We start from the raw sequence: 51031 nt of genomic DNA on the forward strand, positions 1-51031 counted from the left end.
ATCATCTTATAGGCCACTCCTTTTCACTTCCAGTTTCAGTCTGGCTAGCTGTTTGGTGAATAAGACACTTAAATTGCCTGCTACTTTGAGGTTCAAAATTGTGTACTCTTCACTTTATCCCGGTTAGAGCCAAACTGAAAAGTGAAAAGTGTACTCAATCACCGATGCACTTCCAGTTTCCAAGAACACCATAAATGACATCCTCAAAATAACAGACAAATCCCCAAACCACCTTGCAATCGTTCACAACAAAATGTCATTTCTCATTGATTTACTCAAATTCCAAATGTCTTAGAACACGACTCAAGTGTCTCAGTGCATCTTAAGAAATGGTTATGTACAAGTATCCGACAGTAAGCACAATGAGCCCACATTAAGGACATTTTCCAAATACTAAATTGATCTTGCAGATCTAAAAGTGTTAGTTGATTCTCAGTCAAATGGTTGTGCTTCTCTCCAAAACATGTCAGCATAATTTCATTGTGGCAGTCAGTGTTTCTCAACCTTTTCTGAGTCAAGCACATATTTCACATCCGAAAAAGTCTCACTGCACAACACTTAGCAAAACAATTCACAAAAAGTAGCCATGAAGCGTCATAATATACCTTCTGTCATTGAGTGAAACATTTTATTGTTTTGGCTGTTACTGTACATGGTTGGCATAAATAAATTAAAACAGTTCTTTCTATTAGAAAATATACATTGTTCCTCATAATGATTGACATTGGATAATTTCCCGCGGCACACGTGGTGATCTCTCGCCGCACACTGGTTGAGAATCCCTGAATTACCCAAACTAATGGAGAAAAACTGTAATTCTGGTGTTCCACAATTACACGAGGATATCAGTCTTTGGTTATCTTACCAATTAGCATGGCCTCTCCATATTGTCTAGTCACCCCTACGTGAGATCGATACTTGTCAGAAGTCCAGAACAATTAGCGACACGGCAACATGTTTAGCCACACTATTAGCCAGTGAAAGCTCATTGCTAGCTAGCTGGTGTGGCGTAAGTAGCATTTAGCTTGCGTCAACCTCGGACTACTCGCATGTTGATGACGTGAGCGACACGCATGTGTCCAACACAGCAAAGCTTTTTTGATTCTCAGTTTTGCTATTCAACCTGTTTTGATGAGGCGCAAAATGCTAATTTTGGCTGACAAACTGTGATACAATCCACTTATTCCGAGCCTTGTAATGTGTCTTCTAATTCAGATGGAATGCCTGTTGCATGGGAATTTGAGGCTTTTATTTATCACATTTACATTTTACTTATTGGGTCTTGTCTTAGGACATTCTAGTATCTGAGCAAAATGGAATTGCTGTGTAAAAGCAGTGAGGTTTATTATTTGTCTTTTAAGGAAACTTGAATCTGGGGTTGCAACACAGGATAATGCATGATTGCTAAAAAATATCTGACGTGAAAAAAAGGAGGCGGCTAGGTCACATGAGCGTAATTTTCTATTTTTCTGCAATTGCTGGACTCGCAGTTATGCTGCAGGCTTCCTGGTATTGAGCAACAGAACATGTGGTGACTGCTTAGTTAAGAAGAGGGTGGAAGCATTTCGAGACGAAGCAACTGGAAGAAACATTCCACAAATTTTGGTCTCACTAAGGTAAGACAGAACATTTACACTTCATATGTCTTCTTAAATGGTTTAAGTCGTTTTTTTATGAATGCTGTTCTTTTAACTGTTCAACTTTGTATGTAGACCACATGAATGAGTTTTCTTTTTCAAAGTTGTTTGTGTTCATTTTATTATATTTAAACTTTAATTTACATTTTCTAGTAGAGGTAAACCCAAGTGTTGACTTTGTGCACTTTCTGTATCAGTACTCTGTTTTAAGTTTTCAAAGTAGCTAATGCGTGGCTTTAATTTGCACAACAGTGTAACCTTACAAATCGACTGTGTCAACACATGGCTCATCATTTTTTTTTTTTGCACCATCAGGCTCATAGTTGAGGTTGTGGCTGAGCCTCCTTCTTCTTCTTATCAGTGCGTGCCTTGCTTTAATGTCAAAACGGCAACGTAAAGTTAAACAATGTGTTTTTACTACTGCTTCACTTCATAAATTGAGAATACTGGTACGATTGCGGTTCCCTATACAAAATGCAAATGCTAAAAAAAAAGAATGAAGGCTTTAGAAAAAGGAAGTACCATGAGGGCCAACCACAAAGAATCATAGGACACGCGATGGCACAAAAACAACAAGTGGTCAGGAACATTTTATGCCATTTAAAGGGGAAGTCAAGTCCAAAAGTTGGTTTGCAATAAGATGTCTTACATGACATTATTGTTATTATTTTATTTTTACCCAGCAAGGACATGCCCCCCCCCACGCCAATACCCGCATCCGCAGCCCCAGTGTAGTACCATCCCTGACAGCAACTTTGCTGTTGAATGTACAATGTGGTTGTGTTCAAGCATGTGCCATTTTCAAATACTTTCCTGTTTTTTAATAACAGTTTCAGGTGGAACAATGAAAGCTGCAGTGTGTGCCGTTCTCCTCGTGCTGGCTTTGTCTCAAGGTACGAGTGTTCCAACGTACTCCAGTAGCCATTAAACACGTTGCCAAAAGTCATCAGCATTCTCAAAATGTTGACCCGATTTGAGTCGTGAAAACCTAGATGCGTGTGCTCTGCAATTGGCTGACAACTAGTTCAGGGCGTATCCTGCCTGGTCCGGAAAATAAATGAATGAAAACCTAAATGGAAAAGTGTTTGATCACATTCTGATGTTGTTACATTTCTGTTTTGTTTAATCCTTTTAGTCAAGGCGCTGAGGTGCAATTACTGTTTCGGAAAGGGCAGCGAACTCTGCGATCCAACAAGCATCCAGACTTGTTCCGGATCCGCTGATGCCTGTGGTGCAGTTATCCTTCAAGGAATTATAAGTGAGTTTCATTTCGTAGATGCCAATGGAAATGTTAGTGCGGTCAGAAATTGGGTGTGAGTGCAGAGATATGCGCTCACATGGGCCATAAAACCAAAAGTACGAAACGAATTGCTCAATTACGGAAGCGCTTGACTTTGGCTATAATTCATGGCGACCCCTGTTGGAAGAAGCTGAAGAAACAAAAGCGCTTTGTGTGATTGGTTGTTCATCTATGTGTGCCCTGCGATTGGACCCCGCCTACTGCCCGCAGACAGCTGGAAGAGGCTCCAGCACGCTCACGAACCTTAAAGTTGCATTTGCAACTAAATTGAACGAAACATAATTATATAAGAGTCTTCATCCTGTTGTTTTTTATGTAAATGCACTGACAAAAGAAATACTCGGACGGACAATAAACATTCGCATTAATGCTTCTTGTCCCTCAACATTAACAAAATGTTAATTTTCATTTTTTTTAATAGACCATATTGTTACAATTAATATTTCTTATTTCATAGTAATCTGAAACTATTTCTCTTGAATTCATTGCAGACCAATCTTTCCGCCAGTGCATGAACATGGCTGTGTGTCAGGGCTATATCAAAACACCCGGCGCCTTCGCCAATTGCTGCAGCACGGACCTCTGCAACTGACCGTCTTTACTACGTATACTGGCACTCTCTTTCATCAACGCTGTTTGATTATTGCACTTGTCACAGGCAAATACATTCATCCTTCTTTGAATGGAAACAAACTAGCTTTTGTTGAAACTTATACAACTAATACAATACACCACCCTGCTCCCATGCACCTCAACAAGATTCCAGTCTACGGGACAGAACCTTTTCCACTCCCGACTGGGTTTCACTAAACAAAACTTACCGTCAATGCAACAAATGTTTCTATTCGCAAAATTATGACAAGTGATGCTTTTTTGTGAATGACCAGAACCCTTAGAAATACTTTTTGATGTTTGTGCCGCGGCCCGTGGTGGCAGTACTACAACGTGAGAACAACACGCTCCAATAAACCGCACAGAGAGAACCGACCTCCTGGTTTTATTAGGGAAACCACATTGACTGGGGCTTCCCCTTCAATGATAGTTACGAGACCCCAGGAAACCTTGTGGAAACAACTTGCATCCTGAAGGACCCCGCACCAATTACTGGGATTCCACCAACATTTACAGTATGCATGGCTGATACAATGGAAAAGCCAGAGCAGACATTCTAACATCCATGTGAAGGGGTTCTCAGCATAGTTGTCAAACTCAAGCCCCAGGAGCCAAATCCGGCGCACGTCATATTAAACAAAACTGATAAATGATATACTGCATTACTTCTTACTGATCCCTCCTTTAAAATTAATAGAAAAAAAGTTGTACCAGTCCAGTGGATGAAAAAACGTTGATCAAACAATCAGTTACCTGCTTCTGATTTAAAAACTAGTTAATCATCAATTAGTCGTGTATGTGACAATATAAGGCAATCATACATTTCTATGGGCTCATAACGGCCCTCCAGTTTTAATGAGGCCCGTTACAAAAATAAGTTGGACACAGAAGCTGTATTCAAAGGTTACAAATGGCGTGCAATTAGCTGATTTCACACGTCATCAATCAGCACGAGAAGGCGTGTTCAGTGATCACCATCGCACTACTTTCCCAGTTGATCATTTCGTTATGGTTTTATATTTTTTTTCTCACCATCTCGTTTCCCTTTTGGGGACATATAAAGAATGATTCAGCTGGGATTTTAAAAGTATCACAACTTAAGCTATTTCAATTACCATTAAAAAAAGGTGGTGCCTTGAGTTTTCTGCTTATTTGTTCTGTGACCATGTTTATGACTTCAAACTCGATCAAATCATCGTTCCCCATTGAAATGAAAGGACATGCCATTAATTTGTCCCAGACTCCCCAAAAAATCAAGACAAAAATTCTTAGAACATGTTATTTAATTATAAAATGATCACTTTGCAATATTTTAATTCATTGAAACATAATGACATAATTGGAATATAAAGAATTAATCATCTTGGCCACTTATTTTGCTTCATTTCAATGGACAGTGTGACTTGGCCACACAGAAGTGGTATAATACAAGCATACCAATTGATATACATGGAGCAAGTCAAAACTCCTCAATAATATTAGTGGTTCTTCGCAGAGGATAAAGGATAGATGCTTGTGACTATTGTTATATTATGCGCAAAGATGGGAGTCCCCCGCCTACTGCCCGAAGATAGCTGGGATAAGCTCCAGCATCGCCCGCGACCCTTGTGTGGAGAAACAGTTCAGGTAATGGAGCGATGGATGATTTGAAGTTGCATTTTTTTTTCACTATTAATGTGACCTATAACTTGTACAACTCTGCACTGTTCTTATTGGGGAAGGAAGGTACTTTAATCAATGACCTGTTTGTGACAGTGGTCATGATAATGCAAAGAGGTCCAATATGGCAGACATGTATAATGCTGCTGGTGCTTCTTCAAGCACTGATGCTTTTCCACTTGATATGCAGTCTCCACACCTTTTTTTTTTTCACTCCACAAATGGCTTCTAAGAATAATGCGTCTTGTGCATTCAGTTGTTGTTCTATGATTTGGGTGCATTGCACTACTTTTGAAGTCACTTCACCTCATTAAATGGGAGTGAGGGGCTTTCGCATTGCGATGTGATTTCGCATTGAATGGTTCGGACCGTTTTCATAAACCATCCCACGATTAGCTACGTTACTTAGCTGTTCAGTTTATACTTGTTCCAAACTAGTTTTTGTATTGCCAGCTAAACTATGACATAAACTTCCTTGCCTTGGCGGTTTTGGCACGAACTGTGACAATGTCATTGTTGCTTCTTCATTCTGTGTTGCGAACCATGCCTTTTTACATGCTATTTTTACCAGCGCCATGAATTCAAATTAATGATCCACCCTGGGAGCTTCTCCCACCCCCATTGGTTTTTTGGTAGCCAGTTCACACCAACAAGTGTCGCTGGCTGTGTTGCCAGGTTGGCACCAATGAAATAAAACGCATTTTTATCTGTCTTTCTGTCTTCCCGAAAAAGGCAAATTTATGAACATATTAAAATGCAGATTTCCAACTCTCATCAAGATGACTTGTCGAGCGATGTAGTTCAAGTAAAAGTCGAGTCTTTTGGATAACATGTCAAAGTCAAGTCTTTCCCAATTTTAAGTTTCAGCCTGCCCTCTAACGAGCAAAAGCATTTTTATGATACCGTTCGTATATCTCGCTCATTAAGCCACAGACAAGTGCTATAAAACTTGTGCGAGTGGAACCCCAGCATGAGTGTGCAAGTTTGGAAAAGTAAAGCGATGGTGGCTCCTCGTAAACACAGTGGGATGTTCAGCAGCTCAAGCAGGCCTCATATAATATGCGGAGGATTTCCTCAGATTTTCCAATGCATCATTTTCCTTCTTGCCTCTGGGTGAGGAAACTGATGCCACCTTTTCTTCTCGCGGGTGATGTGTTTGCAATTATTCGGGAGAACCCATTAATAAGATATTTGGCAGCTTCTAGTTAACAGTACGGATGGGATTCCCTGCAAAATGGCAGCAGAATGTAAAACTGGCTGCGTTGAAGAGGAAAAACGTTCCACCTGCGTGTTTTAAAACAGCAAATCTAGCCAACACATCCTGCTCTTTAACGCACCAAAATGAGGTGTGAAAAACGTTTCCACTGCTCAACAACACATCTGCTACAGCTGCAAACAACTGGTGGAAACAACTTGCACCTTCCTGAAACGATACTGGTCGCCGTTTTGGACACACTTGTGAATTTAGTGTAACATTGTTAGAAAAATTTCCTTTTGGCACAGTAGCTCAGGAAATAACATTGTTGGCTTTGGTAACATCCACTTTGTTCCCTAAGCAAGCCCCTTTGTGTCATATGCAGATTCTTGGCCACTGTTAGTCTCAAGCTTAGTCTGAAGGGAGAAATCCATATCATGCAAGTCCTGACAGGAGAAAGTTGCTTCTTCTACTTTTAAAATGTTGGTAATGAAAGTAGCATTATTTTAAACCACAGCGATACTCACCAAATGACCAGGATGTTGTAAGCGTAAGGCTAGGGATGTAGAAATTGGAAAATTGATCATTTCTTGAGGCACACTGTATCTCTCACGACACATTTTAAGGAAATATAAGATAAATGTAATATTAATATTATATAAATATTATAGACATTGTTTTTTGTCTTTTGGGGATTTTGTTTTTCTGGAATTGTTTTTGTCTCAGATAAGCCCAATCAAAGATAAATTACTTTTCCACATTATTAAGCAAGTCACAGTTTTGATGCATGATGGGGGGGAAAAAAAGGATTTTTCTGCAAATACAAATTGTGGAATTAACTTTTACCTTGTGGAAGTAATGAAAGCACAGGCAATTTCAGGATTGTAATGGTACTGTTAAAAAAGTGTTGGATTGATTGACCGAATGAAGGCGTATTAAAAAGATTCTCCCAGACAAATGCATGGTGGTGTTGCCTCTGGAATCGCAAGAACCTCACCATGGAGATCCAGATGCAATCATGCATACATGTTTTATTTTAACCATCCCTAACCAACCTCATAAGCAACTCATATATGTCTTTTTTTTTCTGACTGCACCCTTCGGTTTGAGGAGTGTCATAATCTTCCGCTTGAAGCCTCTGAACAACTTGAAGTCGATATGGACAAACATTTATCGCTCTCTGCTGCATGCGCTGAAAAAATGTCCTTGGCTTCGTGAAGTTTGGTGTTTTTCAGCAATGGTGGTCGTAGCAGGCCCGCTCATGAGTAGCTTGTCAAGAACAGATCCTGTTTTGCAGGGTGGATAGCGTAAATTGCTACGTATTGGGCAGTGTGATGACTTTCTAGAAATGTGTATAAGAAAATGAAAACAATGTGCTACTAGTAAATAATTTGGAACATTCGGTCCTCAAACTGCAACTGTTCCACACAATGGATTCAGTTACTTGGAATCACCATCCCTTGGTGACATGTTCACACCTCCCGCAAGTATAGCGCTCCTCCCCCAGCTATAAATTTTCGCTTGAACTGCGGTTCTATCAAACGACCCGCTCGCTGCTCTCTCACAAACAGGACAAGAATGCAGGCTGCCATGCCGATGCGCAGAATCGTTCCGCTCGTGCTTCTCTTCGTCTCGGGTGTGTGCACCAAAAAGCTTCTCCAAGGCTCCAAGCGTGATGATGATGACGACGGCAAGGATGGGGCGTCCTGGCTGGAGAGTTTCCCGAGGGCACGGTGCATGTCCCGCTGCTTGAATTTGCACAGCACGGCAACACTGCAGGTAATTCAGTTTTCAGCTACACTCACGTCAGTCATACGAACTTTACTAATGTGGGCAAGTTAAGATTGTTATTTTGTTTTGACATTGATGCAAAATCTCTCTTGATTTGGAATGACATCCATACCAAGACAGTCAAGGTAAGGCAGGTTCGTAATCAAATATGTTTAGCTTTCTTTACAATCATCAACAAGTCAGTTTTCAACCAATCAGATCATTCTGGAATGAACGAACAAGGTAGCCAGAACTCCATTTTTTTGTTATGTCATCATGTCTACATTTAATTTGAATATTTATGTAGGTAGACATACTTTTTGGTCCTGTAGTGATTGACGACATCGTTTTAAATATGAATTCATACACCACCACCACAATGATCTTGAAACTAAACAAAACAATGAAAATATGCTGCATTTGTGGATTATCATATTGAATTTAAGATTAAAAAAAGACACTTTTAGGAACTGCCACCATTTTATACCTTCATTTTGAAGCAAAATCCCACAAAAAACACACTAAAGACAAGATTTAGGATTCCATTCTCATCGGAAGTGATTATCCAACAAGCAGTTGCTTCCTCACATGCTTTATTTTCATGGTAATTTACTCGCATTTTTTCCACATTTCACTTGGTGCTTTATGACGAGGCTCGCTGAAGTTTAATAAAGGACTCAGAGTACAAAAAGTCTCACAATCTGGTAATCAATTTTGATAAAGGCAAAAAAATAAATAAATAAAACACTGAAACTGAGAAAACCTGTACCTGTGACTCATTGCTTGTGATTTATAAGAAAACCATTTTCTCTCAATCCGAGCTGCCGTTCTATAGGTGCTGGAATAATTACTCATTCATGCAAATGGAGTAATGGGTCAATCACTTTTATCCTCTCAGTTCTCTTCTTGTCTCCTTTCAGAACAATGCATCGCTATCTTGGTGTCACAGTCATAAGGAGTGTACAAAGGTAGGTCATTCTTATGCACTCCATTTTTTGTCACCCAACTTCTTGGAATAATTAAGGAGGCAGTGGAGGTCACTTGAGATTCAAACATGTGAACTTATTCAGAAAACCAATTCAGTTATAGCTTGCAGTTGTATCAGTTCTGAATGACATTTGAAAAAAAAATTCCAAGAATACTTATTTCGATGTTCATGTTGAATTACAGGTACTTGCGAGACATTTAATGAATTTGAATCAAAAGATGTTGTCCAAGTCGTGTCATGTCAGGCTTTGAACATGAACAAAAGAAAGTCAGTCTACATTCGACTTGTAATGCTTTTAAAACTACTTCAAGGGTAAAACTAAAAGTAATGCAAGGAGAAAAAAAAAAAGCACTGACGCGGAAGTGGAGTCAAACATTTTCTTTTCATTATGTTTGATGTGCCCTGATAGTCTAAAGACGTGAAACGATAATTAATTAGATGAATCCACCTCACACCAAAATGTTTAACTTGACTTGAAGGGCGAAAGCTTGGGACGTATCACATGGTCATATTGTGCACTCTCACCCTCGACACCCACTGATAATAAACTTTCATTTTACCCCAATAGTTTTTTTTTCCAAGTTTGACGGTGAGTTGAGTTATTTGAGAAAAACCTGTCCAATATTTTCAAACATTCCAAAAAAGTCGTAAATGAGATACAAACTGTATATGCAGTATTTAAGTAAGGTAGTAGTTCTGTAATTTGGATTTCATTTATCACAGGGATGGTCTTGAACGCAGGGGTGCAGGGGTGTTTAATGTAATTGGAAAATATTTTATTGTTGAATGTTTTCTTGGACGTCTGCCACTGCCTCAAAACCAACGAGTTAATAATACTCTGCACTTCTGTAAAAAAAAAAAAAATAATGGTCAGACCAACTGACTCAAATATCTTACAAATGCATTCTTTTGAGGTAAGAAATTTGCATACTCTGATCTTCCACCCAAGGGCTATCCGCTCTTTGGCCAGGACTAATGTGCAATTTCCTCTTTGCAATACAAATGAAGTCTTCTATTCAAGCGCGTTCAATAGGCTAATGTCAAATGGGAGCAGTACTCAAGCCCAGCCAAAAAGTATCTCCGTTTAGTCGCAGGAAAGCGCGAACAAAGTGATTGATTTCATCTGGAAATGGGGCAGAAAAGGAAGCATCGCTGGAATTTGCCGAGCCAGGGACAACACAAGAAGTGGCAATGTCACTCTATATTAGCAAGGCGATTTCTTTTGGAGGCTCGCAAGGGGAAGATGAGAGATGACAGGCCAAGCGTCGCGTTGTCATGTGGCCAGCGCTACTACTTGATGTGCACGTAGCCAGCCAACTATACTGTCATCGTGAAGTTACCTAGAGCAGTGATTGAAAAACTTTTTACATCAAGTACCACCTCCAAAAAAATTCGAGCGGTGTGGTAGGCCCAAGCATTTATGAAAAAGGAGTTTTTTTTTTTTTTTTTGGGAGATTTCACTTTTGATTTGAAAGGATCGTCTTCAACTGGATGGCACAAAATACACTTTGGAGAATCAGCAAGTGCAGAAGACATGGTGCACATTTGTGAGCTACAAACGTACGGACAATTCTGGAATTAATACAAGATCCTACGTATCGCGCATGATGAACAAACTTTGTTCAACAAGTCCCTGCTTTGATTTGGTCCGAAGTCTCAGCAACTTCATTTAAAAGTGTGGATTCTGAGACTGGCTCAGGGTACAGTATATCTAGATGTTAATTATACTGCCCCCAGGTAGCCAAGACGTGCACAGTGAAGCAAAGTGGACATTAGTTCATCCCCAAAATTCTAATCCATGTATTTCACTTCCATCTCGTCAACAGTGTCTGGATCCCTGTGAAAATTCCTGGTCCACGGAAAGGAAGAGCAAGTGCAAAGAATTCTGTGAGGTAAATGCGTCATAATATTGTCTATCCATTAGGTACACTTTCCACAAATGTGATGAAACGGTTGATGATGTAGAGCGTGTACCCCATTCCCCTATGTATTCAAGAAATTGTTTCCCGTCAACCACTGGGAATGTGGGGCCAGCTGTGAGTTCCTTCAGACGTTGTTGGAGGTGAAGCAAGGCGGCTGTCCACCTCCGAACAGGGCCAGTGGTTTTGCGGCCGCCTGCGTTGACAGCTGCGACCACGATGCAGAATGTCCAGCTCAGAAGAAATGTTGCTCCAACGACTGCGGTCACACATGCCAGTCCCCACAAAACCTTTATAAGGGTGAGTGTGAGAAGCTTGGACGGACCATCGGTGAGGAACAAACACTATCAGGCTGTCTGGTAATGTCTGGTGATTGTGAGTGTGAGTGGTTGTTCGTCTTTGTGTGCCCGGCCGGCCATTGGCTGGCGACCAGTTTAGGGTGTACCCCGCCTACTGCCTGTAGACGGCTGGGATTGGTTCCAGCACCCCCGCAACCCTCAATAAGCGCAACAGATAATGGATGGATGGATGGATAAAAGCTTATTCCCATATATATTTCTATATTTAGCAAAACAGTGTTACTCACATTTGTACACTGTAAAAAATAAAAAGTGGAGTCAAGCCAAAATTTGAAGGCAACAAACGTATACAATAAATAAAATATTAAATATCAAGTGTGGCTAGTCAAACAAAATATTGAAAGTTTTACTGTCATGAAAATAGGCTTTTTGCATTTCACAACAAAAAATGAAGAACTTTCAAAAGTATTTCTTCCCCTACGGTCCACCAACTGTAACGATTTAAATAAAAACAACTTAGCAAAACTACTTCGTGTTCTGTTGTCCTTATGAACATTTTTGCTATGAATAATTTTCTGGTAATTTGAATTGAAGAGCTGGGCACTTGACCCTTTTTTGCCGGTCAGCCCCCCGCCCTCTGGTTGCGACCTATGTACCGTTCCGGCCTCGACCCTCCGGCCTTGTATTTGCGCTTATGACACGTTCGGAGGCAATTTTTGTCTTTTGCCTATTTGGCTGAGTACGTTGAGATGAACTTTTGGCCACCTCGCGACCACATCACATGCACAAGGGCCGGACTAAAATCCACCTGTGGCCTTGCACATGCAAACTCGTTTGTAAAATTGATTGATGTGTCCCAATAACTTCCCAGGGGCTCCTCTGAAACCGATAAAGGAGCTGAACTTTGAAGAGGCTCCTTCTGGCCATCTGGAGGTGCACTGGTCCTCCAGGTTCAATGTCTCCTTTGAGCCTGTCGTCTACATCCTGCAGACAAGGTGGAACTTTGGCATTCAGCCCAGCGATGATGATGCCGTTTCCTGGCATGCGATTGCACAGGTTAGTGGGTCGCTTACCCAAGTGTGCCTTCATGTTGTGTCCAACTACATGTTGTTTTTTCAACCCAACACCGCGCTTGATATTTGGTAGACCACAGAGCAAAGAGCCCGTCTGTACGACATCCGACCAGGCCGCTGGTACCAGTTCAGAGTTGCAGCTGTCAATATTCACGGAACCCGAGGTTTCACCGCTCCTAGTCGACACGTTCATTCCAGCAGAGGTCAGCAGCCTTTGGAATGATTGTAAGATCTATTGATGAGAAATACATGTTACAAGTTGCTGTAAACAAAATAAATGCCTTCTACATTTGAATCCTGCAGAATTTGAATGAGCTAGCTTTCTAACAGCTAGCTAGCTAACAACACGTCATCATTGTGTTGGATGAGTGTTGAGACGTTCAAGTTCTGAGATAGTTTTCCGCAATTATCTTCACACGTTTATAATGTAATTAGCAGTGATGTCGGTCTTATATAAATCAAAATTAATATATTATTACTCTCTAAATATCTGAAGATGCTCATATGTATAAACTTTAACTTGACAGTGATGTCAGTATTTCAAGGACGAGGCCCTTTCCGCATCAAAGGCAGGTTTAGTACACCGCCTTCAGATTGCAGCCGTGAGAAAGAATTCATAAAAGTTTAATAAACAGCACATACTTCTCACTTATGGTGGTCTCTCACACGCATATTGTGTATGCAACAAAAATAATAATTCATCAATAACAAAATACAGATGGACACTTGATTCTGAACACCATAGTTCTCACTAAAGGAGTCTTCTTCAACTTCACATTCCCGTCTGAGAGAGTGATGTCAGTTATGCACTTTGGCGACTCGTGTGTCCTTATCATGCCAAAGCAATGGAGGAAGGAGATTCACGTTTTTGAACTGGAATTACAGTCATTATTTTGAATTTGTGTCTGCTAAAAACAAAAATAAACTTTTTTGGGGCAAACTCTGTGCTGTCGACAGAGTGCTATCTAGCTTTAATAACATTACTTAATATAAATAAAAAATACAAACATGATGCCAGCACAGTATGCATTCAAGCATAAAGACCCTTCCAGATTGCGTGACTGCAGGAAGTGCCAAATTGAATCATAATATTTTATATACAATGTACATTATAAATGTTTAGTTTTGCCATTAGAACATTAATAGTTAAGTCAAAGAAAAAAGTACTGCCTTTATTTTTTTCTATAATTTTATTTAAAAATCAATAATTTATTATTATTTTTTTTGCTTTTTCAAGGTAACCGTGCCAACACTGGTAATTAGAAACTAACAAGTAACTGTCATTCACTTTATAGGGTTTTTAAAGCCAAAGTCTGAGTTTTAATTTTTGCAGTATTTTCTCGTCTTGTAATTTCACCTCTCTATCGTCAGAGCCCTCTCGCCCTCCCGCACCAACTGAGCTGAGAGCGACCAACATAACTTTTGCCTCGGGCCACTCGGTGCGGGTCCATCTTCAGTGGAGCATGCATGAAGACCTCGACGTCCCCATTCACCACTACAAGGTCAGCTGGACTTGGACTGCTATTGGTCAACCCGCTACTTCCTCCTTGACTAAGAGGAGGAAGCTAGTCAGTGAGGTAAGTGCTGCTGAGAGCACAAATGGACAAATAATGTCACAAGATCATGAAAACTCTTCCTATACAGAGGCAGGTGGTGCTAGACAAAATGCAGTCGGATCGGATGTACAGTGTGGAAGTCCAGGGTGTGTCCTACTGGAAACAAACTCAGCTGAAAGGACCTCGGGCTATCGTACACTTCAGCACTCAGCTCAGTATGCACATCTTACGTTTGCTAGATTTGTTTTGGCTCACGTTGATTCATCACTTTCAAGGGGTCATTTTATATTTTGTCTGTATTAAAGATACCAGTTCCACACTGAAATCATCTGCAGCTGACGTCCTGCATGTTGGGACACCGTTCTATCAAAATGGACAGCTTCAGGTTCACATTTATTGGCAGAGCTGCACAGGTGTGTATGAGTGCATGCTTCATTTTCCAGGTATAAAATGTTATTAATAAGTTACGCCTGTTGGACAAAAGACCAAAATGAAACAAAACAAAAACTTTTTTTCTGTGGTATTTTGAGCATTGTTTGATTTTCTGCTAATTTCTACATGCCAATGTTTGCATTTAGAATATGGGGGCTATGTTTACAGCAGTTTGTAGAATGAGACAAATCTACCTATTAAAAAGAAAAATCAGTAAACAGATTGCAGTGATGTCTTAATTTCTTGCTGTATATGCTTTATATATTTTTCTGTTAAACATAATTTTTCATGTTAAATGTTTATAGTGTATTTAAAAAGCGTGTGTAAATTTGTAATAAATGATAGTTCAGTGTTTAAGATGGGTATTTTATGGCTTAAACTATAATAAAAACAATGCTTTTTAAAATGTTTAGATTCGTTCCTCAAATAAATTATTTTTGAAATTATAATTTTGTATTTAGTTTTTATTTTCTTTCCTCTTAGTCCAGTTTGAAAACTCCCATTAATTTCCGCTCGTATTCTTTGTGTAGACCCTTCAGTTGAATACTACAGAATCCAGTGGGTACCAGAGTACTGCAAGCACAAACAAATTGCGGTCAGAGAGAAGATCAGCACACAGGTTGCAAATCATTTTTAAAAACGTTGTAAATACCGCGTAGAATAAAATTTGTTTTCGAGTTGACATTTTAATGTAGCTGTCCGGTCATGGTTGAGCATCTCATTGGAATATGAACGTTGAGTCCAGTTGGATTGGGAAATGCATAGCTAATAGCTGTAACGGAATGTTTGTGTTGACTTGATCCCAGGGGACCTTCACCAGCCTGCAGCGTTTGCTCTTCTCCTGTAAGTACAAAGTCCTCCTGCAGCCTGTCAGCAGGACGAGTCGACCCCCAGCCAAGACTATCTGCTTCATTACGCCTTCCTGTTCCGCCATCCAAGCCAAGAGTTCAAAACCCATAGCCTGTAGCGGAGAAACACGTAAGGGAACTTTGTGTAAGGAGCATATTTAAATGAATGTGTGCATGAATGGGTGAATGTGAGAATTTGCAAAGCGCTTTGGGCACCATATGTGTCGATAAAGCGCGATGTAAGTGCACAACATCTGTTCTGTTATCATCACAGCAGCCATCAAAGGAGCAAAATCACAAAAAACATTTCTTTTTGGCTATCTTCACCATGTGCTTTCCGTTTAAACAGCTTAGTGCAGGGCTCTCAAAAGCTTTGGGTCCAGGTGTGAACATGGTCCAAGGTACCCCCCCTCATAATCCTTTCACCAATTAAACATAACTAACAATTTGGCCATTGAATAATTTTTAGACCTCAGTATTCTGATTGTCCCATCGATTAATCAAATAAAACAAATGTAGCTTATTGCATGTTTATCAAACTCAATAAAGTGATTGAAAGTGTACGGACAGCTGTCTATCAATATTAATAATATTTAAATTAGCTAACGATGTTTCCATTACCTTTTGTAGGCAATTGTAGAATGCGATTGTATAAGACGGTTGTGATTTGCAGGAAGCACATTGCACATTTTTATCTTCTCTTTTAAAGTGTGAAGTTATCCAAAATGTTGGCCAATCTCTGTCATTTTCAGACCGTTTTCGTTGCGCCAACTAATTTCTGTCCGTGAATCCAAATGAAGCTTCAAGGCAGAGATTTTGTGTTGACCGTTTTTTTTTTGTAATTTACTGAGTTATTCGCTTAATTTTTTCAGCACGACTATCATGTGCAAATGCCATAAAAATTAAAACATCTGCCTATTTTGGAGAAGAATTTGTAAAATTTTGTAGGGATGAAAAGTCTTATTCAAGAATAAAGAGGTATTTTTTTTTCAAGAAAATGGAGGAAAGTTATTACATTAGAGTCAAACTTTAAAACGGGTTTCCAATTTTTTATTTTTTTTTCAACATAATCCAAATATTCATAACTAATTATTTTGCAGACCTCCAAGCTACCATTTGTGTTTCCGCAGTCTGAGTACCCCTGTAGTGTGTTGTCAGAACTGCGCACCCCCTGTGGTCTGTGCACAGTGCACTTCGGTGCTTCCTGCTGTGCAAACATAATAATGCATTGTACGCGCCTAACAACGATGCATAATGAATTGTGCTTCCAGAGTTGATAAGAACATGAATCTATATTTGCAGTGACTCTTCAGAAGGCCTTGATCAAGCCAACCAACCTGACAGTTTCCTTCAGGGTACGTGGCGGTAACCTGACTGCCATCTTTAATTGGGATGTGCCTGCTGGCCCATCGCGTCACCTAACTGGCTACCAGGTGACCCTGGTGGCGGTGACCTCGAACAGCCGAGTCAGAAATGAAGTCTTCCAGTCTCAGATCTTAACCCCGGTTAGTACTTGACCACAAGCACACGGGTTGTTCCAGAATTCTACCTTTTCTGGCCCCAAACCACCTTTGTTCCTAAAATTTTTGAAAAACTATGGTTCTATTTTTCAATGTTTTAAGCCGTAATGGATTTTGTTACTGAGACCAACACAACCAAGTTTTCCTTCTTTTTTAATTGCAATTTTGTTCTTGAGCGGATAGCATTGTGGCTAACAAAGCATGCGCTTTCAACCAAATACAATATTTTAACATTACTATTTATTTACAACTCTTAATTTAGTGTTCCATTTTATTTAATTAATTGGAGTATATTTATTCTGGAATATTTTGTAACTATTTATTTGTTTCTTCCTGAGAAGTTAGCTTAGCAGCTAAAACAGCTAGCATGAACTCGCGGGTAAAAACTTTGACATTGGCATTGATTTACAATCCTGTTCTAATAAGAGTTATGAGAATATGAAAAATAAATGAGTATTCAAATACAATTGTATTTTATTTAACTGTAAAATATTCATTTTATCACATTTTTTTAACATTGTTTTTTTAAGTGCCTGGGTCATGCCAAACACAGCAAAAATTCTCATAAAATTTGTACTGTTGATAGGTGAGCAGAATGAATCAAATTACATAATGTTTTGATACCTGTGTCTCTTGAAAATGTAAAAAAAAAATATCTAAAATGAATAGACAATTTTCAACAAGGTTGGTGCTCAAGCTGTCCTTCAATTCTAGAATGACCCATGTGCAAAATGTTTCTTTGCTTGACCCACCTCCCACTCATGCTGTGTTTCCCATCACAGGACATCAACGTTTTGGCAGTTTCTGACCTCCACCCCGCCAGTGTCTACAAGTTGGATGTCCGAGCCATCACTCCAGATGGTGAAGGTCCAGCCATCAGTAGAACCTTCCAGACTCCAGCATTCCAACATGTGTTAAGGCATAGGAAATATGATTGACAATTAAGCATGATGACGAACGTCACTACGATTAGCAAGTTGACCACAGGCACTGACTTGACCCGGCCATTTGGAAAGCAGCTGACAAAGCACATAAGAGAGAAGCAACTGCAGAAATGCAATAACTAAATAACTTCTTCCTTCAATTGTTCCAACTTTGCAAACTTTATTTTCCTGATGGAAACCCACATGTTGTCGACCTTCAATGTCCCTGAGCGTCACCTTAGCGTGTACTTACAAAAAGTCTGTAAAACGGGGAAATGATCGTTCATGTTAGTTGTTTCTGAATAGTGTAAATTGTGTATATAATGTCTAAATTAGTTGTGTTATATTTTCTGTCCAGATGTGTCTAGTCAACCTCAGGAGAGCTATTGTACAAAGATTCAACATGGAAAAAAAAATAAATCCTACAGCCACGCGCAGTGCATCCATTCCTGGATTTGGCATTTTTTCTTTTTCTTTTGCCCCAAGGATTGTTCCGCTCGAGTCAATTGCGCTCACCAACTCAATGCTCTGAAATGATTGCAACAGGCTTCATTGACTTGCATGCGCACGCCACTGCACGCTGTGCACCACGCAACTTTTGGGCACCATTGATTCTCTTACATCAGTGAGTTCTACTGTATGATGCAGAAAATGAAGAGTGTCAGTGGTGCTTCCATGTCACTTAGAACTCAGTCTCGGTCCAGATAAAGCAAATGGATCACTTTCACCCCATCCAGCCAGAAGAAGAATAAGTTATCATTCGGGCAGTTTAGTGTCTTTATAAACTTAAAGCTGGAAACAGCACCTTGAGTCCTGCGCAGTCCAATCCTGACAAGACAGTCTTTGCCACAATGAGTGAATTCAAAGACTGACACGTGCTCTTTTTCTTCCTCCTTTCATCTAACTGGACAATCATCCTCTGCTCGTCACTCTTGACGCAACAGTCGACAGCGTGGCGCCAGCTGTCTCCATCAGGTGCAAGCACGTCGCAGCTGTTATTGTCAGTGCCTACGAGATGTAAGTTGACATCTTTGGAACGTAGTGCTGGACGGCCAACTGCAGGTGGTGTCCTGTAGCCAGCTCACCGTACAGGACGTCCTTTGGGTGAAGCCATTTTTCATGCGACGCACACACAGCATGGAGTGCATACTGTGGGATGTGATTTCTTCAACACAGCAGTCAGTGTTGGTTACTTTGTTCTGCCAAAATACGTAGTCGCATGCCGGGACGGCGCCTGAGTTTTTTCTCACCCGGATAAAAGGGGGGCTTGAGCGATACAGTGGGGGCTGAGAAAGTGATTTATAAATAGATTTTAAAATATCTAAAAAAAAAATGCTACAGTTTGACACGCATGCATGCATGGCATACCTTGAGTTTGGCCTCACTCTCTTGTGCTCAACTTGTGCACAACGGCAGCAGCTTTGGCAATGTGCCTGTCGATCCCGGAATAGAAAGACAAATTGCAGGTCTCCGTAGAGCCGAGGTAGGCAAAGTGGTCAGTGACTTCAGGTGATAGTTGTTTATGCTGATTGATGGAGGAGTTTGCTTTTTCAACCTCCACTGACGGTTGACGAACCAACTTAATGGCTCATTAACACCAGCAGGTGATGATGGGCCTCAATCACTAACCGTGCATACGCACAACTTTGTGCTTAATCGTGTGCATGCAGGTTGGATGCAAAAAAATCTATGGAATAAAAAACCAACAACAAGGCGATGGCTTGTATCTTGAAAAACTTGCAATTCAAAGCAGTCTTATCTTGAGGCACTGGTGTGTATCTGCTTATTTCTGAAAACAGTTGCACACTTGAGTACAATGATAATAAAGGGATTTCTGATTCTGATTCTGATTCTGAAGTGCAGCCACTCTTTACCCTGTTTGGGGAGGGGGGAGACAAACAGTGGAAAAACAATCCCCCTAGGAAATGGGAACGTACTAGATTCGATATGTCATCGCTTGGAGCCGCGTGTAGGTTGTGTCGAGAGCAGATGCGACATGACCACTTTAATTTATTGATTAGACAAAGAAACAATAAAAAAACTGATGTCAAACAATTCAGAAGCAGCCAAGCCTTGATGCTATTAGCCCCGACTGCGTACCAGCGAGCTTTAAGCAGCCACTTTTCAAACACGGCTAATTGCAATAACCTGCAATCATCTAAAGAAATCTTGAAAGTTATTGGTATGAAAATTAATATGTCATGGTATTTAGAAGCAACACTACAGTACTACCCGACTTCTAGCATTGTTTGGACTGACAGCCAGCTCTGCAGAAAGCATTTCAATCCACAACTCAAAACACACGATTTTAGCAAAGTGTAGAACATCTGATAACACCACGCATCACCACTATAAGACACAAATATTTTACTTTCATTTATGTGTTTTGCTCTTCTTCTCATTCGTTGATTTCATTTCTGCAGACATTGTATTTGTTGCAGAGGAGGCGTGTGTAGAATCTAAGGAGGTTGGCGTGTGTCTTTGTGCGGAAGGGCCATATGCCCCTTGTTTGTAACCCTACCCGTAACGTTTACAGAGAATTGGGACACATCTTGCTTGTCGTGAACGTACATTTCAAGGGGGAAAGGTCAAGACGAGACGAAAGGGGTGCTATTGGGATAGGGCCTAATTTCAACAAGACACAAATAAGCATGTCTTAAGTGTGATATAACTCTATAACTCTTCTTTTGGCGAAAAATCAATTTTGGTGAATCGCTACAAATTGTAAAAAAAAAAAGAGAATATTTTGGCATGTTCTTTAGATGTTATTCAAATTTCTAGCAGTCCACATGGCTGTAGGGACGGCTTTCGCTTTAAGTACTTTTAATGCCACGCCAGCAGGATTAAATTTCACAAATGTTGCAGTGGAGAGGGTCTTGAGAATAACCAGTAAAATATTAACATTCCCTCATCTTCATATAAATGGTGGATTAATCTGGATGACACAACTGCATCATATACAGTAGGCGGAGGAAATTTATGACGGTGTCCTATTTGATGCTAAACCAAATATGGATTGTTTGGCCTTGTTGGAGGTCCGGATATTTTCTAGTATCAAGTATCAACAGACTAACGACACTGGTTGGTGGTTGAAGGATTTTAGCCTCAAGGCTGTCCATTGTAGGTATCAGCGTACATGTTGAGTGGAAGATATTTAACACTGTAAGCTGCAGTAAAGAATTTAAGCCGCAGTATCCCCAGAAACTACACGTGCAAAAGGTATTAAATAAATGAATGGACATGTATTAGAGTCTACTGTTATTAAAGGACCCGGTGGAATAATAACAATAGAGACAAAATATGTTTGATGCACATTAGCGGTTTGCAATTCCTTTAAAAAAAACAACAAAAAAAACCTTTGTATTTGGTGTTCATCTCTGCATTAAACTTGCGAGATTAGCATAATAACAAAAAAAAACATTAGTTGAAATATTTCTGCAAAAGGAAAAAAATGTTTTTTGTTGCGCAGCAGATTATCTCTCACAATTCACATACAATAGTATTAAGAAAATATATATGGTACATTATTACTTATGGTTTCTCAAACTTAAAAAATACACACACGCAAACGCCGTCATGCACACGCGCACGCAGATACACGCAAGACACACACGCAAACACTCACACGACCTTAAATACACGTTTGTGCTTTTTCCTCTTTACTGGTGATTGTGTTCCTAGGCACCTGTTGAATGTGCAGTCTTAACTCTCCCGCACTAAACTCGAAAAATGACCCACAAAGGAGGTTTGTGCTGAAATCAAACATTTTAAAGCGGATGTCAAAGCCCCTTTTAAAGGAGCAGAACCACCACGTGCTTTCCACGAAAACACAGATGGATCACGACAGAAAGAAAAGAAAAAGTGTTATTTGAAATGGTAGTCCTCGACGAGATTCTATATGTGGCTCCAAAACACTTAGAGCACAGCCGACAAATCACATTGTGGTCACACGACCACACATTTGTTGTCGGCTAGATACAGGGTGCATCTGACATTACCTTGCGCGAACATCATCTGAAAGCATTATTTTTATTTTATTTGACTATTTGTGATCATTATTTATGATGCCACTTGTAATTTGTATACACGCTATCTTTCATCAACTGCATGTAAGCTTCGCTCCTCAAGCCACTGCGACATTAACACCTTGTGAAGTACTCAACAGTAGGACACAAATGAACACGAAAATAAAAAAAAACAAGCACAAAGTACCAAGACATTAATTTAGTAGTCTTTATAGGGCAGTAATGATACTTGCAAATTGAAAGACCATTTTTACTGAAACATTTTAATAACTATTTTGTTTCCATGGAGAAAATCATGTGGACTTTGTGGATAATACTGTCCATTTTTTTTTAACAGAGAAAGCAGCACATATTATTTAGTAGCGTATATTTCACTTGCTTAATGTTTGTATTTAAGTAATTTAAATTATGGTAGTTCATATTGTTCCTGTTTAAACATTCTTGATGGTTTTGCCTCTTTTCTGAACCATGTTCTGATGTCATCACCGGAACCAGAAAACTGTGACACCATTTAATGTCCTAAGCAGCCCTGAGGCAAACAGGATACAGGCAATCATTTATTTATTTTGCTTCTATCCACATTACACCGTTGGCATTTGACACAATTGATGGTGTCATAATCATGTTTTGACAGTGTATTAAAAACTTAATATATTAAATTTGGTGAATTGAAGGTTCAACATGAAAACCCAATTAATGCCCTTGTCACCTACCTGCCAGAAGATATTGCCTGTCGGGTTTTTGAGTGACACATTATGGCAGAGGTAGTTTAGGTGAAATGATAAAAACTCACTCACAGCGTACTCCCTTTTCAGGGCTATGCAAATAACCATTTCTAATGGATACACTTCAAATCTTTCGGGATTAGTCTATCTCTCTTTCAAAGTGAGATTAAATTATATCTGATAGAAGATAGACCAGGTGCCTGAGGTGAAGATATGCTCTTTTTCAATGCTCTACCTCTTTGACATTTTTCTCTAAAACATTCAGTCATTATTGTTACATCTATCTCAAATACTTTAAAAGATATCTTACTCAATTTGCTCGAGCTGGCTGGGGTCGACGGTGAATGTATTTTGTCTCTTGATTATTTGCAAGTCTTTTCCACGTTTCTTTACTGTTAATCAGATGTGACAAAAGAACTCAAGCACAAAAATTAAATACTGTGTTAAAAGTACTCATTCAGCTTTTCTGCTTAAAAACTGATTTGATTCCTTTACTAAAATAAAAAAAGAAAATCAGATCACACGAGCGTCATCTATCACTTTGTGTTTTTTCAGATAAAACAGAGATTTTCAATTTCAGATTTGGTTGAGTCATTATTGGAGCCAACAATATTTGCAAATAATGCCATGCATTTGGAATATTTCGCTTTTCCGAATCTGTTGAGTCATTGTCATTTATTGCTCCCTGGTTCACAATCCTCATTGTTGCTGCTGTCCCTCAAACACGCCGCTGACTTTTCCTCTATTTCTCATACGCCATGTCATCATCCACAGAAGTTAAAAAAAAGAGAGAGCATGCCTGTTTTGATAGCAAGGAGTACAAAGCACTGATATCTGTACTTCATCACTTCCCACCACTGGATATAGTTAAACTTATTAGACAGTGCTCATTCCAAGTCTTGCTTCAGCCCTTAGCTTTCATTTCCGTGTCTTGCCTGCTGCCAGCAAGGCCGAGGGGCTGAGAGTGTGATGTTACCGCTTGCATTGGATGCAGACTCTCTGCCCTATTCAGCTTGGGGCTGTATTCATGAGCACTCTCTCCTGCTGCAGGCTGTGAATCTCATTTCGGGCTGTGACCTGGGAAATTTTGCAGTGATCTGTTAGGGTAGGAGATTGAGATGAAACTTCTCAGGGATTGATCCAAGTTGCGAAAGGATTGTTTTGGTTTTACTTTACGGCAAGAGGTTGGATGGAAAGAACGCAATACAAATGCCACTCTTAATATGCATGGCGAAATGATAAATATTCCATGTAGATGAACACTCCCACGTTTTTAGTGACACAAGAACAGTGAGATCAATTCCCCTCAAACAAATAACTGAAAGCATCTATGTGAAAGCCTTGAAAATCTCAAAAGTCCCAAGACTAATACAAGTTTACTGATAATATTAATTCGCAGGGGGTGAAATGATCAAAGACTGTGTTATGAACATGTTACACAGTAACAAGGAAAGAGTTTGCCGTTGTTTGCAACTCACTTAATGACTGAATTTAATTCACCAGTTAAGAAACAGTTGGAGGCTAAATGGGTGGATTTGACTTTTTTTCAGTAGGCTGTGATGAAAATGAGGACGCATCTCTGACTTTGTCGAATGTAAAACTGTGCAAATAATGTACAAACTACCTCATGATTTACTTTGTCCCAGTTTTGAGAAAGTGCTTGAAAACTAATTTTCTTTTGTCCTCAAAAGACACAAGACATGGATCAACATTTTATTTTTCATATAATGTTCTGTTTGTTGAGGAAGCTATGTTAGTCTCGGCTCTTTTTGAAATGTCCAAAATGAACACCGAATTAATTAAAAACTGAAGGAAGCTCAAAGAGTGAGGGAAGGCATTTAAGAGGATCTATCACAATAACATGAGATGAGTGGGCTCCAGCAGGGATACCTAAGGGACAATAAGCTCGATAAGTAGCCTGCCAAACCACCAGACAAACTGCAGATCATTAAGTGTCGGTGTCCTGATGATCAATATCCATTTATCTTAGTGCAATGTTGTTGACGTTACCATCGAGTGGAAAAAGTACACATTTAAGAGCCAAATTCAAGAGTTCAGTCATTTTAACATGAGAACACACCAAAAACTAAATAAAACAAAAAATAATTGTACACTTGTGCCAAGAACAAACATATTTGGAACACTGCCGAGTGTGATGGGGTTGAAATGTTTCTTTTTCGCAGTGACAAATTAAATACACAAGGGCCTTGACATACAAGTTTAATCCATCACCATCTTCGCATCACAAAACATTTGTATCTCAAATCTTTCTCCATTAAAAAAAAAAAAAAAAGAAAATTCTACTTTGAACGTGCTAATGCTGCGCCTCTTGTGGGCTGTGCAAAACAGACGAATATATGGAGACCTTTCAGCTCCGCAGTAAATTACAGTTATATCGTCGTCATTCTTCACAGAGGATAAAGAATGTAGGCGCTGTGCCACCTTTTATGTTCAAATATCCACTGAACAGTTTATCTTCATTTTTGGAATAAACATCTTTTGGGTGTGACAAACTAACTGCCAAGGTATAAGATATATAACGATAAAAGCATTCTAACAATGCTTTCCCAAGAGTGAGTACTGCATTGCAAAGTCAGCTTCTCATGAGGGCCTGTTTGGGAATTCCTTTAGCTGCTTCATGAATTGTGCAGCACAACGGAATGAACTATTACATGTGAGCTGGGGTATAGTTGGTCTCCGATGTAAAATACAAATTTAAGGGAAGTCAAAATTAAGTCTCATTCTCAAAAGCAGCAGGTAAGATTACGTAACGGGGAAAACCAAGTATTCGAAACATCATTGCAAATTAACAAAAAGAAATGTTGACTCCACTAAATCAAGAGCACTGAGGGGTTTCTTGCTCAGATGAGGCAAATAATTCTGAGAATGAATCCCCACTGGTTTCAAAGATCAATGCCTAATTTGTAACCAATTGAGAACCTCTTAATGGTCCAGAACCCACACAGCTCCTTTAAGTGAAATTCCCACTATTTGTTTTGACACCCAGCGGCTTTCTAGCTCATCCAATCCTCCGTCTTCAGGAACCTCAAGGCGTCATCAAAACCCTCCTGACAGAGGGACTGCATTCTGTTGGTAGGTGGCGGGAATAAAGCTTGGTTCAGTCTTTTGATGTTTTCCATGGAGAACTGTGGAGACCATAACATAACCCACATTGAAAACAATGCGTCAACCTCTAGGTTTTTTTTTTATACTTGATTTTTAGTAAACGTGTGACATTATGTTGATCCCCGAGGGAGCATATTTTTGTTCTATTAATTATACACAGATGCGATCCACACACATGCATCATGGATTGTGAGGGCATCCAGGAAATTGAGAGTTGGTCACAGTGATGCTGCACATTGTGCTGCACAGCCACTGCCCACTAAAACATGTTTCCCAGCCAAGGGTGCGTGTACCCCTTGGGGTACATGAGCACACCGCAGCGGGTATGTGAAAACATTTAATCATTTTCTTTCAAGATCAATAACTTGTGCTACAGCCGCAGAAAAAGCATTTACTGAACTGCTAATCCTCACTGAGGTCATGCATGGACAAATTGGTACAGAATAACACAAACATTCATGCAATTGACACACACGCACACGCAAACACAACAAACGCTTGTGTTGTAGCATACAATTATTTATCAGTAAAGCACAGTTGTAGTACAAAGTGAATTTTATTATCTTTATTTATTGCTGACTGTTAATCTTGATGAGCTGAGGGCTGTCAGTAAGTTCTCATTTTGAAATTGAAAAAAATTGGGATTGATAATTTCTTCGAAAAATTATTTGTTTTCACTTTTCACTAAAACCATAATAGCATTGTCATCCAGATCTGGCAAAAAAATCTCGACATATCAACATTTTACCCATATCACACAGCCTTAGTGTGCGGTGTACGCGCGATGACCAAAACAAAATGTCTGTCGAAGAATAAACAGAAGATGCTGGCATTTTAATCAATTAATAAATTAGCTCCAGTCTTTCCTCGAGGGGGCCCTCCGCACTGTGAGGTGTGGCTGGCCATCTCGCGGGGGACGTCCTCCTGGAGGCTCCTTAGGCCCGGGGGACTCTGCACCACGATCAGAGTCTACTGTGATCAATCTGAGCTGTCATCTCAGTGGTGGTGGCGCCCCCTGTGGCTGCGGGTTGTCATTTCTCTCAGCGAGGATGAGCTCCCATTGGTACGCTTTCCTCATATGGAATTTCTGTGGCTGCGATGTCTTTTTAAACAGTTTATCAAGTGGTGTGCATGTGTGTGTTTTGCTTATGGATATTCTTTTTTTGTTGGAAGTTATTACTGCACAGCACCTTGCGTTGGAGTTTTATGTATGAAAAGCGCTTTATAAATTACATTTGATTGATTGATTGAAATACACTGCAGCAACTCGTTTCCTTATTTTCCCCTTCATTTTTATTGCACGAATGACTGTGAAGTACGTTCTATAAGCACTCTGGTCATAGACTCACGCCGCTTCCGAATTTGCTATTATTCCTTTTCAAGTCACAATCACAGAGCATGCAGCTTCTCCAAATTTGGTGACTGCTGACCACACAAATACTGTAAGGATTTGTGCTCGAAAATACTGAAGAGGTTTAAAATGCACAATTGTTGGCCTATCAGCTTTGGAAGAACAAAATAGCTCTTAATATACTCGACACCACAGGGTCAAGATAACATTTGAGAGAAATTTGACAATCACATCTTTGCTGACTAAGATTGCAAGGAAGAGAATATTTGGCCCAATTATCAGCATGTGTGCATCCTACTTCAGAGGCAACTGACTGGGTCCAAATCATTTAAAGATCAAATTTAATGTGAAAGAGGCCAAGGTTTTCGATACAAACCCAAACTAAAATGCGAAACAGACTGGGGGGTGAAAATAATTGTTTTGTCTTGCATCTCACCTGCAACTAAATACCGGTAACATCCAGGTTGGTTACCATTTAAAACTACTAAAACATTTCATGACAAACTAGGAAAAGCAATGACGATCTATAGCGAACATCCACTATAAGACTGCAGTGAGCTATAAATGCCACACAGAATTGCTTCCAGGCTTCATTGTAGACAAGCAAACTTTGACATGTCTTGAAACACCCTGAGGCCTGCCTGTGTTTGCCACCTCCTCTCAAATTTAGATCACATTCAAATTTTGTGTTGGTAACACTACTTGAGATCTCAAGGTGTCATTCTTTGTTCAACTTTGACAATGGAGTCAACAGCACTTGAGAGCCTAAAAATTGAACACCGCACTGGACAATGTTGCAGCTGTGTGCTTTTTATGCGAAAAGTTTGTTCCTCAATTTCATTACCAAACCAACAAAATATATCATTGTTTTGGCTGTTTTGGATAGTTTCATGACTATTCCAGGGGACATTAAAACACTTCTATTTTGTTCATTGTTTTATGTATTTTTTTTTACGGCGGAAACACGCATACCAAAAATAACAAAAATTGTCATACATACCATCATGTTCATGTTGGCCAGCCTGAGTTGTGTCTTGAACGCATGGCCCTTGTGCAACGGACTCACGTCCTGCTGCCCTGCGAACGGAGACACGGTGATGGTTCGGCCCACGGGCAGGATTGGTAGACTGTCAGTGAAGCCTCCATCAATCCATTTCTGCTGACAAACACGAATGGTATAGAAACAGCTTTAGGGGAAAATAACAAATAAATCACATGTTTTAGCTGTGACAAGGCCAAGTACCTCTCCTTGGAACTTCACCGGCTGGAGCCCAGCATAGACTGGCACAAAGCTGCTGGCTAGGAGTGCCTTAAGGGAGAAACCAAAAAGTAATACAAATCCATTTGCGTGGGTCAGGGTCTAAGACAAATAATTGCTTGAAATGGTGTCAATAATATCGTGTCCGAATTTTAGTTAACTGGGTCATCGTGTTTTTGATGACATTCAATGTCTAGCAAGCTGAGATTTGTTTTATTGTTCTTGTATGTGCTTATTTTTTGTGTTTTAGTTGGACTGAAGGCAGTGATCGTGGTTATATTTTGGACTAAAATAAGGATAATTAGTTAATTAAAAATTCTGATGGCCCTGGGTGCACACTTTGTGCATGCAAGGTTCGTAGTAATCACTGTAATTTTTGCATTTGTGCTTTTGCTTTACGTTATGTGCTACTGGGAAGCCCACAGTAGTGCTGCTCGGCAGCTAACAGCGGTGACAAATGGGTAACAACAAAAAAAGCAGCATCTGTGCTCATGTTTGCAACCAGCATACCATTACATTCACACCGTAGCAAAACAGTAATCTCCTCCATATTCGAGGTTCATGTTTCACAAATGTAACTATTTTCAATTTTCCTGTGGAACCTATTCTATTTGATATGCTCTGAGATTCCACATTATTGTGCCAAATGTTGGTCTAATAGAAAAGCAGTACACTGGCATCAAGGCAGTATGTTGAAGTGACATTTTGAGTGAGAGACGAACTTATTATGATGGGGTGGAGCTAAATTTAGTCTGCATTGTTAGTGGAAGTTATGAAACGTCTGACATGTTTTTTTTTCCCCCTCTTCGACATTTACTTTTAAGTGTAATGTAAGAGGTCATACTGAACAATTTTCAGACGATAGTTTGTGGTATATCAATAGTTTAAACAATTAATATATGCAATTCTAAAACATTTTTTTCCGTCCATATAGCATGGGATTGCTTTATTATGTTTCCAACAGGATAAGCGGTTCAGAAAATGCATTGAGGGATGATGACATGTGTATGGAAGTTTAGAAAAATGAATTTGACTAGTCAATCAGTAGAGGCTCAATCGTCAACTGTCTCTAAAAGATTATCCTGACCGATTGTCCTGTGGCGTGCTAGGAGTGATTACCTGATTATCCTCCCTGATATGGATAATAAAGATATACCTGTTCAGGTGAACAGCCTGATACAACACATACAGTACGGGAACAGAGTCGTGGGTTGACTTTATGGAAACTCTGATAAATGATAAGTTATTACAGGAACACTTTACAATTGTTACCAAAAAGTATTGACATGTAAGAATGGAAACCAGAATTTATTTGCACGTGCATCGACTGATACAGTAAGACCCAACATTGTCACATGAAAAAGGTTAACATGGTTCAAATGGGTGCTGTTGAGGCTACCTGAGAGGAAGCATTGTTTTGAGCGTAGTCATTAAAATGTGTCCTTTCCAGAGTCTTGATACTAGCCACACTTGACATGTTCATAGATAAGGAAATTAAATGGGTGTGTGTTTGTGGGTGTTCACCTGTATGAGCTCCTCTCTAGAGTTAAACTTGGACACAATGAGGTTCTTGCCACTTCTGGAGTGTGTCAATGAGACATGGAGGCGGTCAGATGCCAGAATGTGCGCATCAACAGGCAGCATCTCCTCAATCCCTTCCCTGCAAAGTAGCAGATCCTTGACTCAGGTGTTTTGTTTTGTATTTCCCCTGCTTCAGTTGCTTCTATCCTACGTCTGTTGTGAGGTTACCGAAGCTTGGACATGAGATTATATCCAGGTGTGAGTGCTCCAAATCTCTGTTGTCTCACGTTTTCAGCAAAAGTGTATGTAAATTCTTTGCAGTGCTGGAAGAGAAACAACAGAGCAGCAATATGTAAAGAAAACATTAAATAATAAAGCACCCGGAAATGCTCAGTGGTAAAATTTAAAGATGAGCTTGCAAAATACAATTTCAGATCTCATTTCAGTAGATGAAAATTGTGACAGTTGACAAGAAACATTGAGTGACTTAACCTTTAAGCTCAACTGCATGAGACATTTGTGATCATTCAACAGATTACTCGACTTGACGACTCCACAGTGACATTCAAAGCATACAATGACTAGTTGATAATCACATGGTTTTGTTGTTGTCCAACAATATTTTATACCGACTGGTTTTATTTTGAAAGCCAGACTTTATTGCCTACTGGTTGACATAACTGACTGGGAGGCTGTTAATACCTGCAGTTGTGTGGAACACTTTGCAATGTGGAATAGCTTTAGTCTGTTTGAAACACTCAAGACAGTAGACAGTGCGGCAATAACAAAGTGGAAAAAAAGTGGGAAATTGTTTGACTATACACAAACAGGTCCATGACAATTTGCAAACACCACCGCTGCATAAGTGAGATGTTTGTTCAAGTTTGGCCAAATTGTGCAAAAATGCAAACAAGAGCGAGAGGATTATTTTTTTTCTATGGCTGGAACTACAATTAATTGCCATCATCCAGTGTGCCCTCTGACAAGAATAAGGAGGGAGATTGTAATTAACCCCAACTAGACTCAATTCCTTTAGAATTTTTTCGACCCGCATGTTCTGCAGGATTCATTTAATTACATTTTACATTCATTGAAAAAAAAATTCAGGCAATACTGCACAACCTCAAACACAACAGCTTCCACTTTTTATGATGGTTTTTAAATTCACGTCATTCTCTTCTCTGCCACCCGGAAGTACTCTGGCACCTACTCAGAACAAACATTCTGAAAAGGTCTTATGAGAAAACCGTCTACCTTGACTTTATCAGGAGCCGTAAGCATGACGGCAGCAACAAGGGCCCCAGCTGAGGACCCCGCACAGGACTTGAGCGAGGCAAGCAGCTTGTCCCCATGACGGAGAAGAGCCCCCACAGCTCCCAGGTGGTAGATGCCCAAAAAACCGCACGCAGCGAAGGACAGATTCACTACAGGCATTCCTGAACGAATACATAATATGATTATATCAGAGTTTCGACCACTTTTCGATGGTGACTAACTGCACTGATTGATTATGTCCAAGCGTAATAAGAATTAAAGCCTAATGAGTTCGAACGTTTAGCTAAACCCACAAGAAGTTACTTTAGTACCCCAAATGTGAAAACTCGATTTGTTCCACGGGGCAAAAATTAAAATTCAATATATTCAGAGAATGAATGCATACGTACGAGAGACTGTCACTGAGACTGTTGAGTGCAAAAATGCAGCAGGAAACAGTTTTAGTTCCGGGCTAATATTTTCAAAATAAACATTTTGTCGCCAATTGGAAAAAAAGAGAAGAAAAGAAAGAAAGAAATAAAGAAAAAAGAAAGAAAAAACATTCTCGCACACAGCTAGGGAAAATTTAGAGTGCAATTAAGAGAGCCCGGATTCTGTACCGTGCCACCCTAAATAAATGAATGAAGGTATGAATGAATGAATAAATAAATGCAGTACTATGGTAATCTTAAAAGAAAATCACTGGGAGGAGTGAAAGTCGCCTTGTACTATAGCAAAAGTCTGAAAGTGAATTATGATTTCCTTTATGGATCAAAAGTATTTTTACACACAGTCACAGGGTAGACATAGACACCGTCACAGAGTGGGAACCGACCCCACGCTGCCCCCACACAAATCGGGCGCATGTACCACCACACCATCAGTGGCTCTTGTTAATAATCCATAAAATACATAAACAAATAGATCAATCAGTCAAGATCTGTCACGGAAGAAATGAATGTAAATGGGAGAAAAAAAAAGCAAACAAAATAACAAGGATAGAAAAATGTTACGCGACAACATGCTGGCTAAGCGCCTACAAATATTTTTCAATGTTGTCTCTTTAAGGATTGTTCACTGCACATCACATCTGCTGTATGATGTGTGTGCATGTGCAGTGCCAAAGAAACAAAAAAAGTGGAAAAATATAAATTCAATCCAACCCACCTCGATGTGTTTCTTCACTTGGAGTATTTGTTGTTTGTGCATTTTCTCATTAGTGCTTTCTAACATGTAGAGAGAGAGGGTGCCTTTGCTGAACTGATCTCTGACTTCAGCCAACGCAATAGCAACATCGTCCTGCTTACTTGTACCAGGCATTAACTGCACGCATAAGTGTTTTTTTTTCCCGTTTTTTTTTTAAATTAACAATATTTAAGCATCTACCACAAAATTCAACTCGTTAAAGTTTGCAAGGCAAAACTCATGAAAAACTTCACTCCGATTGTCATAACCAGCTAATTTGTATCACAAAAAAATGAATTATTTTTGGGAATCGTCGGAAAATGATAAATCTAGCTTCTGAAGTCGTCTGAACAGTTTAACAGAGGTCAAACTGCTGCTGTGGCTCCAGACTGTGATTTAATTACCCACGAGATAAAGAGAGGAATGGTTATTCACTGGAAGAAAAGGCAAGGGAGCGGGGGTGACACCCTCGCTGAAGATGTCCATGAAATTCATGGATAAAAGAAATGAAGAAGTCCAATTTCAGATATCAGACCAATTATCCAAAGCAGGTTTCTAATTAAGTTTGGGGTGACAAAAAGTAATACAGGGGACATCGTTCAAACCAAAACCACTTGCTGCTTAGGAGCTCCGTTTGTGTGGGAAAACCTTGCTTACTTACAAGCACAAGCTTTGAAAGTAATCACAAGGTCATACAGTCTGAAAATATAACGCCGCTGAAAGAACACGTGGCTTTTGAAAATCGAAAGATGCAACACGGAAATGGAAATGAGACAGATAAGTAAATCATAATATCAGACACCACCCACTTTTAAGGCACCACTGTATTTTTTGAGCAAATATTGTACATTACATCGACCAGTGTATTTATGCAGTCTGCTTATTTACGCTACGGTTGCATTGATAGATATCCGACATAAAGACGGGCGATTCCATGCGACCTTTTCCAAATGATGCCACTTGAGAGCAAAAATATGGAATTGTGTCACTTGAACCGTGTGGTGTCAATCCAGCCTTAGGGCGCTTCATTCTTTGATCACTCATATTGACTTAGTGTCAGTGAGTCTTTACAATATTTTTGCGGTCACCATGGCAATGAAAGAAACGCAATTATCTGTCTTACTCCAGTGCACCATTCAAATGATTTAGAAGGTTCAATTTTAATCATTTTATTGCGGATTGTTGTTTTAACATTTGAAAAGATCATTGTTGAAGCGGCTGAACTTCAGGCTTTTTATTCAACTGGGAAAGATTCTTCTCCAATATTTAAAAAAAAAGTCGTCAAGAATAATTGCTTGTTATCAAACACTGGAGCTGGTGGACTCACTCTGTGGGCTTTTACGTTGATGAAATATTTATATTTTGTTCTAAAAATGAGTAAAAAAAAAAAAACAGTCTTTGAACTAGGAGGGAAAAAAAGACTGCTTGATTTGTTTTTGCCTCCATAGCCCAGTAATATCTCGTCTTGACTTACTGTATTTCTAATAAAGTACACCCCGAAGGCTCTTCCTGCAAATCCAAGAAAAAGAATGTCAAAACAAGGAGCTAAGTGAGCAATTACTGGCACAAGGTAGGCTGCCCGTGGTAAAATCAGTCTTGATTTCTCACACAGGGCTCTATATGCCGTCTATTTGTAGATGGCATAGCTGTGCTCATGCGTAAAAACTGGTGTATCTTGATTTTCGTCTGTGTTAGATTCGGCCTGAACATGGCCTTGTATTGGACCATATAAGATTTTTGCATCCACAAACTGATAAACTGACCTTGGCCTGTTCAACAGGGAGAGATCTAGGTGTTTTTCAAAAGCTCAAGTTTTTGTTGCGTGCCCCTTACGGTCACTCAAACGGGGATTCTTTGATTAGACTTCTTTGGCGCATGCGATTAGAGAGGTGATTTGATCTTTGCCATTGTGTCGCTGTGATGTTTCCTCCTGGCTCAGCATCTTCTTATCGACAGCACCCTTAGCATACATATTAGTTGATTTCAGTTAAGACTTTGAGGTCGCTTATAGTCCACCAAGTCGAGGACTGCAGCTCTCATGCCGCTATTTTAAAGGGAATGAGAGGATCTGCTTCAATTGGCGGGCTGAGTTTATGCTCACAATGGTGGAAAATGCCCAGTCAAGCTCTGTGCGTCTGCGAAAATACCAAAACGCAGTCCAGCCCGCCTGAGCACATGTTTATACTCGCAAGACTTGTTTGAAGCAAGAAAATAAAGGCCATAACGTCCAGATTGTACAATACCAACGCATGAATCGTGTAGATTACTAAGGAATCCTCAGCAATAATTGCTGGGCTAGTAAAGACCAAAGGTCAGAGCAGAGGGCATTTGTTCTGTTTTGCATTAAACAGGTCACAGTTTTAGTCAAACGTGACAGGATTATTTATTTTTATCAGATTAAGTTGTCAGATTTTGGATTAGCATACATTCCGTCCATCCATTTATTCACACTACACTTCGCATAATTTTCTATACTGCTTATCCTGCTTTAGCTCGCTGGAAGTTGGAGTCCATCCCAGCTGACTGGGCGAAAAGCTCACGCCATCCTGGACGGATATTTTGAATGGCACTTAATGCACAGCTCAATGAATCACTATGTAGTGACAAAAGCCGACACTCTTTTCCAGCAAAAGCTTCTGGTATTAGTCTTTTATGTCGGATAAGACAGCACATAAGCTTCCCAACTCCAGTCCTCAAGGGTCCCTATCCTGCATGCTTGAGATGTTTCCCTCCTCCAACACACCTGATTCAAATGATCAGGATCGTTATCAGGCTTCTCCAAAGCTTGCTGATGTACTGATGTTTCCAGCGCGCTGCACACCAAAGTCCCGAAAGAGACAAACATCATGTCCGTTGCTAATTTGTTCACCATAGGACAGGGTTATAAACAGACGTCCCTCGGCACTCTCTGTTTTCGGTTGTAGTGTTCAATCACAGTGTGGGAGCATGGAGCCGGTCCCTGCAGAGTGCAGCATGTAAGGAATGATCAATAACACCAGACACATCCGTGGGCATGTGAACCACTCCAGCGTCTTGTTTGGGCCCCTGGTCAGAGAAAGTTGTTCTCCTGCTAATTCCATTGATCACAGCCGACCCGGAAATGCTGAGCTGGGAGGCATGAATAATTAGCTGCAGCGTTCATTAAGAGTGGTCTTAAAGTCAAAGTGCAAATACAGTACAGTAAAGCGTGGCATGGCTTCGAGAGCTCATTGAAATGTTGATGCTGTGCAGTGAACGCATCACTTACCACTGCCACACTCACCGTTTATGTATGCTTGTTTTCTCAAATGCCTCTGGGAAATCTGTTCATTTAGTTCAAGGTCATTTACCGCAGCATGTCACATAGATTTCATTCAATTTAGTGAAAGCATAATAGATGCTAAAGTATCATACCATACCCTTTTTTGGAAGACTGTGTGCATTCTTCAACAGTTATTACTTCACGGTACACTGCAAATAATTTGTTATTTTAATGATCTTTTCCACAGCCCTCATTTTCATCGTGTCACGAAAGAAACAGATAGTTTATGGATAAATAGGTGAACAGGATTACAATATGCACAAAATGCAGGAACGATTAGCACAGAATACAGTGCGTCCCAAAAATGTCTTTGTCATTTGAAAAATGAATATTGAAGTAACTACATATCCTAGGGGAACAATATTTAAAGACTCTGTGCATTGAAGTAATGGATTTATAGATTAAGATTAGATAATATTATGAGGTGGGGGGGGGTCTGATGTGACAGCCAGCGTTTGGACTGAGTCTTTGGGCTGGCATGGCCATTTTAGAGTGCCCTATTGTCACAGCGTGGAAAAGTTCCATGACGATCAGGTGAGATATGTTCCAAACACTGGGCTTTAATCAGGTATATTTTTGCCCTGTAGTTATGTACAGATAAAAGAATGCTGCTCCATGCAGTAGCATCCAGGTTGTCAGTGGCGTTTGATTGCCAGTTGCCAGTTGAGTGGCCCATTCAGTTTGAGAGCTCAAATATATATTTGAAGTCTCATGAAATATACCAGGCATTCTTTTTAATTCAATCAATCAAATTTGTCAGGGTTGTTGACAACACTCAAGTCAAGTCTATTTTCACATTACGGCTTCATGTTGACAAATCAAAGTTCTGAAAACGTATTCAAGCTGACAGATTTGAACCGTGATTTCACCGCACTTAACAAATGTCCAATAAGTGTCAATATCCTTAGATTAAGGAGGTGTAGCACCATCCTGTTGATATAAAGTGTCTTGGCAATTTGCAATTAGCTTATCAAGTGACGGGATGTCATGACCCGTGTCGGTCATGTCAGGTGTTTTTGTTATTGTTTTTGTCACGTTCCTTTTCCCATGCCATGTGTGTTTGTTTTGTCAGCTGAGTGGGGCGTTTCCCCTCAGCACTCGTTCCTCACCAGTCACGCACCTGTTCCCCGTTATCGTCACACACCTGATCCCCATCTGCTCACTAAATGACTGGACTATTTGAACACCTCATCCCGACAGCTCGGCGTCGGAACATTGCTCCATTTGGACTGTCACGACCGCTCCCCGCTCCCGCTCCCGCTCCCGCTCCCGCTCCCGCTCCCGCTCCCGCTCCCGCTCTTGTCCCTAGTTTTTGTCACTGTCTTTGTTCCTCGGTTTTTGTTCTGTTTAGTCACGTTTAGTTCGACTTTGTTCTTTTGCACCCTGCCACGTTTGTTTGTCCTAGTACCTTGTTTGCCTTTTGGTTTTGTTTTGTAAATAAATTCCCTTTAAGTTACCCTTATTCCTGCTTCCTCGCATTTTGGGTCCGCCCACCGGCGATCGAGCCTGACACCGGAACTATAGCATTTGGAGATGAGCATTGCCTGTCTCAGGAAATGATGATTCCTCAAGTGCTCAACCATAGAAGGACAATTTTCTTACACCCAAACTTGACGTGAGTTGAACGACTATTTTAACTTTTCCTCATTACACGTGCCACCGTCGGCCTGCTTGTAGCCTACAATTCAGCTCTCCATTAGAATGACTGGGGCACTAGTACTGTAAAAAATGTTACCATTAAAACAGTTGTGCAGTGAACTGTTTCACCGGTGAGAGCAAAGTGCATATGTAACTACAAATACCTCCAGATACATATACTGAAAGGAAAATTGAATAAATGCTCAAATGGCTTTCCAAATGGAGGTGAGAGTGATGCAGTACCGTTTGTTGTCATACAGAGTCGCAGCTGGTCTGCACTCCTGCCCCTGCTGCTTCTGCTGTGCACTCACCTGCTTGATATTCAGTAGCACTCCGACACAATCCTGCTCTATAATAGACGTGCTTTATTCCCATCAACCGGTGTAATACAATCACTTACCTGAAGAGATGTTACTGATATCCATCGATGGTATGCTCTTGATTTTTTTCTTTTCACATTAAAGGGCCCGTGTTTGTTTAAAAATCTTCCCAACTTGTAGCCAAATGCGTTCACGCTGCGTGGACATAGGTGTCAGGACGGATGATGGTGCAGGAGCAGTTGTCTGGCTGCTGTGGGGGGAGGGAGGCAAAAGCTTTTTTGCAACTATTGCTGCATACCTCTCTAACTCACTAAAACAACAAAATGCATACATAACAGCTTTGCTTAACACGACAGCTTCAAAATAAGATGCTCTTCTCCGGGTGACCTTTCTAGAGTGACCTCTAGTTCACCTACCTTATTGGCTTACAGTACTGATGGACAAACACGGACCGCCTCTCCTGTTTTGTCAGCACTAACGTTGGGACTAAAGCATCAATATGGATAATTGCCTCTTTGCCATTGTTACAGCAATCCCAGACCACTTTCTTTAGTGGCCTATCACACAGTGAAACCTCTGAGGTCAAACACTTCCGTTCTGAGATTCTGGTTGGATTTAGATTCAGATGGCAATATAAAATGTTTTTCTTACTTTTGTGAAACTGTTGTCAACTTGTCCTGAAAGGCTTTAAATGGGCTTTCACTACCGTAGGTACTCAAATCACCTTTAACACTGATTCATCATTTATCTAGTGATGATGCAGCATCAGGAGCAACTGGGGGTTCCGTATCTTGCTCAAGCATATTTCACAAGGTTTGACGATCGAACTCACAACCTTCCGCCACTGAGCCGTGTCGAGAGGCATTGCCTGTGTTCTCCTGTCAATTGGAGTGCGATGCTCCCATTTTACCTGTTTACCATTCCATCCCTGGTACCCTTCTATGGTAGGTTTGCTGAAGTTTCACTGTAAAGTAAAGCCCGCTATTTGCGAGTATATGAATTGAGCCTTGACACAAATAGAAAAAAAACTGCAAGCAATGAACGACTTCCCCTAAAAATGTTTAGAATTGCCTACATTAATAGTGTAGAGTATTGTATATTCACCATAAATGATGATTCCCCCAAACAGTTCCACATAATTTCAAATTGATCTTACAACATTACCCTTCAAAAATAAATGGCTTATGGTTCGAGCTTTTTAATAGACACTCATCAGAACAAATACACAAACAGGCGGCAAAGACTCTCCTTAACAACCTTAGCTAAACTGAACTTATCCCCAACATGCAAAGATGTTAGTCTCTCAGTTGAGATTTATCTGTTCAACATCCTTGAAGCCAATTATTAGTTTCCTAGAATCTTGTGGCATCTTGGCATCAGACTGAAAAAGCACACAAAAAATGTAAATGGATGATGCCTTGAGGGTATCACTGGCATGATTTCTTTGGATTTTCTTCTTTTTTTTAAAAAAGTTTTTAATTTTAATTTTTTTATTTTATTACTGGTCAGCATGGCGGATGACTGGTTAGCACGATGGCCTCACAGTTCAGAAGTGCAGGGTTCAATTCCGGCTTTGGCCTTCCAGTCTGGAGTTTGCATGTTCTCCCCGTGCCTGTGTGGGTTTTCTCCAGCCATGTCGATTTCCTCTCACATTCCAAAGACATGCATGGTAGGTTAATTAAACACTCTAAATTGTTAGTGTGAACAGTTTGTCTATGTGTGCCCTGCGATTGGCTGGCAACCAGTTCAGGGTGTCCCCCGCTTGCTGCCCAAAGACAGCTGGGATAGGCTCCAGCACCCCACGACCCGCGTGAGGAGAAGCGGCACAGATAATAGATGGATTTTTTTTACATCACATGTCCAACCTGATACAAACCAGCCATTTTCTTTGAAAATTTAGGCTTGGAAAAAAAAAAAAAGATGGGAACTGACCGTAAAGTGAACCTGTGCCCTATTTGTGAAAGGTAGCAGCATGTATCAGTAATGTAATGTGCTGTTACTTTTAAAGCTTGTGAGCATTGCTTGTACAATTTTTTTGTTGTTGTTGTTACACCGACTGGACAATGTCTATTTAAAGACATGATGTAAAAACCCAGATGTGTTCTGTTTTTATCCTTTTCTTCCAAGATGATGGAGCTACTCATTGCATGGGGATTATACAGCAACCTGCTCCATTATTCATGACTCAGCAAGTAATAACACTGCCTCCAAGGCCAAACCTTCTTTTTGAGGGGTTTCTACTCTCCGAGGGCTCCATTAGGAGAAAGGAGCTGTCATGTAGTGTAAAGTGTAAAGGCAAAAGCGGGGTTTGGGGCGAACTGCTTTGCTAAAGTGTGAATCCTCGTCATTTACGCTGCTTGCACACACTCTGGCGTGCAATCAAATCAGGCACACAAATCAAGGCTGCCCAGAGTGCCTATTTGTTGTCCGTTGACGCATTTAAAACATCAGGAGTGAGGCAAGCCGCCATTTTGAATGTTGACCCCCCCCTTCCCCCTCCTTCTACAACTATTACTGAAGACTTATTACCGTACAGAAACCGTTTCAAGGTCACAAGCCTCGAAGTTAGTGGTTCAGGAACCCCGTTTGTTTTCATGAAAGTGTTCACGAAACGTTCATTGACACTTTTCCAACACCATCTCTTCTTCATCAGCCATTACTACTTTTTTTTTTTTACATTAGCGATTAATTCCATTGACGGCAAAAATGCCCGTGACAGAACGTGAGCAATTTTATTTTGAGATGATCACAATAAATTAAAATGGAAAGTTGTACAAATGATCTTTTGCAGCAGTGGGAAACTGAAATACTGAGAAGCTTGAATTGTTTCCCCTTTTAGAGAATGACTCAATAAGACAAGGGACCCAAAAATAGATGCATATAAAAGCCAAGTGGCTGACTGTTACATTTGTGTGCGGTTTTATAACATTCCCCCCAAAAATATGAAGATGTTCTTTAAACGTGAGGGACTCAATGTAAGAGTTATTCAAGATAAGATTCGACAATTTTTTTTCAACTTGAGATAAGAGCGCCGTTCGGTGCCATTGAACTCAACTCACTTTACAAGTAGCCGTGTGGCAGACGGTAAAGAGTATTCAATCTGTTCACGTTGTCAATCTAAAGATGAAACATGTTACTTTACAGGTGTAGAAAACAACCACATAATGTCATTTTATATCGTTTAAATGGGTTAGCTTAATGCTAACGCATAATGAGAAACACATATATGGGCAAATGAATAACATCTTTTTGAATGAGCACAAATGGTGCAGCAACACATTTAAAAGTTAAATGTAAAAAAATAAAAAATAAAATAATCAATAAAAAAACTCTTTATCCTCCATGGAAACTACTAATATTATTTCAGATTACTGAGTTACAGAAGCTGTGAAATTCTTTGCATGGTGTCTGCATGACTGCATTTTGCTGCTTCCGATGTCCAGGTCACGCACACATAAGACAGAATTAATTAATCATGAAGCACAAACTTTTTTAATTCTTTACATTCTTTTTATCTATAAAAGCCAAACACATCAATGTTTAATGTTCTGGCAGTGCTCTGATAACCTCATGAGTCCACGAGAAATTCAGTTTTGGGTATTTCTGTCATTGCAAGCTGAGAGGAGAAAAAAAGCAAACTGGCCGCTACAAACCAACTTTTGTACTTTTTAGACAGTTTTTGAAAGACAAATTTCTTAATTGGCCGTCTTCTAAGTCTGCTGAACTCAAAATACGACCCCAATTCAAAAGAAGTTTTGATGTGTTAAACATAAATAAAAACAGAATACAATAATTTGCAAATCATGTTCAACCAATTTTTGACTGAATACACGACAAATACAAGATATTTAACGTTAAACCTGATAAACTCAATTGTTTTTAGCAAATAATAATAATATAATAATAATATAATAACTTAGAATCTTATGGCTGCAACACATTCCAAAAAAGCTGGGAAAGGGTCATCTTTTCCACTGTGTTACATCACATTTCCTTTTAACAAAATTCAATAAACATTTGGGAACTGTTGACACTAATTGTTGAAGCTTTGCAGGTGGAATTATTTCCCCATGTACAGCTTCAGCTGTTCAACCGTCTCCGTTGTCGTATTCTCTGCTTCATAATGCGGCACACCCAATAAATGGGAGACAGGAAAGGACTGCAGGAATGCCAGTCTTGTAATGTGCTCTTTACTTCAAAACCCCACTCTTGTAACACATCCAGAATGAGGTTTGGCGGTGTCTTGCTAAAACAAGAAGTGGCGTCCATGAAAAGGACGTTGCTCGGATGGCAGTATATGTTTCTCCAAAACCTGTATGTACCCAGAACAATTTGAAATGTGGACTCGTCAGACCACAGAACACATTTCCACTTTGCAAAAGTCCATCTTAAGTAAGCTCAGGGGTGGTGTTGTGGAAATATTGCTTTGAAATTGCACTTAATTACTTATTTACTGACATTGCTTTTCTGACACACTTTGATATCTGTTTTTGATGCAGTGCCGCTTGAGGGATCTAAGGTCACAGGCATTCAATGTTGGTTTTCGGCCTTGCCACTTTCATGCAGTTATGGAGTGTTGATGATGAAATCTCTAAATTCCTTGCAATTGAGGAACATTGTCCTGAAACTGTTTGACGATAATCTCAAGAACATATTTACAGAGGTGAACCTTCTTTTATACGCAGTAATGGCACCCATAATCACACAATTAGCCTGTGGGATATTCCAAACAGGTGCTTGATGAGCATTACTCAACTTTCCCACTTTTTTTTTTATTTTTTTGCCACCTCTCCCAGCTTTTCTGTTTGCAGCCATAAAATTCCAATTTCATGATTGATTGCTAAAAACAATAAAGTTTATAAGTTTAAATATCTTAAATATACAATAAGTTGAATATGATTTGGAAATCATTGTACTTTATTTAATTATATTTTATTAATATTATTACAACTGCACCAGAATTGGGTTTACAATGCAGAGATGCTTGAATCACACTACAAATTTGCTTTGTAATAAAATACGAATATGTGAGTACTTTTTCCATCTCTGCTGATGTCTGACGTTAAGAAAAAAGAAAAGGTGTAGCTGAAATTAGCACTCATTTTCTCTGCAGTGCATTCACAGGTCAAGGGTGACTAATACGGTCCATAACATGCAAATGTGGCTGTGCCTTGCTTCTGGGTTGCCGGGCGCATTTCCATGTGCGTAGTTGAACCTGTAATTTTTTTTTTTGGCATGCTCCTTTAGTTTGAATAAAACAAATATGTTCAGTCTAAGACATGACATGCTATCCATCTATTTATCTGTCCATCCATCCATCCTGGCTTGATCACCTGTCAATAGCAGGACTGGCATGCAGAGAAATTCTAACCACCTTTCGGCCTGACATGATGGAATCTTTTTTTTTTTTTTTCAAGCCCAATGCAAGTATGTGTAAAACGCAACTAATAAACATAGTTGTGATGTTTTGTAACTCACTGCAGTGACTCTTACAGTACAGTTTAATTCCTCCTGAGACCGAGTGGCAACTTGGGGTTAAAAGCAATTTCCTAGTGCATTAAACAAAAAAAAAAAAAAGAAATGGAAAAAGTAAAAAATGCGAATGCCTTCTTTCTTTTTGTCGTGCCAAAGAAATAGTTGAAGTTGTTTAGTATTTTAATTTCCTACCCAGCAAAAGGTCATCTGTACAACTTTCCATTATTAAATTTTTTCAATTTCTGTCACATCCAGTCATTTGTGCCGTCTATAAAATCATTTGCTAATGTAAAAAAGTAGCAACAGCTGATGACGAATAATTGCTGTTGGAAAAGTGTTAGTGAACATTTCATGAGCTGACCTTTGCTCCGACATTTTCAAATCAAAATGTTCCTGAACCACCAATTTAGAGGCTTAAATAACTCAGGTCAAATCTTTAAAAATGTTTATGTAATATTTTTTCAATAATAATTGGGCCAATTTTTGATTAGCAAGTAATCTTTTATTTCAACTTATTTTCTGTTTTAACATGCTCTGTTTTGCAGAGATCCGAGGCTCTCTTTATTAATTTTATTTTTAAACGAAGTGAAGTGAAGATCCATAGCCAGCGGTGCTTTTGGAGTATTTGGTTGGCCTTCGTAGTCGAGTCTAAAGTATCATATTGACATACGTCAGGAGCATTAAGCATTTTTATTATGCCCGAGAACCGGGGTCGTGCAGATGACAGGGCCAATGCGACGCCCGCCCTTGGCATTCAAAATAGAGGACATCCAATCTCTGTGTAAACCGCAATATAGATTTTTGCAACCGTGCTTCATTTTTCTAAGTATTTTTAGGCTCTACACACCACAAAGGTGGTACCGTTAGTGGTGCTACTTTCCCGTTCAGAGGAAATGATGCACCCTCGCCCCCAAACTGAAAGCGGTTCACACAGTTTAATGTGACGCAGCTCAATTCTCAATATTTTCAAAAGCAAGCAGGTCATGTCATGGCCGTCCCACCCACATTGGAGGGTTAAGGAGGGAGCTTTCAGTGTCTCAACTAAGATTGAGTTCAATGTTTCAGTAATTATGACGAATCAATTTTTGGAGACTTGCAGTCGCTGCACAACAAAGGTAAACGTCTGGAAAGTACATCTCAACCCCCCTCTTCAGCCTCGCTTTACGTGTGGCGTAATTACTGTCGATCGGTAAATCGCTCAAGGCAAACAGTGGTGGTGTCAACATAATTGTTTTCTTCAACTTTACAATATGTGTGTCCAGAACGGGTTTTAGGCTACTCTTATCTCATGAATCATTTAAGTGCGTCAATAGCTCTAGAACAGCTGCGACTATGTTGGATTATTATCATAATTTTTTTTGACTGACATATTTACGTTGGCCGTGGTTTGTGGGAACATGCTGATTGTTAAATAACGAGGCTTAATTGCGTGAGCTGAATGAAGTATGGTGAACCATGATGTGTTGTTGATTTAAGTATTTTATACAATTTAAAAATTTCAAAACACTTTGAAGCCAGCTGCTGCTAGAATGCCGTAATTAGACTGTGTGTCCTTAAAACAATATTACTGTGATATTACATAAACTTTTCCTGCACAAAATGTCCCAGGGCCCATTCAGAAATTATGATGTGGGTTGACTTAATATGGACTTATTACGTTTGTATTGAATAACCAAATCAAATACATTTACAGTTTAAAATGTAAAACATTTCTCAGTCCGAAAACAGAAGAATTCATTTCTTTGTTCAAACAAATAATTAAGCACAATCCTTTTGAGAACCATCTCACCTCATAGGGTTAAGCAGTCAGACGTGATCAAAAAACAACAGGAGGCTGGCATTTGTGATCTTGCTGGACTTATCGAATTGCACGGAGAAAAATCGTCCATTTACGTCGTTTTTTTTTTTTTCTCTTAAACTGACTTTTTTTTTTTTACAAGTGATTGATGTTTGAATTCTATATCACACGTAAGTTTAAAAGGTTAATACACACTCCACACGTGCAGGTCTGCCTGGTTACCTCCGTTCCCGAATGAAATCAGGACTGCTAGGTTCATAGCAGCTCATGGCAGACATGCGGCCTGGACTCACCCTTCGACCAGGCATGTTCAGATACGGCCCTCAAGGTCCTCTCTTCTGCCTGTATTCTCATATCTCCCTGCTGCAACACACCTGATTCAAATGATCAGCATGCTCTGCAGAAAGCATGATAACAATTTCAATATTGCTGATGATTCATCTGGAATGAATATATTATTCACTTCACATGGTGCTGATCAGCTTCAGTTATGAAGTGCAAAGCCATGCATTCACTCAATGTTCGTAACTTAAATTGATGTAATGGGTTAGTTCAATAAATGTATTTTATTGGTGTTATAATTTACAAATATATATTGGTGATATACATAGCCAGGCAGGCAGAGGGAACGGTCTAAAAATATGGTCCTCTGTGGTATACCTCGTTTAGGAAATTTCAAAAAGTGAAGAAAACCCCTTTAAATTTTGTTGAACATGTCATTTGCAAATTTTGTTACACACATTTATTTAGTTTGAATACATTTCGCATTAATTGGAAGAATGCAAGAAAGGTGCCATGCCTGTGTGAAAGTCTCCCATCCTGCAAATCCAGCGGCTCTCTTGGGCTTTGGCATAAAGTACAAGGCTTGAGCCGTGACTGCCACCACTTTTTTTTTTTCCAGCAATGGAGTGACTCAAGACTTGATGTAGACAGAGTTGAAATCTGTTGCAGCTGCATCAACGACAAAGAGGCATAAAGTCAAAAGTCACTTTCATTTTCCGTTTCTTGGCAAATCAAAACCATTTACATAACGTCGCGACGATGCAGCACATAGCTCGACAACAAACCTTCATTTTAAGGTTAAATCTCTGAGCTGCCTCTTCTGCCACAGTGGTCTCTCTGGCACCAAGGTCTTTCCAAAGAAACACAGCTTTCGTGGCGTTCTTCCATCTCGTCATGTTTATCATGTTCAAACCAGTGTCATGAAGCATCACAGAGCAAAGAGTGCCCTCGATCACAAAACATATCGAATTTATTCCATTCCAGCTTACTGTTTGAGAATTCGAGGGCCAGACTTACACAAGTGCAATATCAAATTTTCTTGCAGTTAGAGCTATCAAGATTAAAACATGGCGTGGAACTACACTTAGTAGAAATACTATTTGAAGAAAAAAACCATTTTGTTGTGTGAAAATATTTATTGAAAGGGGACGACAACTTGAGAGGATTTCAAAATGAGGAGCATATGAACAATGCAAAGGCGTGTGGAGTCACACCATGGAATAGTTTGAATGGCGGGTTAAAACTGTGTACAAATATAATTCTATATAAGATAATTTATAGAAATTATTTTCAATATATACAGGAATGGGGGTGTGACAATCACAAGGTGATTATTGATTATTACATTTTTGGTTACTGACTTATTATTGGGTTGTTCATTTGGTATTATCTTTTTTCCATGTATGTATTTCATGTGAAAAAATAAGGGATACAGACCACAGGTTCATTAGTCTTATTTATACTTAATTTGTCTTTTAAGGTAAAGATGGTTGGTAATTTATTAGAATACGTTTATAAAATCACTCCATGGATTATAGTAATAATTAGGGACAACAGTATGAATGTGGGCTGGTTGTAAGTTTCACTTCTTCCCACTCCTTTTCGGATGTGTAATTAATCTGTTTTAATTGTAATTTCATTCGCTATCTGTGTCTGTGAAGGCTAAAGAGGGTTATGCCACAATCTTCTTCTAAAACGTGCATACATTACGTCACTCCATTTTCAGTGGCGTTTGCTATCAAACCGAATTTGAATGTTGTGTGTATGAATCTTTGTGCAGCTCATTTTTGGGATGTTAAGCCCACCGTCAGGAGATTGACAGATTAAAAAAAAAAAAAAACTCACAGGACCTTGGGAAATCAGTCACATTTATGTGCAAAGTTTCACAATGGCATTTTCAGTTCATCCTTAATGTTACAGAAGACTTGAGTTTCCAAAAGAAGGGATGACAGTAAGGACTATTACTTTACTTTTACTTTACTTCCACGGCCTAATGGTTGTTTAACTTTGCCCTTCTGAAAGTGATTGATGCGCCAAAGTGTTGTTATTTTTGCAAAGTGTCTAGGTTTGTAGTATGATCTTTAACAGGCATGACGAATTAGTCCAACAGTGCTATCCAATTCGTTAGTTACAATCCGGAAACAAAACACAGGTGTGTTATCGTAATACAACAATCTCTCATGAATGCTACCTGCTTGGTTTTGCAGAAACGGTAATACACACAAAGTTACCTCAAAATAAAAACATAAGGGTGCCAACAATTTTTGTTTAATTTGTTAAAAACTGATGCTCAAATAAAATCAATTCCTCCCTCGGTGGGGATAGATAAATACCAGTCCACAAAATCTTTCCCACTACCTACTAGCTATAAAAACCAAACATGTGCCAAAAATCTCATAAATAAACAGACAAAATGGTAATTCTAGTGAAAACCTTTATAGACAACTTGGTTAACAACATGTACGAATAAAAAGCAAGAGTGCATCAAATAAAGCATTTGGCCCTAGGCATCAAATGACCTTCATACACCCCCTACTGTGAGCATCAACATAACCCAAAAAATCCCAGACAGCTCTCCTTTGTATAAGAATTTAATCAAAAGTAAAGTTAGTCCTTTTACCTGTCAACTTTCAGCACAAACCGACCCATTTGTACCCAGTCCGACCCTGGTCAAGAATACGATTTCCACGTCACAAACAGGTGCCACAAAAACCCACACCCGGACAAAAAAATAAAAAAAGAAAATAACACGCGCACAGTGTGGTGATTAGTGAAAAAAAGGACATTTGTCAATGAGGTGTTTGGCATTGAAGGGTACTATATACAACTCTTTTTTATTTCAATTTTTTTCTGTGTTTGGCTGCGTGTCAGGTTTGTGACACACAATGGGTAAGTCCGTTCTTGACGCTGTTTGGCTGTCGCCGACGACTCGGATGAACTGGGCCGGCCTGAAATACTGATAGCAGCTCACTGAGTGACTTTGGCTAATTCAAGTGAAGTGAATAAAGATCAAACAATCATAATCTCAAATTTAGCTCATCCGCTCCGTATGTCCAATGTTAGGATTTTTGTTGTGGATGGTTTTGTTTCCCAGCTCAAGTGTCATTATTGGGGTGCAGTGTTCACGTTATTGGCTGTCCACAATCTTCCTCTCCGAAGAGCTGTGATGGATCATGTCAAAACAAGCTTGTTATAAATAGATTTATCTTAAGTGCACGCTACACAAAAACCTTGCTTTGTACTAAATTATTCCTGATGGATAAGCGCTGTAATCACAGTGCTTTCGGCACTCGCTCTAGTGGGCATCGTGCTGAGCACTTTATGCATTCCAATTTCTGTATTGCATTAATATTGTCCTCCAGGTCTCCCATGGTTAGAGTAGAAATTATGCAATTTTAAAACACGATCAGAGGCAAGCCAAAGAAAATGCAGCATTATGCTGCAATTATGCTCAACTCCCAGCCTGATTAAAAGTTAATACACTGAAAAATATGTGCTTTGAATTGACTTAATCTGACCATGTACATTATTTGCACATAAAATTTGGTAAACTGATGAAATAAAAAAGAAAAATATATATAAATATATCCACGTGCAATTGATGTATATGGTCAGATTTAGTCAATTCAAAAGGAGTTTTTTCAGTTTAGGGAGAGCAGACGATAGACTGCGGTGAGGTTTTGCTTCTACTTTACCAGACAAACCTTTGATTCCAAGATTCTAAAATCTTTCTGAGTCTCTTTGATCATCTGGCACTGGAATCAAACCCATCCTTTTCTACCACCACTGCACGCCAGCTACACCACGTGAATTGCTGTTCACTTTTTGCATCACATAGTCCCAAGGATCTTTTTTTTTGAGGGGGCGGTTCAGTAATTTCAGCAAAAAAACATTTAGGTCGGTACATGTCAGACAAATGATCAAGCACAGGTAAAAGAGGCGTGAAATAAAAAAACAGGGTCAAAAAGGCTCAGTGCACGACGACTATGACGATGACAAAAAAAGCACGGCTGGAAAGTGACCTGAAGAGAATTGACAAACTGGCAATGAGATAAGAGACACAAGGGGAATATAAAGGGCTTGATTGGGGATGGGAATCAGGTGCAGGCAAAACAATCAGGGAGCAGATGACGCTGGCGAGAATGAGGAAGGGGTAAGCAGAGAGCAGGTTGGGGATCATGACAAATATATTCCAAGTTTAGCTTATTCACAAATGTACAACTTGAGACATTTCTTTCCTCAACACCTTTTCAAGAATTACTAACTCAGCTAAGGAACATTATAAGAAAACATTAGGTGTCCCAAACTATAATCAGGATGAATATTTTCAGATATTTCTGACTATCTGCTCATTGCTTTGTTTGACGAAGCGGACAGTCCTCTCTGTCACTGTGCTGTGATACATGACAGACCAGAATTTGGTCTTATGCTTTTTGGTTGTTGTCGTTGACTGAACCAAAAAAGATTTTCAGGAAAAATATTAACTCTTGTTTTTATTATGCTATTAGCAATTAAGTATGTCACAACACAAAACACTATGAACGACTTTGCATTTGCAGTTTACTGTTGCACACTGCTATTTGAAACCTGACGCTAGCTCATTTGCATACTGAAGGGCTCACAGCGAGCCGGCAAAAGGTCGATTCTCAGAGCAAAGTGAAAAGGGGAGATGGAGCGGAGTTGAGAAACATGACACGAGAAACGGCTTGATATATTTTGATGATTCAGGTGCCGTGCGATTGTATGTTTCAAGCTATTAAAACAACTACTATTAGTATCATTTCGTCATAGTTTGAAGGTGAGAGCTATTTTGCTGTGATGAATAGTCTGAATAAATTACAATACTGCATAGCGGACTTTGACCGGTAAACTTTAATTCAGACAGCAAATTTCTGAGTCGAAACCTCTTCAACCATCGACCAATTGTTTCTTCATTTGGGTTTTCCCACCTCTGCTATTGCACTTTCTTTTGCATGACACCAAACCCTGAGACAGCAGGGACTTTTACGTGATATAGTTCCGAGCAAATATGTTACTGTTCCCTCAAGTTCTATTTGTTTGTTGCAGCTCTAATAGTTCTCATCCCAGCAGCCCCCTCATTTATTCCTGATTTTACTGAAATAACGTTTTGACTGCCAGCATGAGTTATTTTAGTTAACAAAAAACTAACAAAATAACTAAAACTAAAATTGAAAAAACATTCTCGTTAAAATAAAATAAAATAAATAAAATAACTGAAACTACATTTTGCGTTTACAAAACTAACTTAAAATAACTGTAATTGGAGAGAAAATGCCGTTTGTTTTAGTCTTGGACAGTTAATTTAATACACGAGCCTTTGGAGTTGATTTTAAATGCATTTATTTTGACATTAGCGGCACGGCCGTTTCCCGGAAGAAGAGGTCGAAAAGCCAGCTGGGAGTTTTAGTCCTCTTCATCTTGCCCAGTAAAGTAAAACACATTTTTTAAATAAAAACTAATACTAAAACTAAGTGATTTTAAAAAAATTAAATAAAACAAATTAAAAACTAGAGATAATTAGAATTCCGAAAATATAATAACCCTGCTTTGGATTCTTGCGTTCTTGTGTCTTCCAGGGTACTCTGTAAACATGAGTTTGATTTTGGAATGTATCTCCAGTCGGAACTGTGCACTAAAAGATCATTAGCCCGAGTATAAACCAAGGAAAACAGAGGCAACCCACAACCACCTGCTTTTTCAGGAACTGGACCCCCGATGTGGAGGAGGCTCTGAGAGGCTGCTTCAACTTCACTGACTGTTATATACTGCTTGAGTCATACTGTGAGGACACTGAAAAGCAAAGTGACCCCGTTCACAATTTGAACTTCTCCAAGAACACTGTTTTCACATCACATCTGTGCACCGCTATCCGAGGAAGAAGCCTTGGATTACCAATGACATCAATTATGCCTCTAATAGGAAAAAAATGAGATGGGGTATCAGTGTTGATTTTGCTCAAGGACACAAACGCCATTAGACTGAGGAAAGTTGTAGTGGGGGTGGTCTTTTGCTGCATCTTC

General features: G+C 39.6%; 2 protein-coding genes and 1 long non-coding RNA gene across 3 annotated transcripts; 2 read left to right on the top strand and 1 right to left on the bottom strand.

The window, feature by feature from the left end:
• Nucleotides 1–2472: 2472 nt before the first annotated feature.
• Nucleotides 2473–4688, top strand: LOC148340319 (uncharacterized). Its single transcript, XR_015842540.1, has 3 exons — nt 2473–2530; nt 2773–2895; nt 3429–4688. It is a non-coding gene; the product is annotated as an uncharacterized LOC148340319 (long non-coding RNA).
• A 3134-nt stretch (nt 4689–7822) lies between these two features.
• Nucleotides 7823–18453, top strand: LOC148340320 (anosmin-1-like). The gene is made up of 13 exons (XM_088290672.1): nt 7823–8182; nt 9094–9141; nt 10988–11053; nt 11158–11380; nt 12251–12435; nt 12526–12655; nt 13824–14029; nt 14097–14223; nt 14314–14421; nt 14971–15059; nt 15247–15418; nt 16591–16793; nt 17591–18453. The coding sequence occupies exons 1-13, from the start codon at nt 7982–7984 to the stop codon at nt 17744–17746; spliced, it is 1914 nt and encodes a 637-aa protein (XP_088146798.1). The 5' UTR covers nt 7823–7981; the 3' UTR covers nt 17747–18453.
• A 6234-nt stretch (nt 18454–24687) lies between these two features.
• On the bottom strand, nt 24688–31442 carry pnpla4 (patatin-like phospholipase domain containing 4). Its single transcript, XM_088290929.1, has 7 exons — nt 31402–31442; nt 30992–31173; nt 29966–30060; nt 29741–29876; nt 28202–28267; nt 27959–28114; nt 24688–25627 (listed from the first exon to the last, which is right to left on the bottom strand). The coding sequence occupies exons 2-7, from the start codon at nt 31169–31171 to the stop codon at nt 25496–25498; spliced, it is 765 nt and encodes a 254-aa protein (XP_088147055.1). The 5' UTR covers nt 31172–31173; nt 31402–31442; the 3' UTR covers nt 24688–25495.
• Between the last annotated feature and the right edge of the window lie 19589 nt (nt 31443–51031).

This window comes from Idiotropiscis lumnitzeri, chromosome 3, assembly GCF_059441095.1.
Source record: "Idiotropiscis lumnitzeri isolate Australia: NSW breed Sydney's pygmy pipehorse chromosome 3, RoL_Ilum_1.0, whole genome shotgun sequence".
In the NCBI taxonomy this organism is placed as follows: domain Eukaryota; kingdom Metazoa; phylum Chordata; class Actinopteri; order Syngnathiformes; family Syngnathidae; genus Idiotropiscis; species Idiotropiscis lumnitzeri.

What these genes read in the sequence shown, in the direction of transcription:
- LOC148340320 (XM_088290672.1), top strand. Translation starts at nt 7,982, where the DNA reads ATGCAGGCTGCCATGCCGATGCGCAGAATCGTTCCGCTCGTGCTTCTC. An exon ending in CCTGGCATGCGATTGCACAG is followed by an intron (nt 12,436 to 12,525) that starts GTTAGTGGGTCG and finishes GATATTTGGTAG; the next exon opens with ACCACAGAGCAAAGAGCCCG. An exon ending in ACACTTCAGCACTCAGCTCA is followed by an intron (nt 14,224 to 14,313) that starts GTATGCACATCT and finishes TCTGTATTAAAG; the next exon opens with ATACCAGTTCCACACTGAAA.
- pnpla4 (XM_088290929.1), bottom strand. Translation starts at nt 31,171, where the DNA reads ATGCCTGTAGTGAATCTGTCCTTCGCTGCGTGCGGTTTTTTGGGCATC. An exon ending in CTAGAGAGGAGCTCATACAG is followed by an intron (nt 28,268 to 29,740) that starts GTGAACACCCAC and finishes TTCTCCCTTAAG; the next exon opens with GCACTCCTAGCCAGCAGCTT. An exon ending in CGGTGAAGTTCCAAGGAGAG is followed by an intron (nt 28,115 to 28,201) that starts GTACTTGGCCTT and finishes GTTTGTCAGCAG; the next exon opens with AAATGGATTGATGGAGGCTT.